Here is a 71323-nt window from a genome sequence, read left to right as displayed (position 1 = left end):
GACATTTAATCAAACTGTAATCATGTACAGCATAAGCTGGAAAATGTCTCACCATGTAACTTAGGAATTATGTTTGCTATAATGAGCATTAGCTTTGTTAACCTAATTTTACAGGAGTACATAATGTACAGGAATTAATGGCTTTTCATTACACAGAGAATTCTCCTTCAAATGTAGTATTTTTTGAATCTTTTTGACTGATGATTATATCCAAAATGTTTAACATTATTAAATAATAGCATGTCACAGTATTCACTATGCCCGATTTTCTTTTCAATCCTGAAATACATTTGTGTGCGAGCTTTCATTCACTTCAGTATGTCTGAGTTCACCTGACTGAAGTTTGTCACACCCAAGTTTCTGAACTGGAGCTGTGATCAAAGAATCCTTCTGAACAGCACATAAAGTGGCAAACAAAGTACACTACTTACTATTTATACACCTGATGCTTTAGCACTTACAAATTCTTTCTACTGGCAACAAAGAACATGCTCAGTATTGTGTAACAGAAAGAAGGAAAGAGTCTTTGCCTCACAGAGATTTGTGTTTAATACACAAATGGTACCACTGTATGTAAAACAAACATGAAAATTACAAATACATTCAAATACATTTATTGGCAATCAGTTTAACACTGGTGATTTAAGAGCATAAGTTAACTTTTAATAATAAAAAATTTTGTGGTCAAGTATTTACTTGAATCAATAAAAGCCAACATTTCCTAGCGAAAGCAAAGTACACAAGTATGACAGGAAGATTCAAGAAAGTGCAATATGATCAACAGCTGTTCCTTTGGTACAGAGAGCTGAGCATTAATTTTCATGATTAATGTAGAGACTCAGAGCCAGGAACATGTGCAGAGCCTGAAGATTCTCATGCTAGGTTGCTTACTGCTGACAATGCAGCCACTCCACTATTTCCCACATTCTTAAACTCTCCTTTCAATTACATCTCACTGTTTTTAATACATTCTGCTCAATTTTCTCCCCCTCCTCCAAAATCACTGAATGTTTAGTATCCAACTTGTTTCAAGTTCACTCAAATTCATTTTTAATGCCCACTCAGACTGGCCTATGTTATTTCCTTCTCACTCAAACTGTGCTCACCAGTATAGGGCCTAAGATAAGGCTTTGGGGTGCACTATCATCCATCCCCTGAGTAACTTTTAAACACACTGCTCCCTGAAATCTTGCCCTTCCTGGCTTATGTCCAAGATTCCAGCCCCCACTGTATTCCCAGCACAATTGTCTGCTGGCACCAACACCACAATCCACATCATGAAGACATGTAAGTTTTGTCCTCTACTCCACTATTTCTTTAGTTTTGTTTAGAAGGGGAAAGGGGCAACACAGAAACATTTTTTCAGATGAAATTCTGGTTTTAAGCTTACAAGAGTTTGGGAAACCAGTTTGTGCACCAGTTGTGTTCACATATCAACAGTCAAGAAAAATGGTTTTGCATGCTGGAAATACTCTCAAGGTTCTGCTACAATTTTAGTATCTCCCTCCAACTGCTTTTTATTAATCAGTTACTGCCATTAGTGAAATCGTGTGTTTATATGGGCCTTCTAGAAAGCACTTAAACCAAGCTAGACCTCAGTGTTGCTTTTCTCTGCTACACTGAGTCTTACATATTCCCATTTGCTTTCTTTTTATTGCCCCCCTCAAATAAAAATATTCAGTTCTAGTCCCAAGCAAAATCTCACTGTGTCCTAAAAATCTGAGGAACAGAGGTACTTGAGATTCAATTTTTCAGCCGGAAGCTCATGTATTTCTCCTTTCACATCGTGAAAATATGAAGGAAAATGCCTGTTAAATAGAAGCAAGAAGAAGCCTGCCTTACAACTTCCCTCTTCCTTTCTTTTTAAGACTCTTTATGCTAAGAAACCATTCTTAAACGAAAACTCTAGAAACAAACACAAAAGCACAAATACTCTAGACTACCCTCAAAAACCAATCCCTGGTAGTTTGCTGCTGTGTCACCAAAGAGTAATTAGTTCAAGTATTACTTACCATAAGCTGCTGCCCAAGCTATGGGCATGAAAGTTTTAATTTCGGTGTCATCGATTTGCTGTTCATGGGCGGCTGCGGCATCCTCCTCTCCTACAATCACCTCCATATAAACCTCATCAGCTATTTCTGCAACATCTAAGACAAAAAGAAGTTAAAAAAAATATAGGAATGCTGCACTGCTGAAAGTGAAAATCCCTGCTCCCAAAGGAAAGCCACCTACTTACTTAAGTCTTCGTCTTCATGCTGAGAATCATTTACAGTCATGTAAACCATTTTCTCCCTTGGAATACGAATACTGCTATTTTGATCGAGCAATCCAACTGCGTGGTCATTCTCTGGCTCACTCTCCACAATGTCTACTGTGCCCCCTAATTAGGAAGACCAGAGCAAAATATTTTAAAGACACTTCACCAAAATCTATGCTAAACCACAAAAAACTGTAAGTTTGTCAACACTTTGGTATCAGACTCACAGGTCTTCACATACCACTTGAGAGAAACCACAGTCTCATGCAAAATTTCAAGTGTCACGTTGAAGTATTCTCAAACAAGTGTATTTTACCTAAATCATCTTCTCCAGGATCTGCTTTGAATATATAGACCTTGATGACTTCTGGACAAATGCCATCCACTTTACAAGATCCACTTTCTGACTCTGCTTCCATGGTAATTTCAGCAGAACCTTCGTGTTCTATCTTACCAGCATCATCCACTACAAAAACAAGTTATTACAATTACCCAGTCATATGCTGACAGACATGTATGAAATACATATTTATTAATTTATTACTCAAATTTGGAAGCAGTTTAAAATTAAAAAGTTGTGATAAAGAACCTACCCATTAATTTTTTTCCATATCCTTGAAAATAGTGATAATTTCAAAATAAATTCAAGCTGTTATCTTCTAGTTAAGGTGGAAGTGCAAGAATGCTGCAGTGACAGAACTAGAAGCATGAACACCATACCAGGCAATGCTAATAAGGAAACTGTGATCTGCATCAAGATGATGGTAGGAAGAAAGTACACATAAATACTTCACTCTGTGGCGTAATTTCACTTATTCTCAGTTTTAATTGTGTTTTCCTTCACAACTAATAAGATATCAACTGTTCTTTTCAAAAGCATTATCTGCTGCTCAACCCTGTCTCTGATGGAAGTGGTGCTACTGCTGGCCTTCAGACCTGGTTCTCTGCAAAGCACTGGCACCGATGCTTTTCCAGCTGCCAGGAGGTAACCTGAACGGCAACTCCAGGAAGAAACTCCTCCCCTTTCCTCATGCCCTCTACAGCTGGGGATGGAACCCGAGCACAGCCCTCCCACTGCAGTGCTGGGGACCTGTGCACTGGTGTCCTTCCTGCAGGACCCTGCACTGCATTCCTGCTGCAGCCCTGTGCACTGGTGTCCTTCCTGCAGGACCCTGCACTGCATTCCTGCTGCGGCCCTGTGCACTGGTGTCCTTCCTGCAGGACCCTGCACTGCATTCCTGCTGCAGCCCTGTGCACTGGTGTCCTTCCTGCAGGACCCTGCACTGCATTCCTGCTGCGGCCCTGTGCACTGGTGTCCTTCCTGCAGGACCCTGCACTGCATTCCTGCTGCGGCCCTGTGCACTGGTGTCCTTCCTGCAGGACCCTGCACTGCATTCCTGCTGCGGCCCTGTGCACTGGTGTCCTTCCTGCAGGACCCTGCACTGCATTCCTGCTGCGGCCCTGTGCACTGGTGTCCTTCCTGCAGGACCCTGCACTGCATTCCTGCTGCGGCCCTGTGCACTGGTGTCCTTCCTGCAGGACCCTGCACTGCATTCCTGCTGCGGCCCTGTGCACTGGTGTCCTTCCTGCAGGACCCTGCACTGCATTCCTGCTGCGGCCCTGTGCACTGGTGTCCTTCCTGCAGGACCCTGCACTGCATTCCTGCTGCAGCCCTGTGCATTCCCAAACTTCACTCTCCTGCCCCCCGAAGGGCACCCACACCAAGCTCCAGGCTGAGCTGTTGAAACTTGCCCAGAATCCCACATATCCATGGCTGACAGCCAGCTTTACAAGGAACACACTTGGATTTTTGAGGTATACTGTACATGGGCACCTCCCCCATCTTACTTTACCAAGAACAGGTTTTCAAGGAAAAAATAGTATTTATTCACAAAAATCAAATCCAGCTCTCAAGACCTTTGAAGAATTTTCCAATTCTCAAAAGTCCCAGATGTTTCTTCAGTATTGAAATTATTTAAGAATTCTTAACATGACAAAATACTTTTGTAATTTGTGACTTTACTGTCACTCCCTCAGAGTCATGTATGACTTCAGTTCATGACAGAAGGACATGGAATTTATGCCAACAGAAGTTTAAGAACTGCCCTATAAATGGTGAAGAATTTTTAACTACCATGCCTAGGACATACCAAATACTTCACAAAGTATGCTTACTTTACTAGCACTCACTGAACTACCCTCATAAATAAATCATAGCTTTACTACTCAGTAACTGCATTCTTAAATTTATTTTAATACATACTTTTTAAAAAGCTCAAAATGTTATTACTATTATTTTCCTGCCATGAAGCCAATAAATTAGCCTTTGAATTAGATAAACTATCACATGTTCTGTCTCACGTATCAAACATAACTGTATTTAAGTGCAATTTCTCAATCAGGCTTCATTACTCAAAAAAATTATGAATAACATTAAATTATAAAGCACTAACATAAATTAGTCTATCTCTCTCCTTACCAAAAGAACAACAGAAAAACCTAAATACTTGGATGCCAATATCATGATCAGTGGCCATGATACAGACTGTTTCAAGCAGTAGGATGTTTAAAAAATTACTTTGTGTCATAGGACAACATAATACCTTGTAGCTGAACCCCAAAGCATTTAAAAGTAAAAACCTTAAGATATTCTTTTGAATCACATTAACAATGTAGCTCCACAGTGTGCATATTCAGTTACTAACAGATTTTCATGACTTCTTTGTCATATCCGTGAAATACCAAATGCCGCTGGAACTCTGACAAAAAAGAAAACTTGCTTTTGTTCCTACACTACATTTATGTAGCTGTTCTCCCTTAACTTGGCTGTTTCCAGTGTCAGGCACATTTACTTGGAAGGCTTTCAATCAGTGTAGACTGACTTTACACCTCTGAAGCCAAAAGGGAAGTCTGCCACCAAGATCAACTGATGCTGGAACATACCGACAAGGAAAGAAAATCATGCCTGAGTCAATCAGAGAGAAAACAAACCTATGTGCATGATGTGAAACAGGCCCATTTTTTTTACGCAAACCAGTTTTTTATTTCCATTTATACCTGGAAGTATCCATTAATAACTTCCACACAACTGAAGAATTCAAGGTCTTAAAAACATGCTCTATTCATGCTTTGAAATAAATTCTCCAAGATTCTAAGTATTATTTTATCCAACATAATAAAAAAAAAAAGTTATACAATTTAGAGCTTGTTTATACCTGAATTCCCTTTATATTCAGCATTGTTTTAAAAATCTAACAACTGGTTTTACAGTCATTAAACTGTAAGGAAATTGATGTGTAGGAGGTATGAGGCCAACTTTTCTCATCCAAAAGGAAAAAAATTCACACCTGACACATTGTAATATTTTTAAAATTGAAGTCCCTGATGGGTTTGAAAAGCAGTAATATTTGCAGTATAGTAACAAGCAGGTAACAGAATAAAAAACAGGGTGGAAAGGAAAAGATAGGAAAAAGATAAAAATCAAAGAAGAGACAAAACAGGTGAAAGAGAATGGGTATTATTACATAAAGTACCATTTCCAAGGTATTTTGTCCAATGGCTACACAAGCATTTATTTATACTGATTCATTGGCAGTGTATCATGAAATTTGCTTTATATTTAACTAAGCTTCTCCATTCTCCATGTATCTCAGTCTCAACATCTAATAAAATTATATGCAGAAAAACTTGACTGATCAATGTTTCAAACTGGAACTCTGATGATATTAATTTTTCATTTGAATTCACAGCCCATCGATGTGATGACCCCACAAATTACCATCCATGGCTGATCTTCCTTCATATTGCTCCTCTTTGACAAAAAAACAAAAAAACAAAACAAAACAAACAAAACCAAAAAACCTTAACAACAACAAGCCCCCTCCAAAAAAAGCAACCAAAAAAAAAGAAAAAAAAGAATTAGTTAAACTTCTAAGAGACCGCTTCCTTTTAAGTACAGCCACTGAGCATTACTAAACTAATCACAAGTCACATGCTAAAAAAAAGTTCAGGCCAGCATTACTGCAGTACTATTATACCTTGTGCCTCCATTTTATCAGATATGAACTGGACACTAAAAACTTTAAATGTCTGACTTTTTCTGCCCCTATACTAGCTGGTAGCTTTCATTCAGTAAACAAGTGGATACAGACTAAATCTCAAGAGTTTAAAAAAAGAAACAAACAAAACCCAGAAAAATTATCAGATGCAGTACGATTTTACATGAATTGCAAGTATGCAGTCTGTGGTTATTTTGCCAGAATTCTCCACAGACTTCACTGATTAGAGCAGACTGCTCTTTGCATACTATGAGCTGCAAGAAGCAAATAAGTATGTGCTTCTCCAATGTTGCAATAATTGCTTCCATATAAAGATAATGCTAGAATTGTGATTAAAAACACAAAAAGATGAGAAAGGTGTCACACAACGTGAGAGCCATGGCATATTTAAAACCTGTCTAGTTAGTACTTATAAAGAAATCAACAATAAGAGACCAACAGGTAAAAAAGGGAGGAAGGAATAAAGAATAAAGCAAAGAAATAAAAGATCCTGACAACAACAACAACAGATTCTATGTGATCTATCACAATGACAGCATTGGTTTCCTAGGAAGTACTAAATTGAATTTTAAAAATCATATAATAAACTAGTAACAGCCAAAGAACAATTATTTTGAGTATCTCCACTCCTCTGTTTTTGGGACAGAAACAAGCTCCTATGCATTGATAATAAACTCCATACTTAAAGCCCTGTTGAGGCCAGTTTCCCCACACAGAAGTATAAATGTCATGCCAAGATCCTGATTTGCTTCCATGGAACATCTTTTGTTTAACCATATACATACGCTTTCCCCTAGAAGTTGCTTTTAGTTTTTTCTATCAGATATTTGAGGGATAGGCAGATAAAGACTTTATACCCTGACAGTGGTTTATTTATAATTAAAAAATGCAAATATAACTGCATTTCTTTTTAATGAATTCCACAATATTTTAAACATTTTCATTCCTACCATTCCTACCTCCTCTATGTGGAATTAATGAGGAAAAGAAAGGATTGTAAAAAATAAAATTCACTTAAGCACAGACACCTTCCACCTTTTTCAAGTACCCACTGTTTATTGCTAAAAAACACACCAAAACAAACAACCTAAGGAAAAGTCTATCTACACCAGGTACACAGATCTTAAAAATATGTCAATTAGAACAATTAGACAAAAATAATCTATTTTGTCAGGCTTTATGTTCCCAAATGATTCTCTTAGCTGCTAAAAAAATATGCATCATGGGACACTTGTCTGCTTACAAAGTAAACAACCCTATTTACACATTCTTAATGAAAAAAACCATTATCAGCTATTTTCTCTAAAACAGATTAGAAGCATTGTTTTCCCGACTTTGTTCAGTTATTTGTGACAGAAACATCTACTTCACTCAACAGCAGAGAATTTCTAATCCACTGAAGAAGCTATTTTTACCATACACTTATTTCTTGAATGGCAAAGCAGGTTTCCTAACCTACTAGAAAAGAGAAATCTGCTCTTATTTTCATTCTAGTCCACTACCTTCACACAGGAGTATAGCCTATGCATCTAAAGGTCCCTCCAGGGTAGTAATCTAGTAGAGGTGTAATTCCTGAGCTCCCAACTGGGATCTAACACTTGTCCTTCCTGTCCTCTGCCCCTAGCACACAAACCAGACTAAGCTCTGAGACGTCAGCCCAAGGTAACTCTTATTTCCATCACCTCTCAGGGCAACCTCCCGAGCAGCAACAACTGTTGGTGCCACTCCAGTGGTCAGCCAGAGGCATGGCAGCAAGTTCTACCTCTGAGAAAGAAAAATGTGAGTTCCTGCATCTTTAGCAACCTCCAGGGGAAAAGAGGGAGATATTTAAGCTAAAACACCAATTAAAAGCATTTTGCTTTGTTGACTCAAAGTCTATTGGATGGCCCTAAGGAATAGCATGAACCCTATGGCTCGGTTCATCAGATCCATTGCTTTCAACTTAAACATCCAACAAGGATGAAAAAAGATTGATTTTCATAGGCCTAGGTGAAACATTTCTCTCTCTGTGAGTTACTATGGCTTTGGACTCCTGTAATGAAAAGTGTTAATTCAGATAAAACAAACAAGGGACATGTCTAACTCAGAGAATAGCAAGGGGATGGACAGGTGGATGGACGGACATAACACAGCTCCCATATTTGTAAATATTTGAATTCTTAAAGCTGCAGTTTAAGACTTGTGAGGCTGCCCTTTACCCTTTCCAGACTCCTCTTGCCAGACTTTTATGCCTCACTATTTTTACTGCGGTAAGAGTATATCAGGATACAACTTTTCATCGTACAGAATCAATTAATGCCAGAAGATGTGTCTACCATTGCCAAGTAGAATGAAATCAGACAAAAAAAAATCCATTTCCATCTTATTGCCAGGCACAGGGCTTCCTGGGTTTTGCTTTCCTGGGTTAGTAAATGTAGGATGTTTGTTTTGTTTTGACAAACACCAGTTAATCTCACCACTGTTTCACTTAAGGAGAAATGGTTTTCCAAGCTACCAAATAATTAGTACCAGTGTGAGTCACAGCACAATTTATACTTTCCTGACCCAAATCGTGAACTGGCTTGTTATGGAACATGCAAAAGGAAAAACAAATTATCAAACCTCCTTTCATCTTTTTCAAGCCACTAGCTGGTAGGTTTGCATTCTTAGTTGAATGAATGTCTGATTCTGCTCTGCTGTAAGTGCCCCGAATCTACCATGGAACAAAAATGAATCTTAAGGGCAAAGACAAAGTATCCAAGAAAAAAAATTAAGTGCATCAAAAAGTAACTGGTGATATAAAATTGTGCCAAGAAGCATTGACTTGAAAATGAAGACAGCAAAGGCATATTAATGCCAAAGCTAAATTAAATGTAACTGGGAAAAGAAGTATGAAAATAGTGAGCTCACTGAAGCAAAGTCACAGAATGAAACCCACAGGAACTGTACTCTTTTGAAAAGACAAACCACCCTGAAACCAACAAAGAAGGTAGAAACACAACATTAAAAATAAATGTACACACAGATTAGTAATTTCAAATCACATATTTTCAGGATAAAGCTAAGAAAAGGACCTTAAGAAAATATATGTATACTCAGCTTAGTAGGAACAAAAATGGAATAGAAAGCCACAAAACAGGAAAAAGCAAAAAGATTTTGCTAATAGTTTCCACTGAAGAAAACAGATGGAGAAACCTACAACACAAAGAACACAAAGTGTCGTCCCCTGCTTTTCAAGTGCCTATCTAAAAGAAGACAGGCAAAGGCATTCTGAAGAACAGTCTAGCTCACAGATCTGGAAAACAGCAACATTTGGCTAATGCAATGGCAGACGAGATTACATTCCAAAATCTGCCCCTGCATTTCAGGAAGGTTTGACAGAATCAAACACAAATTTACAAGTTAGGATGAAAAAAAAACCCAAAACTGGATTGGCTGATGTTACTACTTTTGAAAACTAAGTTCAACTGAAGAACTGAGACAGGCATCAGATCAGTGAACACATGCACTGCTGATGCAAATAAAAAATAATAAAAAAAATCAAATAATATTTTTCATACAACAAAGAGACTGTTTGGCAAGACAGCCTTTACTTGATGGAAAAGCACTAGACTCTGCTTTCACAACCAGAAGAACTCGTTAAGCAGGCTTTAAACACAGTAGGTGGTAGTAGGAACTTCCCTTTAGAATGAACTGTAGAACATTAAACACAAGTAGAATGCATATTTTGTAGCATAACGATTATTTTAAATGCTGGCTTACTTAAGGTTCTAAATCTCAACAAAGTACATTGCAAGAAACATTTAATAATAAATAAAGTATGAAACTGCAGAAATACGTGACTGAAGATGGAGAATACCCCAGCACAAGTGAACAACCGGTACATCTAAGAAGCCCTCCCAGCTAGGCAGGGATCATCCAAAATGACCTCTACCAAGACATTGTGTCCTTGTTCAGCCACTGCCAGGGATGAACAGGATACACATCCACCACCCCTCTCTGTGCATTTACACAGGCATGGTTTGCAAAATGCTCCATGGCAGCAGCCCCAGAGGCCCTGCTCTGTTGCAGGAGGAAAACTTGCACAGGAGGGGTGAGCAGACACAGGAGCAACAGTGCCTTGAAGAGCTCCAGCCATGGATAGGGAAGAGGGAAGGATCACCACCAGAATCAGGCCTCAATTATCCACCGGCAGATTATCCAGTCTGTTGTCTAACTATGCAGCAGGTTCAGAAACATTTGAGCTGCTTTCATCAGACTTAACTTGGGTCCAGAATCAAAGTTTTATCTGTACCACACAAGACAGGAGTGCATTTATCAGTCTGGATCAATACAATTTCAGGACAGATCCCCTGACCTATTTCACCTCAGTACAATCCTACAGTTTAATTTACAATATTTTGTGTGATCCATATTTTGCATTATCCCATTTCATTGTTTTCCCAGATAATAGAGAATTAACTGTACCTCATATAAACTCAAAACATGGCTGCAACAAGGTTACTCAAGGAACTCAAGAGATGATAAATTAAGAAATGCAGTGATCCTAGGTAAGGAGAAGCAACATTAAAATTTGTAAGTACAGAATATAAAATTAAAACAAGTTATTAAACATTTCAAAAATATGTCCAAAAGTAAAGAAGGGGGGAAAAAGGGAAAAAAAAAAAAGGAAAAAAGGTAACTGAAGCAGAGCATGAAGTACACCTCATCAATGGAATCATTTAACACCACACAAAAGTGAAGTGCCTGAAATGGCAATTAAACAAACCAGCCTATCAAGGCTTTTCTATTTCTACAATAAATAAATGTTCACTATTTCACTGTGATGTTCCTAGGTGCTGCACTGAGTAATCACTATAATAAGTAACATACTTAGAGTAAGCTCTAATTCACACAAATGGATATCCTCAGTAGAAAAAGGATTGATGATATGCTCTATTTTTCTCCACCCTCTATTTAAGCCTTTTGAAATACAATTCAAACAGATTGTGCCACTACTCCTAAGGGAGATTAAAATATTCACTTCCCAGCTATGAGCAGCAATAGCTACTCTTTTTGTTAGCTGCATACCTCTGTCCTTTGCTTAATCAAGAGAAGAAAACACATCCTAACAGCAAAGAAAACCATAATGCTGTCTGTATCCACAATAAATAGAGTGCAAGAGGTGAGGGCTTAGCAAAAAAACAAGACAAGGATTGGATTTTCAGAAACCACGGTTTTTTACTCTTTTCCACGAAATATTTTTGTTTCATTAATGTCTTGATAGTCATCATAGTAACCTGCACATATAAGCATTTTTAAACATTGTCACATTAATTTTCTTTCAGTTCTTATTAAATATATGGCATATGGTTTACTGGAATTCTTACTCTTTTGTTCATATCCTATAAATTGCTACAGAAATAACTTATAATCAGACATGCATTTGCCAGTATTTCTCTCCATTAGCTTCACCAGAACTTTTAGCTGGTACACGTTCCTAAAAATCTCTCCATGTGAGTACACCTGTGAGATCTACATTTCAATAAAAAATACAGAAACTCTGCTTTGGGTATTGTTTTAAGCCCTCCCTCATATATTTCAAGCCCATAGCATAAGAACTTTGATGGCTTTACCCAAACACTTACAGGAAATCATAAGGTAATCATCACAGTTGCCCTTCTCATCTTGATGTTCCACAGGGATTCCATTGGCATCAATCACTGCCTCTGATGCACAGTCTGCCACCAAGACTTCCTCAGAAACAACATCTGTTCCCAGAGTATCAGTGACAATGTCTGCTTCTTCAACGTTATCATGAACTACGTGTTCTACGTGTCCAACTTCAGGTACATGCATTGACTCAGTTGTCAGCACGTGCTCTGGTATAGACATTGTCTCTGCTGTTATGTCAGAAGCTAAAACATCATCCGGGACAGTGCAATGAGCCAAAGAAACCTCTTCGGCTACGTCTGTGTCCAGCACTTGTTCAGGAATAATGACTGTTTCAGACACGTCTGGCTCGTCCATGATATCTGGGCACTGAACATCCTCAATAACAACATCCTCAATGACATCCTGGATTACTACGGAGTCTGGATCATCGGGAACAAAATTATGCACAGTTATATCTGAGTCAACCACATCTGAAACAAATACTGTTTCCTGTACTTCCACAACAATCTGATCTCCATCCATATGTGCTGCATCAGCTCCTGAAAAACACAATTAAAATAACACTTAAATTGTAAAACTATCTCATATGAGGTAGTTAATAATTGAAATTACTTCTGTTTCACTTCAACTTTCACACTGTGCTGCACTTTAGTAAAACAAGCATAACAGCTTATGAACTATTAAGACAGGTAGATAAAGCAAATTCTCAGTAGATGCTACCATAATTAAGATGAACAAGATTTTCTCTCCCAAAAAAAAGATTTGTAATTTTAAGACTCCCCCAACACCCAAGCAACTATTACTTGACTGAAAGAACGGTAGCTCATTCATATTGTTGTGAGTAATAAAAACAACCCAAACTCAAAAGCGACTACTCTGTACAAAAGCATTGATGCAGCACAGCACTTCTAAGCAAAGGCACAAGAAGCAACAGTCAACTGCACTGAATGTGAACACTTATCTATGTATTATCTCCTTACAGACCTGTTGGATCAAAAAATGCATTTGGCTCATGTGGCTGCAATTCAAGCCCATCTTCATCCATGGCCTTTAACTCTCATCAGTCACAGTGTCTGCAGAAGATAAAGAAGAAAGGTTATTTCACTTGTATGAGGCGATTCTAGAAGGTTGCCTCTCTCTGTGCACTGGAAAGTTGAAATTTTGGGTGAATGGAAGCTAACACACAGCACCTCATGACTTTAAAATGAATCAGATTTTACTCGGGGTCCCTCAGTCTGAGATTCTAGCACTAATACTCTGGATGAGCAAAACATACTGTTTCAACTAGAGTGTGGGGTCCAACACTGGGTCCATTTCTCAAAACCCTATGGCTTCACAAACACAGAAGCAGTTCATAAAGGAATGTGAAAATATGACTGCCATATGATCTTAAAAAAAAAAAAGAAATTAAGACAAAGCCTAGACATATTCCTTTGAGAACCTTAATCCAACAAATTCCTATTCCAGAAAGTCAAGTCCCTGTTGGATGGGGAGGAATATAGAACTTTGAAATCATTAAGGTTCAATATGGTAAGTTAAACACAAAGAGCTCGTTAGCTGAAATGCACGCCAGTTCTGATGTCCTCATGTTCATTCTTGGATAGTCAGGAAGAGTTCACTCTTATGTCACTTCAGGAACTGAAATCATCAATGTAAACTACTTCCAGAGCATAACATCAAATGTTTTCAAACCTAGATCTGTAAATATTTTTAAAACTCTTGCCCTAAGACAAAGTACCATAAGTATAACAAATTAGTTCTCAAAAATTATAAAATGTCATGTTCTACTAAAATTTTTGAACAGCATATCAATATTTCAATGCTTAATGACTTAGGATTTCAGTCTTCTTAATGAAAGAACCAAACAAGACCACAGAGTTAAAATACTGGCAAAAATGTAAAGCTGCAATCTAAATTCTGCTGCTTAGCTATGTGCTTTACAGTTAGGAGCAGGCAAAGCTAGTTAGGTAAAATGCAGTATAACAAAAACTTGTACTACTCCCTTGCACTGAAGTCCAACTCCCCATTTCTGTGATACCTCCACAAAAGACAGACAAAATATCAAGATTCTACCCAAGGTTTCCATAAGAATCATAGCCTTTCCAAATTACACCAACTAACATTTACATTCATTAAGGCTTTATCAGGGAAATTGCTATACAAAAGAAAAAATTAACTAGTCCAAAATACAAATCTAAAACAAGTATTTTCTAAACTTGCCCCACTTTTTAGCTCAAATTTTCTCAAGTCTTTACCTCTGGAACTCTCCTTTGGGGTGTTGTCCAGCCCCCAGTGCAGTCACTTGGGCGGTCTCTTTTACAGAAGCTGAGGGAGAAATATAGCCCGATATTGAACTGGAAGAAAAATAGTGGAACACTAATAATTTTCCAAGGTGTTCTGTATTTGTGTGATGCTCAGCTGGAAGGCTCTCGTATTTTAGACAGCTGTGCTAACAAGTCATTGTGGTATCCAACTGGACATAAATTACCTCCCAATTATTCTGGCAAGCACTTCCACCCAAAGTGCTCACTATTAAGAGGAACAGCTCTTCACCCAATGCTTTTTTTCAAAACCTAGAGCTAAAGAGTTTCTCAGCCTCAGATGCAAGAAATAGCCTGACTGATGGCAATCAACTTCTGCCATGTCACAGAAACAGAGAACAAAGAACAGAGTACCAAAATCCCATACAGTAACTCTGGCAAGAATTATTCATACCCAAATTGCTTTCCTCCCATCTCTTTGGTATCCACCCATCAGTCTACTGCCAATGTCCTTCCTATTCATCTTGTATTTTCTATGTTGCCTTCACTGTTTAGTTTCTTCTCTTCTGTTGCTTATTTTCCAAATTTTGGTGTGCCTGCATCACTATCTTGTCCATTACGTCACCCGCTCATTTCATCCCTCCAGCTTCTAACTACAGCACACTCCCATCATCCACACAAACCTCTCCTACTCATCAATTTGTACCAAAGATTGTTATCAGCAATTAGGAAAGGTGTTTTTTTGGTAGGAGGCAAAGGGGTACTAAGGGCTGGCAGAAATAAAATTGCCTCTCTCCTCAGACTACACACAAGTAAGAAGATGGAGCTCTCTGCCCAGATCTCTGGGAAAAGTTCAGATGCCCTTTGTGCCTGTGCTTTTGAGGGCTGTATTATCACACACCAGCCTGCCATCTGCTGCGACCTGACCAGCCTGAAGTGTCAGTTCACCACCTGAAGAACTGGCATTCATTTTCTCTGCTTCCTGCATTCACCTCCTACCTGACCACCACAAATTCCTACTTCTTATGATTCATGCCTGTACTTTCGCTATCCTATCTGCTCCCTAAATTCCTCACTTCACTAAGTGAGGCACTCTTCCACTGTCCTTCTGTCTATCCTCTTCACCCATGAGATTTAGAGGTCTCCATCACTACTTTCCAGCTTCCTGTAAGTGCCCACTGACACCATCTCTTCCCTGTTTTTCTTGTTTTCTGGATTTGAAACCCAAAATATCCCTGTGGTGTTCAGGAGCTGCAGTTTCACAGCAGTGACAACCCAGCACACCACATAATTCTGGCCTCTTCTGCGCTGGTCAGGTCCTCTCACCTACACTGGCAAAATGTGCTCAGAACAAAGGCTCAGGCTCCAACAAACCAAAGACACTTCCTGGCACTTGGGCTTTCAAGTCTGAGTCTTAAAAAGTCAACCAATTGCTTTGGTGCTTGTTCCAGAGTAGAAAAAAATTTCACTGCTTTCTCTTTTTTTCCTCTCTTTTTTTTTTTATTCTTACTAAATAATGTTTGTCAAAATGTGCTTCAGCATACAGACCCAGCCAACTCTTACCCCTGTGCAGGACCATAAAGAGTTTGGAAGTGCTCACAAGGGCACAGGCCCCACATCCACAGAAATCTGCCACAAGAAGATGACCAAAAGAGGATGCAGGCACTTAAAATAGGAATTAACTAAACTATCTCAAATAAGAGAAGTGTCCAAATCAGAATCTGCAGTCCAAAAAAGCATAAAGTAATTTGTCTATGGCTGAGGCAAAAAAAAAAAAAAAACCAACAAAAAAAACCCCAAAAAGATTCCTGAAATTACTTCAGAGTTTGAGCATTCTAACCAGGAGATGAGAAAACACTGTTTCTTCCTGTTGGCTCTTCCAAGCAAAGGGTGAGCACAGGGGCACAAGATGCAGCCACACAAAGGAAGGAACACCACAGGGCTCCGTACCTGTGACAGCAGCTCAGTGACACAAGAAATACCAGAGCTGCTTCTTGCAAGCACCACAGAGAACATCTTCAATTCCCTGGCAAGCACCCCAAGCTCTGTGCTACCATAAAGGCTAGGAAACAATTCCAGCTGTTCACTTTTCTGCAAGATTTCAAGAAGGACAGAAACTCCTCTCAGGCCTTCCAAAACATTCTAGTTGACACTTAACTTAGGACCCAGTTCTAGCATCAAAGCCAACATAATCAAATTTTCAGTTCCATGCTGGGAACCCAAACTCTCCAAGAAAAGCAGGTGCCCAGCCATGTCCCTACAGTTAGTCCTTCTCAACTATGTGGCTCTTTGTCCAAATCTCAAGAATTCTGGTAACACTCTTCTACCACTGGACAAAAAATTCAGAGGGATCCAGAATCAGGTTTTATAACCTTTGAAAAGAACTAAACATCTACACCTTTTACTTGGCTTGGATCCATGCCAGCTTCACATGGATCAAGGGCTAATACCACTCTGCAATATACTTAATTTTGTCCATACAGTTAATTTTTACAAACTGATTTTTACCTATTTACTCAGAGACTTGGCTGGTTTTGGCTTTACGGAAGTCAAAGTAACATTTTCAAGTCAAAGGACAGATGGTAAATTACATATTAATGGAAGACATGGTATTAATATATTAGCAATAATCTTCCAACATAAAAATGATCATGAGAACAATGAGTCAAGAGAAGCAATGCAGACAGTTCATTGCCACATTACACATCCTTGACTCAAGAGACCTAGCAAGGTAATCAAGGTGAAATAAAAAGAAATAGACAAGCTGTCATGTTTTAAAGGACCAACTTTAAAAACAGAGATCATTAATAGAGGTTTCATATTCTGCAGAAACGGTTCCTTTGCTCTCACAAAAAAAAAAAAAAAAAGGGGAAAAAGGAAAAAAGGAGAAACTTCAGAAAAGCTATCCTTGTGAAAAAGAAATACATAGTATAGCTATTTGCCTACTCCTAATTTGCGGTAAGGCCATAAACCAAATATCCAAGCAACAAAACTCTTACAGATCAAGCCATAAAGCATCAAAATCCCCCCACGTGCAAGTGCTGGCTTCTCCCCACGCTGGGATGACTTAGTGTACAGCCACAACCATGTTCCCGTCGTGCCTTGCTACATCCCATTAAAACTGCGGCACGCCTGGCATGTCCCATTTGGGTCAGACCCCGAGCCCGAGGCTTCCCGAGGCTCAGTCCAGCCACGGCTGCAGTGTCACCGCTCGCCTGACGTGACCCACTTGTGGGAAACGCAAGGCACACACACACACACACTGCTCTCAGCCGCACACACACGAAAGGCAAAAAAAAAAAAACCCTACACTTCTATAAGGATTCCATTCCTGCCTTGAAAATAACCCCAGTGATTACCAGGTGGAGAAACAGAAGAATCAAAACTACAGTGTAACAAAGTGATCGTTCAGCTGCTTATTTCCTGACGCATCTCCCTCAGTTTTGGCAGGAGAATCAGTGCTGCTGTTCTCATTTCGATTCCGTAAAAAAAAACCAAAAAACCCTCAAGTCATTCTCCTCTTTGTTGTAGTTCAGTGCTGGGGTATTTGCAGAAACCGGTTAAAGAAAAGGGTTTTCTCCAGATTTCACTGGAATGTTGTGCGCCAGACGACAGTAATTGCAAAGGAAATAAGCTAATTCTTAACGAACCCTAAATTAGGGACATGACCGAACCCAGGCGCACCTTTGAACCAACACCAAGGGGCCCCAAGGGGATCAGGGGGCTGCTTACGGGGCGAGTGGGCGCAGGCGGCTGCGGGAGAGCTCCCGGCGCTGCCGAGCCCGAATCCCCGGCCGGAGGCGAGGAAGGAGATGGCGGGGCAGGAGAGCACCCGGCCGGGAGCCCCGGCGCGGCCGCGCAGGGAGCCGCGGCGAGCCGGAACGCGCCTGGCGCCGCTGCGCCCCGCAGTGTGGCAGCGGGAGGCGGGGAGGCTGTGGAGGCTGCGGGCGGTCCCTGCCGGAGCCCCGAGGCTCCCCCGCCCCGCCCGGCCCAGCCCGGCCCGGCCCGCGCGGGGCCCCGGCTGTGCGAGCGATTAATTCAAGATGGCGCCGGCGCCCTCCGCCCCCCCCCTCGCGCGCCGCCATTTTGTCTCCTCCTCCAGACACCTCCGAGCCCCCCCCGGCCGGGCCCGCGGCCCCTCACCGGCCCCACTCGCCTCCCCCCGGGCCCGCGGCCACCCACCTCCGCTCCGCGTTCCTCACGCCACCTCCCCCGCCGCCCCGGGCCGCGCCGGGCGTGCGGGAGCCGCCGGCGCAGAGCCCGCGGCCCGCTCCTGTGGCGGAGCCCTGGCGCGGCCTAGCTGCGGCCTCCTCGCGGCCTGCGCCGCGGCCTGTGCGGGCAGGGGGAGGCCCGGGCCGGGCGGGCGGCAGGGCCCGGCCCGCGGCTCTTACCGTGCGGGTGGCGGGCGGCGGCGCTCGCTCGGCGCGGCCTCTCTCAGCGCGACTGGGCCGAGCGCGGCGGCGGCGGCGGCGGCTGCGGCGGGGCGGGCGGGCGGGCGGGAGGGGAGGGAGGGGCCGAGCTCGGAGCTGAGTGGAAGCGGCCAAGCTCCCCGGGCCGGGCCCGCCGTCAGCACGTCACGTCACTGCCCGAGAGAGCCCAGGAGCAGGCGGAAGGGAGCGCGCCGCCACCGCCGCCTCGGGCCGCCCGCCCGGCCGCCCGCGGGGGCTGGTGCGGCCGAGCGGGCCGGGGGCCTGTGCGGGGCGGGCGAGGCGGCGGTCGGGGCGGCGGGGCGGGGGCAGCGCGGCGGCGCTCGGTCCCGCGGCTCCTCCTGCCGCCGCCTCCGCCGCGGCTCGGCCGCGCTGCGCCTCCCGGGGCTCGGCGTGCGCCCGCGGAGCGCAGCGGTGCCCCGGGACCCCCTCCCCGCCCGACCCCTCCATCCCGGGCCAGCCCCCCCGCGCCGCCAGGCCCGCGGCCCGGCCCGGCCCCGGAGTGCGGGCCCGAGGCTCCGCGGCCCGGCCGCGGGCTTGGCCTCGGGTCTGCGCGGCGGGGAGCGGTTTTAGGGTGCGGGGATTCCGCTCTGGGGTGGACGCGGGGCGAGGGCCGCGGCTTGGGCGGCCTTGGTCACCCCGGCGCGGGGCGCGGCTGCGGCGGGAGTTGCTGGGAACAAGAAGGACCGCGGAGAGCAGCGGGGCGCGGTGCCGGACCGCGGGTCCCCACGGAGAACACGGACGGCGCTCCGCGGGGTCACTGGCACTCACGTAAAAGCAGTACTGGGGCGGGGGGGGAGCGGTTCGTATTTTGGGGACTATGGAAAATTGGAAATAATTTGGTATTGGAATCTAAGGCCTGTCTAGAGCTGTTTTCTCATCCTTGTCATAAAAGTTAATAAGAATTAATTTTTAAATTTTTTTAAGGAAAGAGTTGCTGTTGATCCATGAAAGATGTACCCTAAAGTTTTCGAGGCCTTAGAAATTAAGTGGGTAACCTCAGGGATATGAGGAGGTACCTTCAAATTGGTTGCATAATTGCGGGGCCGGACCTCCAGGAGATTTCTTCAAGAGGCGTTTTTAACGTTTAAGGAAACTGGAAGGAAATTGGTTATTGCACTTATCAAATGATGCAAATGTGTCGTTTTTATTTTGCCAATCAGCCTCTGGTTCAGCTTTGACTCCACTTTAATTTTATGCACTAGTCTTTTCTATCTTAGCACACAGGCACAAAATATAAGTTGGGCGGTGTTTGGAGTTTATTTCAGTACAGCATTTGATAAACATGCATCCTGCAAACTTTAACCTTGTGTAGTGGGTTGACCCTGGCTGGATGCCAGGCACCCACCAAAGTTGATCTGTCATTTTTCTCAGCTGGACAGGGAAGAGAAAATATAACAAAGGTTAATTTTAGTTGAGATAAGGACCAGGGGAGATCACTCAAGACATACCTAATAGCAAACAGACTTTAATTGGGGATATTAATTTATTACCAACAAAATCAGAGTAGGATAATGAGAAGTAAAATCTTAAAAACCACATTCCCTCGACCTCTTTTTTCTTCCCAGGCTCTACCTCCTTTTCCCCTAGCAGTGCAGGGAGATGGGAATGGGGGGTTATGATCAATTCATCACAGACTTCTCCTCCCACTGCTCAGGATGAGGCGTCCTTCACCTTCTCCAGCACGGGGTCCTTCCTGCAGGAGGAAGTTCTTGATTAACTTCTCCAGCATCCCACAGACAACAGTTTTGCACAAAATGCTGCAAGGTGGGTTACACTGCACATGGGCTGCAGTCCTTCAGGCACAGCCTACTCCAGTGTGGGCCTTCCAAAGGGTCACAAATCCTACCAGGAAGCCTGCTCCAGCATGGGCTCCTCAGGCCACGGGTCTGCAGGTCCCTGCCAGGAGCCTGCTGCAGCAGGGGCCTCCCATGGACTCACAGCCTCCTCTCAGGTGTCCACCTGCTCCAGCTTGGGTGTCCTCCATGGGTTGCAGGGGAACCTTGGCTTTGGCATCTGGAGCACCTCCTACCCCTCCTTCTCCACTGACCTTGGTGTCGCAGTTGTTCTCTCACATGTTCTCATCCTGCTTTTCTCTGCCTGCAATTACACCTGCAAAAAAGAGGTTGGGTTTTTTTTGCCTTCTCAAATATATTATCTCAGAGATGTTCCCACCATTCCTGATGGGCTCAGTCTTGGCCAGCAGCGAGTCCATCCTGGAGCTAGCTGGCTTTGGCTCTTCTGGACATGGAGGAAGCTTCCAGCAGCTTCTCACAAGAGCCACTCCTGTAGCACCCCTGCTACCAAGACCTACCTGCATAAACCCAACACACAGTGATACTTAGAACAGAAGGGAAACAATAATATTACTGTTTCAAAAATTTAATTTATTTAATTCCATTAAAGTTATAGTAAAACTTCTGTAGACTTAGCCTGGACTTGGATTTCAGGAAGGGGTCCTTCACAATGTTTTCTGAGCTTGACCATACATGTGATAATAATGTAAAAGTCTTAAGTAAATACTTTTGCCAGTATGGAAGAGGCTAAGGGAAAGAACAGAGAAAGGTGATGGTTAGTTCATAATCAACAGCAAGGTAACTCTAGTATAGATAAGTCAAAACTGGAAAAATTATTTATTTGTCCTTATGTTTGAATTTAATACTGTGAATTTCTTTGAACTAGTGAAGCATGTTTCCCATAGAGATTGTGAAACCTCTGGATTTGGAGATAATCAAAACCCAATTGGACACAGCCTTAAGCAACCTGCTATAGGTGACCCTGCTCTGAGCAGGAGGGTTGGGGAAGATGATCTGCAGAAACAACTTCCAGCTTGAACAGTTCTATGATTTGTAAGCCAGTTTTCTAACAAACATAAAAAAAAGTAGAAAATTCCAGTGAACAACAAAATATACTCTAAGGTCTTTGATTCCAAGGACGTTTTATTCAATGTTTTGTAGACATAGGCAATGGAAATCCAGAATGCAGGGCACATTGCCCTCGAAGATTCAGCATAGCTGGCTTTCATATTATTGCAGGAGAAGAGCTTCAGAAAACTATAATGCCATTAAAAGGCAAATGGCTGGATGTTTTGCAATCTTCTTTGCAAACTTATTTGCTAACTTCTTGACTGGCTGGCCATTCATCCTGTCTGTATGTAACTGTTTCACATTTACCCCCTTGTTCTTCACCACTTGGGAGCAAGATACCAGCATGTTTTGAATCTTTTGTGTAATTTTGGTCTTGATGGAGCCATTACCTCAATGTTTTCCCTAGCGCTCTGGTTTCCAATAGGCCACAGGCACCCTGGTGTGGTCAGAAACAGGGTAACTCCCATGGGTGCAGCTGCCAGGAAGGAAGTCGTGTTTGCAGCTGATACAGCCCTTACTGCTCCCACAGCCAGCAGAGGTATCTGAGGGCAGAACACACTTGGAAACTTGGTACCATAGTTATGCTGGCACCACTTTGGGACAACATAGGTTAACTTAGCTGCAGAAATGTTTTTGTAACTTGCACTTTTCTGGAATTCAGTAGGCAAAGGGTAAAACTATATTGTAAGCAGTAGCATTTCTGACCTTCACTAGTGGTTAGGTTGTGTCAGGTTTGGTACACCAGAGAGAGCATACAGCTTGTATATTAGATTTTATAGCTCAGTTGTTCTCAATACAGGCCTTGCAGTCCAACTCTAATTTTACTTGTGATCTACTGTTCCTTTGTATTTTTCCCTAGAGTTTATTTTGGTGTCACACAGGAGTAGGTACTGTGCTATATCTTTTTCCTCACAAAAGCAAACGAAGTCAGTGGCTTTTGCTCAGTCTCCTCTTAAAGTCATGCTTCAATGTAGCAGTCATTGAGTTAGTTCTGGAGATACCTGCTGCTAATTTAATACTTGGACATTTATTTATCACAATGGCTATTACAATGTTGTGATCAGGTTCCAGCTTGGTAATCTAAAAAGGAGTTACTTTGTTGAGTCATGAAAAATGGGTTACAGCTCCAAGTGAGTATGGCTGATGTTTTTATCTGTCTTGCTGATAATTTACTCGTCAATAAATTATAAACATATGTAATGAGACATTTTCAAGTCACAGTTCCTTCCTTTTTGCTTGTGTGTTAATTAGATTAGAATTGTGTGTTAATTAGATTAGAATTACCTTTTCCAGGTACTGGCAGCATGTGTAGCAAACACCATTGTGCCCAGTAACACTCCCAGATTTCTTAAGCAGTAGCTCCTCTATTGCCAAGCCCCAGGTTATAGGAGAGTAACTTGAGTTTTGTCAGCTTTCTGTTTTGAAGATCTTTAAGGAGATGTGTTTGCTTCTTCATCTGTGACAGAGATTAAATATTTTACCATGCAGTTACCTGATCATGTTTCAGTAACCATTTTTTGACCTTGACAAACCTCTCAGCTGGCGATGAGGGTTCGTTGTGAGCTGGCTAAGTCACTGTACAGTAAACATGAGCCTGCTGAAGTTACCTTTTCATATTTTTCCTATGCAACCACAGTGGTGGAGGTTGGGTAGGAAAGAAAGTGAAGGGGAATTGTTCTAATTTCTCCCAGAATAGTTCTGTGTCAATATATTCTCATGGAAATTCTGGAATAATTTTTCTGTCTTTTAGCTTCTATTTGAAACTTGTCTATAAAAAGGAAATACTGCCATTTTACCCAAGGATCTAATGTTCCCATAATGTTCTCTTTTGATTGTTAATAATATTGTAAATGCACTGATATTTACCTGCAATCATTGGGCTAAAAAGGAAGGAGTAAGGAGGATTAACAAGATTGCTCCTAGCAGTGGTATAAAAGTCTACTTCATGACTGTAGTAGCTGCTGATTTTCATGCATAGTGTATTCAGGACAGTTACACTGAAAAGGAATCCTTGTAAAAATAGGCCCCAAAATGAAGGAAGTATGAGGGATAAGGAGTCTTTCTATTGATAGTTTAATCTGCAGGTCCAGATAACCCTGGAGACTTAAAGTTGAGTGCAACAAAGGAGAAGCTGTCAGTCCTCATAAAGTGTTTCTGGTCACTAATCAGTAGGAAATGCCTAGTGAGAAGTAAAAGTATAGGGAAATGTGGAGTTACGTGCTTTAAAATGCCTCCTGCCTGCCTTTGTCAGCAGAGGAGGTAGCTGGTTTGTTTATAACAATAAATCTCAAAAATCTTGAGCCACTTCAGGAAGGGTGATACCAGCCAGTGCCCATTTGTCTGAGTTGGGTAATAAGATGGCTGTCATGTTAAAGTCAGTTCTTTTAAAATAATGGAAAAGAAAACATGGGATTTCTTTCATAAGGAATAAAAGAGTAGAAATGTAACTAGTACGAGTAAGTGTGGCTTAGGGAAAAATTATCTTGGCAGACACACCAAACTTCATCACTTGAGTAGGTGAGAAGCTTCAGCACAACAAAATTGTTTAGATGGAGCAGACTTGGGTAAGGTGCTTCATGCTACACACACTGCCTCCATTAGTTTTAGGATCATGTGTTATATGGCATAAAAGCTGATGGACTGACGGTTGTGAAGAAAAACATAACATTGCAGAAATAACCTAACAATTGGATTGTTCAAAGAGGTGGGACCTTAGTTATGGCCCAAAACTTCCGTCGTGGTCTAGAAGTCATCATAGAGTCATTCCTGTTTTTATTTGTGACTGTGATGAAGTTGCTGGAATAAGTACATAGAGATGATGAGGAAAAGATGATAATGCAGAAACATCACACAGACTGGATTACTTTGTAAATTGAACCACTTAGTATGTTATGTCTTAATCTGTCCAAGTGCAAAATTAAGTGTCTAGGATTAATGAATGCAAATCATGTACTTGGAGGATATTTCTGAATCCTGGAAAGCCGAAACTTTAGAAAAGATTAAAGGAACTCAATCACAAGACACCTCAAAACAGCCTCATGTACATGTGGGACAAAAAGGGCTGGTGCTGTTTGGGGATGCTCACAGTGGAATAGGTAGTAGAAATAATGTGAGTTTGTATCTGCTGGGTCATGTTTTTTAAATAGACCAAAAACTGGAGAGGCCACAAAGAATTATAAAATAATATGGATGCTTAAAAAGTCGTTAGCTGTTTAATACCAATAAGAACCAAAAACAAATTAGACATTAACTATATAGTCCTTTCTTGGTAATAGGAATTCATTTCAGTCTAGAGAGAGACATGGATAGCTGGAGTTTAAACAAGATATATTTGAACAAAAAAAAGACTTGGCTTCCTAAGTGATAAATGGTGATCAACCACAAGCAAAACAGTGGATGGGATGGGTCTTCCTCCCTGTGATGCCTTTACCTCCAGATTGGATGGCATTTCCTGGCATTTCTGTCCAAGTCCTTTGATTCACAAAGGCGTGAGTGAAATTTAATGGCTTATACTATAAAGAAATTTATATTAGGCCATCTTTTATAATCCTCCTCTGCCTTTTCACAAGTGGAAGCAGGTAGAGGTATTTAGAAGAATATAGTTTCTTGGAGTCCTGTTTATTAGTAGACTGATGTTTTCTATCTAAGAATAGTTTCAAATCAGTTTTTGGCTCTATCAAAACATGCTCAGGCCTAGTTACTCTTAATAGACAATAGGTTTTCTTGTCCATTGCGTAGTCTTCACAGCGCTGTTCAGAATTTCCGAAGAATTGTCCAGACATTAATTTGTGTTTGTAAGTTAAATTACTATTATTATCCAATACAAACCTGTGAAGACAGTGATTTCTGTAGAGTCCTCTAGTGTACATGCTGAAGTGCTTGCTGTCAGACAGCAATGCCTGTTTGTCCCCTCTCTTTTTCATTCTCAGACATTACAGAATTGATATTGCAGATAATGCCAAGCCTTAAATGGCTGACTGACACCCTATTCATGGTTGGTTTTGCTGCTGGTTTGGGAAGGGTTCTTTCTATGGCCACCACAAGCACATATTGCCATCACTAGTCCTTCGTTATCTCTTAGTAACCATTTGGTCCTTCACAAAAAATATCCCAGGCTAGATGGTCTCAAGAGTTTCCATGCAAGACCAATAAAGAATGGGTTGTGACCCACAGAAGGAAATATAGCAGGAATTATTGAATCACAGCCTCTGTGCCTAAAATGGCTCTGAAAACAAAATAAGGTTCCATAACTCCCCTCACCTGGGGCAAAAATCACGGTGAGAAAAGAGTTGCTGGAACCTCCCAAAGCAGCTCTGGTTATTGCTGTCAGCTGTGACAGAGGCATGTGGCCTTGCACAAAATCTCAGTGGATGAAGCAGAACCCCTTGAAAATCCCTACAGAAAAGACAGGCCAAGTTACCTGGAATACACAGGGTTTTATCCACGGTGTGAAGTGTTGCACTATGTTATGGCCAAGGAACTAACATCATGGAATTAAGCAAAATCATAGCATAGGAGAGGCACAGTCAGACCAAAAGAACATGAGATGCTCCAAGCTGTGAAGTGATGTTATGAGGAGTCAGGGCTTGCCATTCATGCTGGACAGGGGAATGAGAGGCCTATGTGATTAATCTTTCTGGTTGGTAGGAGATCCTAAGACTGTAAAACTGCCCAGGTCTCAATCAGTGTATGTCATCCATAGGCACCGAGTGGCAATTGCTTAATGACCTTGCATTCCTCTCTGAAGGCACAGTTCACAGAATGGTTTGGGTCAGAAGTGCTCTGAAAGACAGGGAAACTTTCACTACACCAGGTTGTTTGCCATTATTGGTGGCAAGCTGTTCACGAGTAGAGGCTTTCCTGTTCCCCAGCCTTCTCTGTTAGTCGTCTGCCTCATTGAAGACACACAACTCCGGGACAGTCACCTGCCATGTCCCCTGGCTTCAGCAGCTGCCAGTCTTGGGTTTGCTGCAAGACCTGCTCCCACCAGGCAGTATCCTCACCACGGAGCTTGAGACTGCAGCAGCTTGGTGTGCTGCCCATCACCGTCCCCTGGGAGCCTGTGAAGGGGCTTTGACCCATCCATCTGCACTTTTTCGATTGCTGGTGTTCAGGGTGCTCCCTGAGAGAGCTGAAGAAAGAACTGGCTTGGTGTTGGCAGGAAGCTTTATGTAGTTTCTGGGAAGCAAAGCTTGGAAAGGGGCCCAGGCTGTCACAGTGCCTGTGTTTTGGGTAGCATCTGGCCTGATGTCTGTCGGAACAAATGGCTGGCCACTGAGACAGGCACGTTCCAGCCAACACTACACATGCAGACAAAGCCACCAGCTCGCTTCAGCCCATGATGCTTGGGGACAAAAGGGCCATATGCACTTGTCTCCAATTCTAGGGTAAATTTAGACAACCAGAGCTGGGATGTGCACTGAACTGCCTGTGCATACAGGCAGCCACAATGCTTGGGAGCCAAAGGCTTGAGGGCAAAGAAAGAGAATGAAGCTGTAAGAAATACTTTCTTTGATGAAAATGTAGTTGCAATGAATGAAGTAACTAAACAAAGATTGACCTTTACAATTGTGTGTTAGTACACAAAATTCCTTTGAAGAAATTGACATTAAAAATGCTCATTAAATAAAGCAAATTATCTTTCAAAGGTTTTCATGGTATTATAAGAAATTATTTTATCAAGTCTCAGCATAGACAATGCTGGGATCTGTGTAACCCTGAAAAATAAGGTACTGGAGGAATATCTGTGAAACAAGTATGGCAGTGTTCATTTGGTAAAATTTCTTCATGATAAGGCTGGAATATTGGATAGCAAAGGAGTGGGAAATATACAAACTGAACTGTGAAACATGTTCAGAGAATCTTATTTGTTGCTTGGTGTCTGAAAACTGTATTTGAACTTAAACTTTCTAATGGTTCCTACTTATAAAAAAAAGAGTATTTAAAAAATGTGTTCAGATATACCAGGCTGATGACCAATTGACAATGCTTTTCATTCCAATATTAACATGTATCTTGGAGAACTGTGTCCAGTGTAAAAAAATCCCACAGTGTTGGGACCCAGAAGAGGAATGCAAGGCTCTTGTGTTTGGTCTGTCTGTGCTGTGCTACACAGGATATTGGTAGAGAAAGATCAGAAGAGGGTCCAGATATTCAGTCTGTGTCTTTTCTCTTTCAGTTATACAAGATCAGTAGGTTGGAACTGACCTAATAGGTTTAAATTAGTGAAACTGTTGTAAGGCCAGTATCTGTAGAGCTGCCTATATCTCAGATAACCTCTCTACTCAAAAATACCAGCAATGTGCAGTGTAATGTCACTTACTTTGAAGCTGACATTTTGCATTGTACAAGTTTTCAGTTGCTCGTAAAACTTTGCCAGCTTTCACAAGTCTGAAATTTTCCCTAAGGGGTGTTGGCCTTGAAATGAATTTTTTGGTGAAGACTCCAGACACAGTTTTGTCAGCTGCCTCAGATCAAAATACAGATTATTTGCCTAATAGAGAAAAGAAAAAGAAGAAAGAGAAAAAGAAAAGGAAAGAAAAAGAAGAAATAGAGAAAAGGAAGGATAAGAAAAAAGGAAAGAAGATAAGGAAAAGAAGAAAAGGAGAGAAAAAGAAGGAGAAAAATAAATATAAGGAAAGAAAAGATGAAAGAAAAGGGAAAAAAGTAAGAGAAGAGTTTTTTTGTTGTTTTTTAAATTGAAAAGCTATACAAAAAAACTTGAAAACAGATCATACATTTAAACAGCAGGGTGGTCCTTGTGTTGAGCAGGAGTCCCTTGCATCCTGTGGAGAATTGGCAAGTCATTTGTCTGCATTAAAATCTCTGACGTGTTGGTTTACAAATATTCAGTAGGCTTCCTAATCCTTAGTTGTACTTAGTTGTTAAAGGAAGGCTTTCACAGGCAGTTTTATTTCTAGTGCTTCCTGATTATGTGCTGTGCAAGCTTAAAGGTATTTTTAATTAGGTAGGATGGTTAATTATTTATTCTACAATTTCAAATAACAGCTCTTAGTTTGAACTCTCATTGGTTGCAGGGACAGGGAGGGGGCAGACATAAAAAAATCCATTATTTCCTCCATAATTCTGTAAACTCTCATTTAGTTTACCTTATTTGCCCATGAATCAAAGAGGCCTAGAGTTGTTGGTGAGTACATGTAACAAAGGTAAAAAGACTGGTAGATGTTCAGCCTGATACAGTGTTAGAAGTCAACACTGATGGATCTTGAAAAAGAAAGGGTAGAGAAGATTTCGAAGTGTTAAAAGAGTTCCTTTCCTCAGCTGATGGAGTTGTAGATGGCCCTGAGGGTTATCTGCTTCGGTGACTATATAAGCATTGCGTTTTGAAATGGAAACAGCCCCTCCCTGTTTCTCTAGTAAATCGTTTAACAAGAAAGGACATTACAAACCAAACCATTACACTGAGGGACCAACCTTCTTTTTGGGGAGACTTTATTAGGACAACACTGATTTTTAGTGTTTGTCAGTTCAAACCTGTGTTATTTGGTCTCTTTCCAGCAAAGCTCTTCTGTAGCTATATTAACTGCACTTCCCTTGAATGGATGGGAGCTGGTGATCAGCTTCCACCTGGAGAGCTTTCACCAGTCCATAAAGCAACCAGGTTGCTCTGGAACGTACCAAGAGTCCACTTTCCTGTGATGTTATGTGTCAAAACAGACACCTTCCCATAAGGCTCAAAATGCTTTCAAAGACAAAATGTCAGGTTTTAACTGCAAAAATAAATTCCCAGCATGAACACACATGTCGGTAGAAGAGCAACAGTGTGAAGTATCAATGAATTTAAAGGAAGAATTAAGCTTTCAGAAAAATTGAGGTAATTTAAGATTCCAGTTTCCAAAACAACACAAGCTCACCTTCAAGTGCACAAGGGTCCCAGCAGTGTTAACAGGACAATTTGTGTGCCTGAAGCACACAAGCACTGTGTGGTTCACGGGGCTGTACCAGTGTTTGCTGGCTTGGCGTGTTTAACGTGTGCTAACAGACAACGAGGCAGGAGGCAAGGAGCCAAAACCATATGGAGGATATGTGAATGCTTGTGATTGCTGTGGAAGAACTAATTATACTCCCATACCTCTTTCTGGTGTGAAGTATGACTCCATGTTAGATTTTAAAGGATTTAGGTGTATACAATTACTGCCAATGCAGTAAATGGGAGACAATTTAAAGAAATAAAAATAATAGTTACTAAACTTTGTTATCAACAGTATTTTGGCTGTAGCCAAGAAAAAGTACAAAAAATTATTCTATTTCTGTATGCCCAGTGCTAGTCACCAAGGTTAAAAAAAGCTGCTTTAATGAAAACTTGCAAAAGCTGAGACTTAACTGTGTTGTGTGGTAGTTAGGACGATGTTGCAAGTGAAGTATTTTGAGATACACAATAGATTACCTAATCAAATAGATGATTAAGCAAAACCGGGAAAAGAAATGAGTTCAGAGAACCTTACGGTGCATTTGCAGGAGAAAACACTTTTCAGGTCTTCATTGAACACCTAATAAACAAAAATATCTAAATATAGAAAAGTGTAGTGTTTGGTAGGGGAAGGGGTTTTCTAAATAACATCATGAATCCAGTCTAGTATGTTGGATTTCTTTACAAATGCCCACAAGGAGGCAAAAAGGGAGAGCTGCTGCCCTGATTAATTTGGATCCTTAGGATTGTGTAACACGACACTTAATTAAGTGAACCTTGATTTTTTTTTTCCCCCCAACTCTACTGAAATATTCAAAAAACGATGTTAGGCTTTAGAAAGAAACTGAACAGAAAAGTTTGTGTTTTATAAATGTATAGTGTGCGCAATTTCTTAATGAAGCATTGCTCAACACAAGTAAATATCAGGTATATTGACATTACTTCAACTAAAATATTTCGACAGTTTTCATCTGTGTTTGGGCACAGCATTCTAGTGCCTTGTTTTATAAAAGACATTAAAGAATATGTATTTATTTAAATATCTGAGGTAAGATATCTGTTGAACAAGATACCTGCTCCTTGGTAACAAAATTCTCTTGCTATTTTGTTCTTTCTTCATTGCACATATAGTGCCCATGTTAGGAGACTTGTTTGGTTTTTAATCCTTTCAGGGTAAGAAAGGAGAATTTATTTACATACTTGTATCACTTACACAGTTTTTCACTGTTTACAGCTTCTATGGTTTTCACCATAAACCAAAATTTCTGTAAAATTGGTTATTCTGGCTGGGTTTTTAGTCTGGAAAAGGATGAAACATGCACTTTTACTACCCACTGGGGTGGACTGGAGATGACTGGAACATTCAATGAGCACGTACAGACGGAGCTGTACAGAAACAAACGCAGCAACACGAAGCCAGAGCACAGTAGTAATTTTAGCACCGTGGTAAGTGAACATCAGCCACGAAGCCAGCGGTGCCAGAATTGTGGCAGTGGCAGAACCGATGAATAAGGAGCGGTGCTCACAGGGTCTGGTGATGTCCCTAAAATCCCACAGGACGTTGTGGATGTCCCTGGGCCGTGCCTCGGCCAGGACGGGGCGGGAGCTGGGACCGGCAGTCGGTACTTTTGGTGCTTTGGGGTGGTGGTTAAGGGGGGCAGGCGTTTGAAACTTTATAAATGTTTAGCCCCAGCCTGGCAGCGAGAACTGACCCAGAACGGCAGGGGCGGCGGAGCGGGGACTTTACCCTGGCAGAAGCACTGATGGGGAAGGGGCGGGACAGAAGTTTAAACCTTTCCTGCAGGCGGTCTGGACGTCCATCCACATGATTCAGCATGGAAAAACCAGCAGGAAACCTTTCTGCAGCAGTGAGCTAGAAGGTAGCACTTTTTCAAAGTGTCGCAAAACGAATGCAGTAAAAAAAAAATTAAATTTTTTTCTGGATTTCATGTATACTAGGACCAAATCAGCAAAGGTATTAATTGAAAGTTTTTTCTTCACCCTTTCAGAACAGAATCTGATATTTGGCTTGAAACGGCATCTCCCAAATACACAGTGAAGTCTTAGAAATAACTACTGACACATTTCAACTTTGTACCACTACACAAGGTATCTACATTTGTGTACTCAACCCATTAGAAACACAAATGCACACCTCCGTTCGGGTAGCTAAATATGACCTAAAAAATAAAATCACTTTGAAGAAAATCCTTGGTAAATTGAGAAAGCTTACAAGGTATCTGTCACTATTTTCATCCTGGCCAAGAAAATCAAAATAATCTTCAACTTCCTTAGCTGTACATGATACTGCTTTCTCTTGTCATTCAACATCTCAGCATCACTGTTCAGTGACTGAGGACGGGGTGGTACAGCACACAATGTATTTGTACTTACACTGTTCACACTTGTCTCCCCAGTGCTGCAGAGACATGTTCCATGTATTCAGCAGTCTCAAAATGCCATTACTTATCGCTCATGTCAGCAGTCAAAGCTTCCCACTGGAAGAAATCTAACATTTTGGTGGCCAAAAAAGAACTCAGTATGTGATCTGCCCCAGGCCCTCATCGTGGTGTGACAGGATATACAGCACAGTGCAGAAAGAGGTGATCCTTGTGAGAGCTTCACCCTGCCTGGAAAAGCCATGGGGAAAGCAGGTCCATGCACAACTTCAGCAAGATTATGGCACTAGTGTTCTTTAAATTGCAGATTAAGAGAGACACAATCCAAAATATCTGAATGTCTAAAAATGTCTGTGGGTGCTTAACCAGTTTCTCAAAAGCTTTCCCCATGTTTTTCATTAGACCCACAAGTGCAGTGCACTGAGAAAGGACTTTGCACTAATTTCACCCTGCAGAGTGCCATCCAAGCACTCTGCTATAGCTTACATCTCTTTTATGCTCACCCTCCTGCCACCAGACTAGGTAAGGCTTAGGTGTATACAAGTTCCTAGAATTCACAGTTACAGAAAGGAGCTACCAAAGCATGGAAGATGGAATCCTTGAAACAGAGACATTTAAGATTGTAGATTGGTTAAGTGCCTGAGAGTCAGAGAGAACTACACCTGACTCCTGCTTTTAAAATGGAAAAGCACTATTCAAAAATTAATGTATTTACTCTCAACACCATGTGAGCTAGTACTTTACAAATGGAAAAACTGAGTACAAGAATGTAGACAGAGTAAGGGAACACAATATAGTGCAAAATCAGGAACAAAATGCAAGCTGTTTCATCAAATTCCAGTTTGATGAGTGAAAGGGCTTTAGAAAGCCCTTGAAGATATTGAATAAAACCAAAACCAAACTTTGAAAACATGCAGTACTTTGTACCAAAATATGTTAAGTAGCACAACTTGCTAAATAGTATATAAACCAGCAAGAACTATGTATATTAGTACAAATGAAGAAGTGAAATCTAAATGGATTAAAGTATTAGCACCCTACAGTAAGTTTATTACATTGTTTTATCCTGAGGCTTGTGGTTCAGAGTAGCTAAACAAAAGTGGTTTTATACCTTTTTTCCTCACCTTATTCACTATTCCACCACCATAACTCTGCCCTCACCCCAAATCATTCCTTTCTACAGCCTCTTCCCAGTATTTTATATTTGCTCAACAAAATTTTAAAGTTGTTTACTCCTACTGTATAAAGAACTCCCAAGTCACTCCCACAGAGTTCCATGATGACAAAGTTATGTCCCAATCAATCACATTACTTTCATAAATCCATACTATAGGTCAAAACCAATACTGCCAGTTCAGATCCAGTTTACTTGTGGTTTCCCTTTGGGGATTTAAGAAAACATGTAGTAATATCAGAAATGACAAATTCAAGTCAGTCAGTATTGCCATCCTAATTACAAAGTGGAATACTTTAGAATCCTAAAATCAGAACCATAGAAACAAAGAAATAAAGTTTTTTGTTGGTAACAGTTGTCTAAACATAAATTGTGCAGAAAAGGTACTAGTCTTCCAAGAAGAGTTTGCTTGCTTTTAAATCTTGAACGTGGAACAATCACTGCAGTCTTTTGTTACTTAGAAAAACTGTATGAATTAATGAAAATAAGCAATATTTTATTTCAATACCAGATTTATGGTTTGTGTGTTACACTGGGGCTGGTTTGACTGATATGAAACAGATATGTCTGAAACACAAAGTAACATAAATTAGACATGCCATGAGACATGTACAATTAATTTCTACTAAAACGTGGATAATGAAACCCACCCTATGCCAATTCTTTTACACTTTTAATGGTGATAGTGACTAGTATTTTAGTAAGAGGGTAAAATTCAATAAAAGGTATGAGGACAGCCATACAACTCCAAGATCCTGTTTGCACAGCTTCCAATTCCACTGTGAAAATACACCCCCTCCAAAACAGAAATAGGCACTTCATCTTTAAAAATGAAGCACTCTTTTGTTCTTCAGTCATCATCAACAGTTGGCTTGATTGTCACTCCTCTTCTGATCTGACCCCAACCAATTAAACTGCAAAAAAATAAAGGTTTATATTACTTTTACTAGTAGTCAGAAACATCCTGAATAAGTCAACATCCTTCTGTCCTTCTTATGCCTTCAGTTCTTACATTTTGGATTTTCTACACTTGTCTCCCATCCAAAACATTCTACAAGAACTAAACCTGCTTAGTGGGAACACAGAATAGAAAAGGGTGAAGGACAGAGGACATTTGTGACCAGCTAAGTGTGTACTCCTGAAGAGAAGCTGAAAATCTGAAAATATTGTAACTCATTTTGTACTGTTGGATGGTAAATCTATTCACAGCTTGATCTTTCACCTGTGTGTGAAGTGTTGCATTACTTTGAAGGAGAAATGAAAATTCACTAAGATTACAAACAGCTGTAACTCTCAATGGTAGCCTGTGGCAGTAACTCAGCTCTCAGGTGAGTGTTGCTATTTATATTCAGGAAAATGAAGGCCTTTTTTATAGGCCACTATTGCCTCAGAAAAATATACTTGTAGAAAGAAATTCAGGATACATCCATTTCCACAGACAGCAGGTATCTCATATTATTAGTAAAACTGTGTTCAAAACCTTTCCAATTTCTGGTGAGAAACCCCACATGCATCTCAATTTACCTTGCTAAGCAGTAGAGCCTGTCTTGAGACACCAGAAAAGAAACTGAAGTTTATCAGAGCAGCATTTCCCACTTTTTAGTACCATATCCATGGGTCATAACTTGACCATCTTTGAATTCACTGATCCTTGGAATCACTCAAGTATCCCATTTGCTGTTGAACCTCTCCCTATGCCTCTTTATATTTCCTTTTTATTTTATACCTCTTTTTAGTCTTGCTTTATGAACTTTCTTCTCTATTTTCAGTACTCCATTGTCTCAGGCTGCAAGTTCCTTTTCACAGTACCAACTGTATATTATCTTTCCTACAATTAGATTTTATTATGCTGGTTTTCCCAGTTTGCCTTCTTTCCCTTTTCCCAACTTTTTAGTTTCCTTATATTGTCTTTATCTTTTTAATACAGCATAGGAATCAACTTTTCAATAACTATATTTACAGCAGGCTGCCACTATTTGCCCACCTCATAATCAAGAGACGGGTGGGCTTTTCAGCAAAATTTGGTCAAGTTTTTTAACTGGGAAATAATCTCCAGAAGCAACAAAAGACACATTATTATTTGCACAGGCTATCAGTCTACAGCTTAAAAAAAAGAGCAGGCATAATTTCTAATACAGTTTCTCCTCTTCCTTTTGCTTTACCTGACTTAATTTGGGTCCTGCCTTTTTTTCCCTCCTGTTCAAGACATGTTGTCTTTTGCCTTGGGTATTTTTTTCAGAAAATAAAAATAATCTCTTCCCTAATTTGTCATCTTGCTCTGAGACAGCAAGCACTAAATTCTTGTCTACATTTTCTTGTCATCTGAAAAAGAAACATGCGTCCATGGATATTTAAAGCTTGGTTCCTTTCCATACAGTACAGACTTCTTGTAAAAATGGCTGTGCTCTCTCATACTACAAGAGCTGTGCAGAGCTGACAAATCTAAATACTCTTCTGTTCTTATCAATCCAGACTTAGGAAACCTGTGACAGGTACAGGATGTAATCACCTAAAGAGTCTGGCACTGAGATAAAATGAATCACCAACCAATTCTGTACATCATTTTCAGCCTCCAGATGCTTCTGCAGTCAGACATTTTATATTTGTGATTCGAATGGGTCAATCCAGTTGATACTTTATTCTTTCCTCTGTGCTTGTAGTACGCAAAACATTCAAACATCCCTCCTCTGTTCCCCTGCTGTTACTTCCAGGTTGCACTAGAAATCACATGCAGCTCCACAGGTAGAAAACTACTGAGGTGTGCATAAAGATGGCTGTTTGGCTTAACATTGTGAGAATTTCCCAAACCCTTTGCCGAGATTCCCTACTGAGCTCAATTTACAGCCTGGCAGTTTGGGCAACAAACATGAACCTCAGGTGTTTCTTTGTTAACTAACAGGTACCCTCCCAATCATGGTGTTTGTTTAAAAAAGGGATAGCAATGAAATGAAGCATTCTACAACTATTGTGACAATATCTTAGGAGAATCCAGAATAATTTTTAAAACAGACATACACTTACCTATTCTAGTACAAAATCAGATCCATGTACTTTTTTGTTAACAATGTAGCCACCACATACCCCACCAACTTACCGCCAATGTTTCTCAACTCTTCGACTCAGAGCAATTTTTTCTCCCACTTCTGTGCATACAGGGTTAGTTAGCACAATCTTCCCCAAATCAGCCTTTACAGCACTGACTCTCCCTCCAGTAGATAAGGATCCTATGTTTACCATCAGAACTTCATTCTTCGATAATTTTTGCACCTGAAGACAGACATACAAAACTCTGAAACATAAGCTTTAGTACTAAAAAACAAAATAGCACAGACAGTACCAAGTTATCTTCTGTTATCTTCTTGCCACAAAAAGATACAGTTGAGAAATACTATAAATATACACACACAAATTATGGGCAGCAGTGTCAGTAGATGGAAGTTTTATATGCAAAAGGACAAATACATAAAGATGTTGTACATATAGTTCTGAGGTTCTTGGTATGATGTACTTTCTTGGGATTGATCTACATTTTCTATATACCGATGATTTCATATAACGTATTAAAAACATAGATTTTGTTATGAACTGTGATGTTCTACAGATTATTTACCAGGATGGTGTATTCTCATTTCCCTTATGCCTACATAAAAAAAAAAATTCAAATAATCAATTTCACAGGATAAGAGAGTGCTGAAGCATTTTGCTCACTGTTGCATGAAGCAGTTTATAATTTTAAATTCCAACTGAGGAAATTATGATCTTTTAGTTCATTTGTGTAAAATAGATTGTGTTACAAAAGTTGGTGCTGTGCCTCAAGTTCAGTTTTTTTTTTCAACCAGAGTATTTAAAAAATATTTAAACTTTAAAGTTTATTCAGTGAAAAAACCTACAAAAAGCATCTCAGCAGGAAGTAGATCAGTACCACTGTAAAACCAATTATTGCACAAATGAATAGAATGATAGCAAAAGAAAACAGCTACCAGCATGTTTAGAAAAATACATTTCATGACACATAAATACTTTATGCTGATTTAAACTACTGATATGAATTTCTACTCCTCTGAAAACCATTCTTTGACAGTATTAAACAAGCAGATAAGTTTTGTGACAAGCTTGTATCAACATTGAGACAAAATGTCTACATATGATCAAAGAAATATATTCATTAATGAAAATTAGCACAGGAAGCAAAACCAGGACAAACAAAAGAAGGGGCACAGACCTTTGCAGCTTTCTTGTCTCCTTCAGTGCGCACACCTAAGAGTCGTCTCAGCAAGAAGTAGGAAATTTCTAGCTCTGTAAATATTTCTGGCAGTGCCCCAACTGCCCCAAGAACTTGGCCCACCATGCGGTCAGCCCGGCACAAAGTGGGATCAATCTTAGTGCCAACACCTACAACACAACAAGGGAAGTCAGACGGAGTAACTGAAAGGTTGTTGTCATTTTTATGAGCTAAAATATTTGAAGATGATCTAAAAAAACAGAGAATGTACTGGGAATTTCCTACTACCTGGGCAGCACTTTCAGAATGTCAGCAAGACTGTGAGCTCTATCTAAACAGATGAAGAAATATTCTGCTGTTAAAGCTGGTACAATTTACAGTGCAAGCTGACCTGTATAGGCCAGTGACATTCAGGAAAATGATTTAATTCTTAAATATCCATTTTTCACACCAACCCTGTCTCTCTCTACATATACGAATTATCTAAAAATCCTCATGGTGTTTTTGTTAATTACACTCAAATTGACTGTTGAATGAAACCAAGTGTTTTCAATAAGCATGAAGAAATTAAGCTTTTCATAAGAGAATATTCTTACCTATAAGGCCTCCTGGAGCAGCATATTGTAGATCATTATGTTCAGCAAAGAGTGACACAATTTTGGAAAAGATTGGCTTGCACATGAGTTTGCCTTCACTGTCCTTGGACACAATACCAGGCCTCACCTCAATTTCCTGGCCCACCTAATGACAAAAGTGAGAAAGTGTTTAACTGGTTATTTCACAGGAACACAAAGCTGACTAAGCACAAGTAAGACTTATGTATCCCAAGATCTACTTTGTATGAGTCCTTGGTTCTGGGCTAGTGTAGAACTCGTAGGATTTCTGTTGCACTGTTTGATGCAAATTGAACAGTATTTACAGTAAATGTAACATCTGATTTTCTTTTCAATATAATTTGTAAAACTGCTTTAGCAAAGGATCTTTATCAGCAATAATTCCAACAATTAAATTTAATTTTTAAACACTGTATTTAATTTAGAAATATTTCAGCTTTGAGAAAAATTGAGTTAATTCAATCAGTGTAACTGACTGACATCAATACACTGCAAACCAGAGGAAGTACAAGCTGTATAAATGTTTAAAGACAGTTTGCTCTCCAGCCTAACAAAGCAATCCTTTTAAAGTTTCTGTCTACTGCCAGCAAGCAAGCAAAATAAAAAAATCAAAATATACAGAACACTTAAATGGGAAAGTGGGACCTGTGAGAACCCACACACACTTCTTTTAAAGTGTGCTTTTAAAGTTCTTTTGCTCTCCTCTTCCCCACAATAATTCAGCAAGTAGAAGTGGTAGGACAGGAAAAAAACCCGCTCCTTCCATTTTTGTGAGGGATTAAATCTGTTATCATTATTAGCAAAATTAAATCTGTTATCATTATTAAGACTACAATAATATATTTTAAAAAATAAAACTAGTGCTTCTTGTTCTGGTGTTTTAAAATTGTAAAGTGAAAATGAACTACATACAGAAAGGATAAGTGCCATGTGACTGTACTCAAAATGAAAAAAAAAATCAATTATATAGATACATTTTGCAGCAAATGTGGAAAACCTGGACTCATTGTCATTACAAATTCCAGTCAAGAAAGAGAAAGGGTTACCTTTAAAACACCCTTTAGAATACTGCCACCAGCAACGCCTCCCTTAAGGTCATCAACTTCACAGCCAGGCTTGTTGACATCAAAAGACCTAATAACTGAAGAGATCACAGCCAGGTTTATATTTACTATCAGGTTTTTAAACAATGTCTTTCTTTAGCAACTTTGACTGCTTCTCTGTTCTTATGAAAGGATACACATATTTATAAATGTTACAAAACCAGAACAATCAGTATTTTATTCCAAATTTTTAGGCAGACAGTTAATTTTATTCACAAAACTATTTAAACTGCTCATATATATAAATGCTTCATAATATTTTTTCTGCATATTAGAAAGTAACTTAAAGATCTGAAAAAGAAAGCAATGATCAACCATTTTACAAAACCGCTTCAATATTCAAAATGTTAATTGTGAATACCAGAACTTTGTTTTAATGTACTCATAGCTGAACACCGTAACCTTGATGTAACATGGTGAATTTTTATGCATTTATGCAATGTAGGACTCCCTTGGATTATTGGAAAAAAAAGGCAAGCAAATGAATTCCTTATAGGAACTGCATTTCATAGTATGCTGGAAAAGAACTGAAACTTTGACAATTATAACCAGGAAAAAGGAGTCAAATACAAAAGATTTAACAAAGCTTCCCAAAATATTTCCATGGAAATGATTTAATTATCAAATGCATCAGTTTGCCAGTATTTTGTTAAATCAAAACTAAATTCATAACAACCAAAGGAATGTTTCTAAGATAAAAATTTCTCACTTTTATTGCCTTTTAAGCTGTCATATGCACAGACTATACACAAAACCAACAGCAATTAGCAGTGAACAAACAATACAGATCTCAGAAGGCATTCACGTTTTAAAATAAGAGCATCCGAAACACTCCTTTTAAACTCACTTCTGTTTAGGGCACTCAGCATGTGCTATTCCAAGTGCAGACACTTTCAGAAAATGTTTGGCCACAAACCCAGGCCTGAGCATTTACATACCAATGAGCCTTGGTTCAGATGTGAAGTCTCGCAAAGGGACCGGGATTTTCTTCACTATGTATTCACAAACCACCTCTATGTTGTACTTCAGCTGTGCTGAGATTGGAATTATTGGAGCTCCTTCTGCAACTGTACCTAAAACAAAATCAAGTTCAACATTAAGCCTTAATATGACTAAGTGTTCTGTCCTTGTGGCATGTTATATGTGTATTTCCCAAAGCAGTATCAGAGCATCTATCCCTCCCTTCAACATTTTAGCTCACATAGCCACACCTACTTTTTGAAGCATTCTGAAAGTGTGCAAGATAACCTTCCACAAGGCAGAATTCACTTCCTATATTGTCATCAGAAATATTTTAAAGATTTCCTAAGAGAGGTCAATATCTCAGTATTGGATACAGCAGTGTTAATTTTACAGTCAGGTTTCATGATGACAAACTAAATTTCCTGTTAATTTAATGATTTATGATTTTCAAATTTTTCAATACAAATACATATTTTAGAAAAGTCCTTATGTTCCTTGCAACAACTTGGAATTTTCAAACTCCAAATTTACACATCAAGCCACTCTGACAGTTATGAACAGCTTCTGCAAGGCAACAATTATGAATTACAAAAGAAGAAAAAAAGAAAAAGAAAAAAGAAAGAAAAAAGGAAAAGAAAGACCCACTGGTAACTTCTGGTGCTGACAATCTAGTTCTGCAGCTTGTCACATATCCCACCTACTGCAGATAAACAGGGAAAACAGGGGAAACTCCAGGGAAAGATAAAACTCAAATCACTGTACAGGTGAGCAGACCTTTACAGAGTAAGATAACACTGCCCAAACTGGATTTAAACAGACAGATGAAAGAGCAATCTTTTGTCATTAGATAAAAAAAAAATTAATGTATTTAAACCTACAAGGTGCCCCTAGCAAGTACAGCTTCCTTCTCTCCTGCACTGCAGTAAAATCACAGTGAAATCTCTACCAAAGAAGCACTCCAGGAAGATACCACAAATCCACTGAAAGCTACTACGTAAGTGCAACTGATGTTAGTTTTACATCTAGAGCTCTGACCCAGAGACGTAACACTATTGTATGCAAACAGGCTGAAACAGGCAAGAAGCACAACTCCCAGAGTCTAATTTTCACATTAACAGACTATGTACACCTGCATTGCCCAAGATAAGCTTTTCTATGAACATACAGAAAACTACTATGTCCATGTCTCAACACTGAATTTCCACCACTTACTAGATTTCTGCTCTTGAAAACTTACCTTGTACAAATGCAAGAATCTGTTCATACTGTTCTTTAGCCTGACTCTCTTTCACCAAGTCAATCTTATTCTGTAGAATCAAAATGTGCTTCAGTTTCATGATTTCTATAGCAGCTAGATGTTCTGAGGTCTGAGGTTGAGGGCATGACTCATTACCAGCTGAAAGAAGAGAAGTGACTGGAATATAGAAACTATAAAGACAGACAAAACTCCTACAGTTAGGATATCTACTTCCACCTACTATCACTATGTTAAAAAAAAAAAAGAAAAAAGACAATTGTCTTTCAGCATGTGAAGCAACCAAGTCAATAAGCACCTCTTCTCCTAGCACTGCTGGCTCTAGCCTCCACACAATGCAGGACAGATAACAAGATGCCAGAGAGGTTCCCCCGTTTCACCTGCTCCTACTAGGATCACTCACCTAAAATATCCAAAGATACCAACACCTAACTTGGCTTACACCATCCTTTAGCTCTTCAGGTATCTCAGTGTTAACTGTAGTGCAATACACAAATTACTTTTCAAGAAATATCTTCATATTTTTTTATCAGTAAAGTCATAAAAATACCAAGATCCCCAAACTATCAAGTATGTGAATAGGGCTGCTATCAGCATGGTTTAGATTTCAGCTAAGAACCCAGCATTGGCTGATGTATGATTATGGTGGTTAATCTTGCCTGAAGTTTGGTCTATCACACTTTCTAGAGATAAACAGGCAGAAGAAAGGATAGCTCATCATCTATCTCAGACTTTAAATTACAATATCTGAAGCTGTATTTTCCTTTTGTTGACATATCCTATCAAGGTAAGATAATTGCTATGTATCACTACAGAACACTAAAATGTTCTACAGACAGAAAAATCAGTTTTACTCACTTTCTGTCGCTTGCAAATCTGAACAAAAGTTGTCTGGATTACATTAAATCTCCTGTACTTAAATTTTGCCTACATTTATCTGGGTTACTGTTTGTACTGTTGTTTGTGAACTCTACTGTATAGCAAAGACTGCATGCACATTTAAAGGAAACTGAACCTTCAGAGAAACTCAAAATGCAGCTAATATGTTCCCATAAAGTGATAAAAATTTTACAGTGCTATACTACTACCGAGTTTTTTATTACCTATCTTCTGTCAATGGGGCCAGCTACCAGACTGGTGAGTATAGATAGCTGTGTTTAAAACAAGCCAGCTTGTTAGAGTACATCACCATTGTAGCAGCACTTTATTTTCTTTCACACATCTCAAAAACATTCACATGTTTAAACTGCTCACCACATCCCAGGAGATTTTAAAGCCCACATAATGCTTCGTGCTACTACAAAATAGAGTTCTGCTTTTGGGTAGCAATTGTTACCTATCAACAGCAAAGCTGCATCCATTACTGCTGCACCGTTCAACATGGTAGCCATCAAAATATCGTGGCCAGGGCAATCCACAAAAGAGACATGCCTGTTGCAGGAAAAGGTGAAAGAGAAATCCAAAAGCCCATTATCAACAATTCCTCTGACTGATTTATGTCAGTGATTAGCCAGATACAGAAGTTAAAAGTATCCTTAAAATAGTATTTTAAAAAAGTTCTAAAAGAACACAAACGCTACTGAACAGCTACCAAATGCTTTTTCTGAGTTTTCAGATTTAATACCACATGTCCACATTAAGTACCTCTTTAATATTTCAAGAATTTACTCTAAATTAGATTAGAGTTAAATGCACCAGGTTAAAAGCCCAAAATCAAACCAACCCACCACCACTGACCCAAACTCCAATACACCACATGGGATTTCTCTTATCTCTTTTAAAAGGCACCTCCCATTCTTCAATCTTAGGAAATGATGCATCTTTAAATATATGGTTATAACTGCACTTCAAAGATTTGTCTACAGGCATGATGTTACATTTCCAAACTTATGGTTTTACTGTGCAGACCAAGATACTTGATTCACTATTTTCTTTCCTGAACCTATCTAGAGAAGAATCCTTGTTCTTAGTGGCAGGCCACCAAAAAGCAAGGGCCTAATTTTGTGCTTTGCTGATGACGTTAGAAATCTACAAGCAAAAAACCTGTAGGATAAAGAATGCAAAGTTTTTAACCAGTTGTTTCACAATGGCTGCCTGCCTGACACACTCCAAAAGAAGTTAATCTTAGTACAAGTGCTCTACTGGGAATCTGAGAAAAGGAAAGACACATGGTCACAGCCCACATGTATTTTACATAAACACAAACTAAGAATCTTGTACAACAGTCTTAATGACTACTCTTGTTTGAACAATCATTGTGCAGACCCATATAACCACTGCATATAGACCGTGCTATACTTTATCAGAAATTGAGTAAAGAACACTTGGCCTCCAGTGAGAGGCCTGATCTCACATTAAGCATCAGGCTTTTATATATTAATTTAAAAAACTTTGGAAACTCTGCCCTCAGGAAGAAAAAGTTCAACAAAGGTCACCCTTCCAGAAAGAATTTTAAAGATGCGTTTGTGAGTTCCACATTAGTTCTCAATCTGGCTGGTTTTAAAATGTACTTATATTAATAGCAGAAATTTAACTTCAATGTTCCGCAAGTAGCTGAGGCCAGCAGACACAGCTGGGCTCAACCATGAAATGCTCATCACCACCAATGAATTCAGTTTAGACAATGCCTTAGCCCAGGGGTGCCAGATCTAAGAATGTGCAGTCTACCAGAATCCATTCAGCTCACAGCTCAATCCTGTTTCCATACACAGGGAAGTAAATACAATTTATTCCAGCAATTTAAAGCAGTTACCTGACTAGTTTAAAGTTCCCTTTGGTGCCAGGAATATCTGTAGGGAACTCATCTGGGGTGCTACTTCCACAGGATCGGTAGCACTCTGGTCGAGAGCAGCTTGGGTCATCCAGCTTGTAAATCTGTGATTATTTAAAGTTGAAAAAAGGTTTAATTCCTCAAGGGTTAGTTACCTGTAATCTTTCATCTCCCCTGAAATATATTAGCAACATAGCTGCTATATTTACAGTGATGACTCACCTTTGCATTAGCATAACCCAGCTTGATTGTGATATTTCTTTCCAGTTCATTTTTAAATCTGACAGTATGAACTCCAGATATAGCTTTGACTACTGTTGACTTTCCATGGGCTACATGACCAATTGTACCTGTGTTTTAAAAGGAAATGTTTGTCAATAAACCACAGTTTAATTCTGTGCAAAGCTCCACTACAATCAGTACAAAATTACCCCAAATTCTTCACAGGCAGTAAGTTCATATGGCATACATATATAATTTGTAATAATTTTTATTGAAACAAACAAGACCTGAAATTGTGCTCCCAATGGACAGATCTTTGCATTTGAATGAAAGTCATTTCAATCCTTTATTTCAAGGTAAAATAAATTTTGCTTTAGCAACTATTCCCCATACCATTCAACTGTGCTCCTAAAATAAAACTGGTGCTTTATAAATCAAAAGCGCTTGACAAGTCCCTAAAACTACTATGTTTTGTTTCTGTACATATTTCTTGAAAGTATTACCACACAGGCACCATCTGCTACTGCACCAGCATCAAAAAGAGACACCTTAACACGCCCCTCTTTTTCATAAGGTTTTTTTTTACCTATATTAATTGTTGCTTGTCTGCTGATGACTTCTGGTGAAAGTGGCGTCAACTTGGTAACATCCTGTATAAGGGAGATTTTTAAATTTATTCATCTTGTATATAAATGTTTAGCAAGTTAAAAATTTAGAAACTTGAAGGTCAACTGATAGTTCTATTCAGCAAAATCCAGTTATACTATGTGCATTCCAGTCTTTTAAAAGTGTGAAATCCATGTGAAAAGTGATCCAAGTCTTGCTTGTGAATCAATACAGGCTACAATTCAAAATCCTGACTGTGAAACAGTCTTGTCTGCAAAGTGTTAAAGATGGGAGTAAACAAAACAAGAAACCTCAAAAGAAAATTTTAACAAAAGACCCCAATCCCCTACATACCCCTGAACCTAAATTACACATAACAGGCAAATTCATTTTCAACAGTCTACATGATGAACTGCACTAATATTTTATAAACAAAGCTTTGTCAATAAACAGTTGTTTAATTGGTTCCATTAAGCCAATCCATAATTACAACTAGGAGTCAGTGGGTCCAGAGGTTTCATTAGCACCATGGCTTTTTTTTCTTTTTAATGGTTATTTTTTCCCTCGGGTACTGTTATTGCTGCTTTAGGTACCAGACAAAAATTCTGCTGTCCTAAGTAGTCTGTTGTGTGAACTTATTGGTAGCCACCGGCAAAACAAAAACCTCACAAATAAACTCTGTATAGATAAAGAAACAACTCTGAAAGAGTTGCTTAGGTTTTTTCAAAGCTGTTTGTCCAAATAATGGACAACTGCTGAAATCCACTGAAATGTTCTGTAAAGCTAATATCCATCCTGCATCGAATTCACATGGATGAGCTACTCAGTTCAAGCAGAGACATGATGTCAGAAGAGTCCTCAGTGCAGGACAAAATTTAAGATATAAATAATACAAACATTAAATCACATATTGTTTACACTGTTACATGAAAGTTCTGTGCAAAATGATCAAACACATCTGTGTAAAAACATAAGCTCAGTCATTCTGCTCTCAAGTATGACATTAATAAAATGTTCATCTTCAATACAAAGCAAGTTTTGAACATCTAAGACACACAACTAAATTTATATTTCTCATATATGGAACTTAAAATGACTTCCCAGCGATGGGAACGTGACCTGCAGATGGCACCATGTAGCCGGGCGACCAGAATTTCAGCGTGATGCAATTCCTGCCACCAGGAGAATTCTTCCTGGTGCATGAAATCGTGCACGCGTGCAGTTTTTTCCTCAAGACTGGTACAAGGGTATTGCTCAGCAAGAAGCTTCACTCAGCCGTAAGCACTCAAGGGCCGCCAGAATAAGCCTTTAAAGGTAATTCCTGCTGACCTTCCAGCTAGTCTCTATCTGTGCCTTTCCCAACTAGGAAATGCCATGGTCAACAATGACAGGAAGAAAAGAAACCATCTGAAATAACTAACACACTGCCGTAGGGAATTCCTGTGCTCAAGCCCAAAGAACATAAAATATTATTACTGTTAAGACAAATAAGTTGTTCCAGTTTAAACACAGGAGACACAGCAACAGGATTTTTGACTATGTACATTACAATACACTTGAATTAGAAATATACATTACATATACATTTAGACTAGCATATAAGTGTAATAGGTGAGGCAGCTCAGGTGAGACATTTAACAGGCAAGGCTGCCACAGCAGGTGACCACTGCAACTGGTTGAAGTGGTAGCTGCAGTGGTAGGTAGATCTGGTATTTCTCGGCAGTTTTTAATAGTCAAGAAAGTTGTCTTGGCAAACCAAGACAGGGCTAATAGACAACTCCTAGAACTTGCTGTAGAGAAACGGCTCAAATTTATGGTTCTATCTCAGAAAGGGAAAAATCTTTAATACGACAGAACAGGGCAACTCTTACTCGAGGAAAACTGCACCCACCAGTGAGCCATAAAAGCTTCAGCGGCGCCGGCGGGACACGGAGCCGCGGAGCCTTATGCTCACCGGGAGGAGAAGCACCTCGCCCGGGCGCCCCACACCCGCCAGGACCGGCGGGACCTGCTCTGCGCGCCGCCGCTCTGCCCTCGACCCGCGGCCCCTGCCCTCGGCCGCCGCTCTGCCCTCGACCCGCGTCCCCCTGCCCTCGACCCGCGTCCCCCTGCCCTCGGCCCGCGTCCCCCTGCCCTCGCCGCGGCCCCTGCTGCCCAGCGTGCTGAGCTCGGCTCCCCGGGCGCCGCCGCCTCCCGCGCCCCCTCGGCACGCATCGGCAGCGGTGGGGCCCGGCAGAAGGCTCCCAGCTCCTGGGGCCGCACCCCTCGCCCACACGCCCGCCCCCTCCGCTCCCGGGGCGCCCCCGCCGAGCTCCGGGAGCCCGATCTCGCTGCTGGGCGCCCCACGAGCGGCGCTCACCAAGGTGCCGAGATCCTGCCGGCTGAGGTGCGGCTGCCCCAGAGTCACTCCCGCCTCGTCCCCCGCCATCTTGCCCCGAGTAGGAAGTGAGGAGCCCACGCGGCCGCCTGACTGCCGGCTCCTCTCCGCACAGCCGCTGCCGGCCCGCAACCTCCGGCCCACAGCGCGGCACCGGCCGGCCCGGGAGCGGACACCGAGCTCAAGGAAAAGCCGCGATCAGCGCCGGGGGGCCGCCATCTGCCCCGCAGCGGAGCGGCCACGAGTCAGGCGCACCAACGGGCAGCCCTGTAAAGGACCCCCCAGCACGGTCGCCATCACGCCGGATGATGCAACCGGGGCCTGCGGCGGGGCCTCGCAGCGTGCGCGCGCACGGCGCGGGAGCGCGGGCACGGCGCGGCGGCGGGAGCGCGGCGGGACGGGCGCCGCGCAAACCCCGCCGGAGCGGAGCGAAACAGCGCCGTGCCTGCGGGGAGGGCTCGCTGAAAGACACACCGAAGGCAGGAGCCCCTGCCGTGCTCGGGGTTTGTTGCTGTGCGGATTTATTTGGGGTGCCCGGGGGTGCGGTGCAGAAGGCACGATATCTGTGTATGCACTGAAATGAGCGCATCGACCGCGGTGCCTGCTTCAACAGTAACAGGTCACCGCACGTGTGTCAGAACCTCTGCTGGCCATCGCCGTGAGGAGATCTTTCTTATTTTAGCTTTTTTCTTGTTACTGTCTTTGTAGACTGGGCGCTTATTGTTAGGGAAGGCATGTGGATGTGAGAGTTGCCCCAACATACCTAAATGTTTTGTACGAAACAGGTAAAAATCCCACCAAACACTTGCTGTTCCCAGAGTTGGGTATGACATAAATTGAATAAAATCCCTAATCCAGTGATGAGAGCCAGTTTAGAGGTTCACCAGAGAGTAAAGGTTAAATTTCCCTGTTCTTCATGGGAACCTCTTAAAGGCATAGAAGATGTTGCTGATAGTATTTCCTCCCTGGTCAGGGAAGCAGGTTTCAATGCAGGTAACCAGTTATCTCAAATATGTGTGCGTTGTGCCAACAACAGCAGCTTTATCTGTTGGAATACACATTTGTTCTCAGACTCTGCCTGGCTTTGCAGGTCAAAAAAAGCAGGTTTGGGGCAGGCAACCATGTGACTGAAATGTGATGATGGAAATCCGTGTGAAACTGGTATGCCTGGTTGAACAATGGTTGTAACCTCCCACTTTCACCTATGATATTATTTCCATACTTTCCTGATACAAGATCTAGGAGTGAGTTCTGATGGGTATTTGTAGAGCAAACACATTGCCACAATGTTCTTGATCTGAAGAAATTAACAGGAGCACATTGTAAGAAACCTTTCAGTATCTATGATGGTATTGCCAATGACAAAATGTATTTTGTCTTGCAACCCAGTCGTGTTGGACAATGGTCTGGAAAATAAATTTTCATAATCTTGTTTCAGGCCACACGGTGTTTTCAATTTTGTATTAAATATCTCACTTCTGGGAAAAACCACTGAAATACATGAGGTGTAGTGAGAACATGATGCAATACTTGGTTGTAGTTGCCTCGATGTTCACACATGTATAATCCCTCTTTTATGAAAATGAACTGAAAGTGCTGGACTCTGTAGTTACTTAGCTGCTTAAATTATGCAATAAATGCAGTGCAGTGTGTGTAAAATTATGGAAATAGTTTTTGTCACATTTGAAACAGCCTTTAAAAAGGACTCAATCCTTGTCAAACACCCTGTCAGGAATATGAAAAAAACTACGCAAACTGTTGCTTCTATTTTAACATTGAGATTGTACATTTTACATATTCTGAGGTTCTCTTGCTATTTTGATTCACTTATTTGGAAATGTTTGTAATATAAAGAAAAGCAGAAAAGTCTAAAGTCTGTAAATGTCTAATTATTGTAGGATCCTAGAATGGTTTATGTTGTAAGGGACCTCAAAGATCATCGAGTTCAAATCTTCCTGCCATGGGCAGAAACATCTTTCACTATCCCAGGCTGCTCAGAGCCCCGTCCAGCCTGGCCTTGAACACTTCCAGGGATGGGGCAACCACAGCTTCTCTGAGTAACCTGTGCCAGTGCTTCACCCTCACAGTAAAGAGTTTCTTCCTAGCACCTAATCTAAATCTGCCCTCTTTCAGTTTAAAGCCATTCTGCCTTGTTCTGTTACTCCATGCCCTTGTGAAAAGTCCATTTTCTAGCCTTTTGGGCCCCCTTTAAGCACTGAATGCTTCTATAAGGTTTACTCAGAGCTTTCTCTTCTCCAGGCTGAACAACCCCAACTAAAATAGGTAAGAACATTTCTAGGAGTTGACATTATGTCATATGTCAATATATGTGTATTGGACATTTATGTATTAATTAAATAAAGTTTAAAAATATTAGAATTAGATCCTAAGTAGCATATTAATATAGCTCAAAAAAACTACATCCAGAATTCTCTTCATCGCAATAGTCTTATTTAAGCTAGTGGTAACTGTTTAGCCACTGACTTTGTACAAATGCCTAAATCAGAGGGGTCAACCCAAATCTCAAATTAATATTCAGTAAGGTAATTTTGAGACTAGTGGTCATTGTCAGAGGCCTAAATGTAATTATTTAATTTTTTTAGGAGACTAGAATTGAGACATTATTAACATATTTGATTTTTTGGTAGAAGCAAATTGTTCAATGTGAAGGAGAAGGGTATGAGAGGGTTTTTTTGTGCTTTGAAATGTTGAGCTGTTTTAAATGTCAAAGCTGCTATGGTTTTGTTTTGTGGCTAGGTTTGAGGTCCTCTTCTGTGATTCTGTGACAAGTGTGTAGGAGAGACCTGAAGACCATCTTGCACCTCAGCTTGACACAAACTGCAGACAGCAAAATGACAGTCAGGTAAAACATAAAAGTCTTGCTTAGCTTTTTCTGCCCTTGCTGACCCATGAAGGTGAAAAGTCTGAGGGGTGCAGAAGTATGCATGAAGTTTTGGTTGTATCATTTCTGTATATGAGAAACTTAGTTCCTACTCATTTTTCTTTGTTGAAGCATTAGATATGGGTGGGTACATGTTTGCTGCAGCAGATATCCATTATGGAAAAGGGAGGGAATGTCTTGGAGACATAGGTGGCAGGAACACCTGCTGTCTCGGCAGGGTCAGTCTGTAAAGGCCAGTTTTTTCACCATAAACACACAAGTAACAGGTTTTAAAACAGTGACTGGGGAGATTGGGTAAATTTACTGCATGAGTGAATGAGACGGAGTAGTAAGGCAAAGCCGAGAGAGGTCTGGCCATTGTGATGAAGGAGTGAATGGGAACTTGATCGTAGCAGAGGGAGCAGTAGGTAGGCAGTTGAGGGGAGTGGGAATAGCATTGGGAAGTCTTTTGTAAGGCACCACATGGAGTAGCTGATTCATTTCTTGAAGCTGTGAAAGGTGGGAAAGGCATTCAGCTTGGGGGTAGCAGGTATAGAGAAGGTACTCTTGTTTTATAAATCAAGAATGGGGGGGGGGTGATAATGAGAGACTGAAAATAGGATGGGAACAGCAGTAAACAGGGAGAGGATGCCAGCCTGTGGCCTGCTATTTATATGGTTTGGGGGTGGTAGTGGCAAACCAAAGGTCCACGTAGGTTAGTTCATCTCGTACAATGAAATCTGAGTTTGCCAGGCAAAGGCAAAATAGCGAAAGCTAAGGAGTACTGTTTGTACTAAGGCAGAGCCCTGCTCACCCCCTCGGGGCCGTGCTCCCTGTGTGCAGTTTGTTCGCTGCTCCAGCGCTGCCGGCCCTGACCCCTGCGGCTCTGGTGACCCGGTTCCCACGGCGGCTCGCAAAGCCGCCTGCGGGAGCGGAGAGCTGGCATCAGCCCGCGGGAGCGGCTGGCCGCTGTCCGGGGAGGAGCGCAGCCGGCAGCCGGCCCCGAGCGGCGATTGCTGTACCCGGGGCGGGATGCAGCGCTGCAGCGGGCAGCTGCCATAGCAACCTGGGAGCTGCCATCGCCTCGGAGAGCTCGGCCGCAGCCTGGAGGCAGCGGGGCGGGCGAGAGCAGCGCAAGACCGACCCTCTGAAAGCGGACGCGTGTGGATGCGCGTCCTCGCGGGCCGGACGCAGATGATGCCTCTCGGTGTCGCGTTCTCCAGCCGTGCTCCCCGGGACGTGCCGGGGCTCCGGCGCCTGGCCGAGCCCGCACGGGCCGGAGCCGGGGTGCCGGTGCTGGTGCCGGTGCCGGGGTGCCGGTGCCGGGGTGCCGGTGCCGGGGTGCCGGTGCCGGAGCCGGGGTGCCGGAGCCGGGGTGCCGGTGCCGGGGTGCCGGTGCCGGGGTGCCGGAGCCGTTCCTCGCCCCGGGCCCGCCCGCGCGGCCGCAGGTGCGGCGGAAGTGACGGCCGGCGCGGTGCTGCCGGGGGAACATGGCGCCCGCGGCCGCGCGGGGCAGCGCGGAAGGTAAACAAGCGTGAGGGCGGCGGGGACCCCGGGGCCGAAGCCGGGCCGGGCGCGCCGGTGCCCGGGCGGCGCGGCGGGGGCGGCTCCCACCGCCCCCCCCGAGCGCGGACGGCGGGGAGGAGGGAGCCCAGGATCCCCCCTTCTTCCTCCGCCTCCTTCTCCTCCTCCTCCCGGCTTCGCCTCAGCCATTGCCCCTCTCCGCAGCCCCCCGGCGCCTCCCTCCGCCGCCCCCGGCTGTATGGTACACGGAGCCAGGGCCCCTCTCCGCCGCTCCAGCGGGAGGAGCCGCGTCCTCAGCGCCGCCGCCGCCGAGAGGTGGGTGAAGGATCCCGCGGGCCCTCCCGCCGCCGTCGCTCGCCCCATCGAGGGCGGCCCGGGCGCCCTCCGGGCCCTCGGGGTCTCTCCTCCCCGGGGCGGCGGGCGGGGAGCAGGCGGGCTGGCGCGGGATCGGGCACGGCCGCGCCGGGCGGGGCGGGGCGGCCGCAGCCCCGCCGGGCCCCTCGGGCTCCCGCGGCCGCACGTCGCGGAGCCGGCCCGCCAGCCCCGCTCGCCGGGGAGCTCAGCCTGCGAGCGTGCGAGCCGGCAGGCTGAAGTAGGTCATCTGAGTTCCTGCCCCGAAAATGGCCATTTTTACCCGCCCCCCTCCCCCATCGTACCTGATCGCGGCAAAAGTATCCGTGATCTGAACGGGTAGAGCTACCCAGATGATACTAGAGCTTTGATGTGTTTGGTGAATACTGGAATGTCACTTAAAAATTTGAACTCCTTGCCTTTTCATTGTTTGGGGTTTGGGTTTTTCTATTCTAATTTAGAAAATAAATAGGAGAATTATAAAGTTATTACTAGATAAAAGGACAGAACTACTGAAGTCTGGCTTCCTGTGGACTTGTTATATAAACTTGTCTGTAGAATAACCCAGCTCTTGCACCACCATTGCCCCAGTTCACATTCAGATCCCCTGAGAATACCACCATGCACAACACATACTTCCTGTGTTTTCCCTTCCATCACCTAGAAAACGTGTTTAATTTCTACCACATGTCCTATAAACTTTCCACTGACACTCATCTCCTTTCACTTTCCTTAATTATACCCTGTGGCTGGTTTGGATCTACACATGTGTTGATTTGCCTTTCAGTGAGCAGAGCACAGCAGATAACCATTGAGCTCACACTAGAGATATCAGACCTTTTTCATTCATCTAGCTGCCAGTCTGGGGGATATGTGTAGAAATAAAATAGGTTTGAGATTTCTGTGTTTCTGACAAGTGAGTTTGGTATTTGGTAGTAAGGTCAAAACCTGTGTGTCTTGAACAAAGGGCACAATTAATGTCATTTTCTCAGAAGATGCTAGGAGTACATACTAAATTAGCAATAAAGATACATATAACAAAAAGACAAATGGAGGGCATAGTTTAGCAATCCTAATTTAAATTTAAAATATTTTTACTAACATAGTTTGAATACTACTTCTTACTCCTTTCTATCTTATTACGCTAAAAATTTATGATAAGTCAGAAAAGATAGGATTTTTTGTTACTAACAGATACTTAGCTTGCTACTTTTCTGTATAAAATACACTACAATTTTCTTAATAAAAATCTTCACAGTGACAGAATCAGCCTTTATTCATACCTTTTTCTTACATTCGAAATCGTTACTCATTCTATAAGACAGATATATATATATGTATGTGTATATATATGTAAGAAGGACTGCTGTCATTCAGGATAGAGCAGTCCTGTCCACTTTGAGAGCAATGGCAAATCTGTACTTTTCAACACTACTATAATTTAACTTTTAGTAATATCTAAAAGTTAAATACAAGTATTTCCACTTAAAAGGTAATTCTCATTTTGGTGGATATATCAACTGTTTTATACAGTGCACCTGTTCTGGCAGAGCGTTGAGCTGAGCTTGCTCTGTGTTTGGGAGCAGGTTTTTCTGTGCACGCGTTGGGATGCAGTGACTTCTTAGACAGGTGGTTCAAGCCATCTTAGTGTCTGTGAAGTGCAGTTACAGGTTCTGGCACACGTAGAGTGAAGAGTAACCATGCTGAGCTGAGGCACAATCCATGCTGAGTTTTAGCAGGTTTGGTTGTAACTGGTTCTGGTATTTTTGACATGGCTGTAATGACCATAATGACACCAAGTGCCGCTGCTGCTCTGTGCTAATTCAGATTGTTCCCAGATAGCAACAGGAGCAGAGATTGTCGAGGGAGCTGTTCTGGTCAGCTCTGTGTCCCTAAGAAATGGAGTCTGGGCAGCTTTCAGGATTAGCCAAATTTTAAGTTCTGGCAGTCTGGTTCCTCTGACTGGTGGTGATTGGTAAGCTCCTAACTTCTCCATTCTCAAGTAATCCAGTGCTTTTGAAATTCTCAAGATGGATTGGATGAAGTCTTAAACATGAACATAAGAATGGGTTGAAGATAAATGGTTTCCCAAATTTAGTGTCCTAATTACAAAGGATTTCAGATAAAACACATGGAAAGTGGATGTATTTCTTTGTTCCCTACGTTGCAATTGTTGTAGCAATAGAAAGTTTTGATAGCCACTGGTTATTGATCTATCCCACATGATATCACTCCTTCTGTTGCTGTTAGTGGAGGATTATGATAAAAAATTGACAAAATTTAATGGTTTTAGTTTTAAACCATGTAAACAAAGGTTTAATTCGGGGGATAAATTATTTATGCTGTGTATGTTATAATTGTACTGTTACTCAGTACATTGCATTCAAAGGCCCAGCCTTTGGCCATATGTGCAGTTGTGAATGTGTGCTAGTGTGTTCAAATACTTGTATTTTCATATGTGTGTATAACATTTGACTATGGAGAAATGTCCTTATTAACAAAACTAGGCTCAAAATATTCTGCTCTAGGCAGCCTTTCCTTTGCACCTGATCAAATAAAGTGTGCATGATGGCTTTAAAAATTACATTTAAATGCATGCATTTGGTGGATGGAAGAGATTATTTTGTTTAAAGCTCTATTTTAGTACATTGTGTAACCAAAGCATGGTTCTGTGTGTCTATTGAAATATCTTTATAGTGTAACTCATAGATAATAGTGTTTTATTATGTGAAAATTTGTTGTTCAGCTTGTCCACAAAGATGATTTCTTAGAATATCTATGGGATAGGTAAAATGAACAAGTACTCCATAATTAGTAAACAAAACAAATCTTGCTCATTCTATCTCAGCATCCCAGATAAATTACTAAGGAACAACAGTAAAGGAAGTCTGAAATTTCGCTTTGAGATCGTGTGGTAGACCTGGTATTGTCAATACTTTCCTAGGACAATAAATTTCTATCCCTAGAAAATGCATATAAGCTTACATATGACATAAAGACACATATTGAAAAGGCTCTTTTTCAGGTAGTACTGGTCTTGGAGAGATTTTAAATCCAGGAGGGCTTGAGTCAAAAGCATTTATTCTGTGACTTGTTTCTCAATAACCAGTGCATTTAGACTCCATTTCTTCTGCTTGTGACTAAGAGCCTCAGACACCCTGAGGAAAGAAGGTTCTCCTTGTTTAGCAAGAAAAAGCAGTCTAGAGTAGGATTTTCAGACTTTCATTACAGCTGCAGAATAAAAATGAGAAATCAGTGTTCCAAGTAAGTGGTTTTACAGTTAGAGCACTGTAGAATCTAATGCATTATGTGCTTAAAGAGGAAAAAATGTAAGGAGCAGCTAATAAGGTTAAATGTATTTCTCTTTTGGCTTTTCAGCAGAGTCTTCCTGTGCTGCATTATCCTGATCAGCTCTAATACGTGCAGAACAGTAACGAATGTCAATGTACATTGCCCCCCACCTCCCCTTCATTGTTTATACATTGGATTTTTTTTGTTCCAGTTTTCCTGTAGACCACTGCAGGCTTCATGTCTTCCATTGGATTAAGTGTGCAGCTGTGATTTGCATGCATGAAGAAGATCGAACTGAATTTTCCATTTTTATTGAAAATATGGAAAAAAATGTTATGTATTGTCCTCTGGGAAATAACTGCAGCATTTGAATAGTGCTTAGAATTACATCAAAGATTGCAAGTATGTGTGTGGGAGGAATGGCATAGCTATGCTTTAGAAAAATTACTTGGTTTGAGAGTTATTTTGTATTGCTTTTTTTAATGTTTGAACTACCACATTGCTATTTGCTTTTGACAGAGGATGTTAGCTTTAGAAATGAAGATTTTTGCCAGTTAAGCATAATACGCATTTAATTATCTACTTTCACAGTTTTTGTACTATTTTAACCCCTTTGTTTATTTGTACTGGCAATACATTTTTTTGTTTTAAAGAAAAACTTATCTGCTGATAATGTACATGGCTTTATGCCAAGAAAAGGATATTTACTCCTTTTATTTAATGCAGGAAGACAAGTAGTCCTTTTGCTTTTCACTCATGGAATTCTGAAGCTTCTTTAGATGGTGTAGGGAGAAGTCTTACTGGTTTTGTGTCTAAGTAATCCATTAAATGCTCACTGCTGTTCAGGAGGAAAAATACGTTAATGTTGAAAACTGTCGATTTACTAAAAGTAATGTCAGCAGGAATGTGAAAAGAAGGATTAAGTGATTTAAACACCTACATTTTTAAAACATTCAGAAATAATAATTTCAAAGTGTTGACTCCTTTCGTACTGTTACGGAGATTTGTGGCTGACTTGGTGGTTTAAATATTTTTTATGGAATAGCTAGTTGTAAGGAGATGTAAAAATTGGAACTCTAAAGGGTACCTAAATACAGGTAGGTTTCATTTCTCAGTATTTCAGTGATTGCTGCCTTGTCAGATTTAAAATTCAAAGGATAATAATATATATTTATTTTTTGGTGTTTGTATATTTGTCTTATTTCTATTTAATCAGAATTAAAAAGAAGGTTGCAAAAAAACCCCTACATGGTTGCAGTGTCTGTGCAACAGCAACACAATCACAGATTCACAGACGAGTTGAGGTTATAAAGGACCTCTGAAGGTCATCTGTGCCACCTGCAGGGCCACCTAGAGCCAGTTGCCCAGGACTCTTTGGTGATGGTTTGGTTGAGGGTTTTTTGTGTTGTGTTGTGTTTGTTTTGCATTTGGAGTTTTTGTTTGATTGTGTTGAGTATTATTTACTTGTTTTCCTCCTTAAAAGCAATACTGGAGGTGCATATACCATGTCTCCACTTCACTTCCAGCTTTTCCTTTCTGCTTCTTCGAGGGTAGTAAAAGAGGCCTTTCTTTTAGGGCCATCTTGTGTACAAGTTAATTTTTCTCCTTTTATTTGAGGAGTACCCATAATGTAATTACCTTTGTCAAGGTAAGGGCAAGGATCCTGCTGTGTGTTTGGAGCTTGCTGCTGTGGTTTTTCAGTGCTGTTAGGTACACAGTAATGCACATAATCTTTTGAAGAACTCCCTTCAGTAGTATTACCTGTGTGATGGGAGATCCCACTATTTCCAGATGAATATATAATTGCTTCTGTCAGTTGGGGAATGTTGCTTAATTTTTTACTTTTTCTCCCCTGATACATTGTTGTGTTATTCTGTTCTCACTTTCACATTTTCAAATTCCAACTGTCCTTTCCTATATTTAACCCTGATCATGGAACTGATGCTGAGCCAAGTCTTAGTTGGTCTCCTAAAGCTCTGTAATTTACACAGTAGTACTGTCTGAGAGTCCTTGTAACACTGAGTCTCTTGGCTGATTCCAGACAGCAGTGAGTTAAGTCGCTGTATGTTCTATGAAAATGAGTGGCCCATTTAAAGGCAAGTGATCATTAAATAGTTTGAACAGGAAGGACTAAGGTATGAGTTCAGCTATTATTAAATATCAGAGAACAGGGGATGGGAGGAAAGGAATTCCAGTGCTCTGATGAAAAAAGGAAGTAAGCTAATACTGGTCCTTACCTTTTTATTTGATACCAGAAATCCAGTTAGAAAACAAAATCCTGTGACGTCAGACCTTATGCTTCCTCTTCAGTTGGGTGCTTCTTTTTGAGGTAATAAGAATTAGTGAAGTGGTTCTTTCCTCATCTGCTTTTGTGTAAGAGCTGGCAACAGCTAAGAAAATTACCTGATGGTAATTTTTCTTTCTGGTAGGCATTTGATGTTGAGGAGTAAGAGACTCACAAAGGGAGGTTCCAGAGCAGTTTGCATGTTTCTCTTTGTCTTCAGTGACACTGAAGGGAAGGTGCTGCATTGGATACTGGTGAGAAAGTGATTGGACTGTCATCTTGGTTCTTTGCTCCTGCTCTTACTTTCAGGAATTTGAATTCTGTGAGAAAGCCTTAATTGTAAGGAGCACTCCCAGCATTGGCTTTATCATGCACAGAGCCTGTCATCAGGCTTCAGCAGTGTGGGAGTGGTGCTAATCCCACGAGGTGTGGCTACACCCATTCACCAGTTTAGTTTTGCACAAAGGGTATGTCCAGTTGGTTTTCCAGGATGTGTGCTGAGGAGTGAAGGAGAGGAGATGATTAAGCATTGATGAGTCTAATAAAATGCATTCCTGTTACAATGGCAGCAGCCAGAATGTGGTGCTTGAAGAAGTGGGGGTAAGTGGTAACTGCTCTCTGATGCTGTGAAATATAGGCCAGCCTAGAGTCACTTCTGGGTCCATGTACTTATGTGAAATTTTATGACCTTGAGGATGTACAGGTTTTCTAATGTGTTGGTATTATTTAGATTAGTACCAAAACATTATTAGCTTTATTTATTATAAAAAATTCAGAGTTAAATGTAACAAATATCTGAGGGAAGGTTGAAGTGTAATTTAAGGTGGGATGAAGTGGAACAAAAGTAGCTGATGCAATTCTAATAGTAAGTGAATGCCAAATAGGGAAGTTGTTGCTCTTTGTCTCTCTTCCTGCACAAGTATATGTCCTGCCCTCTGCATCAGGTTGGTTCTTGTGCCAAACCCCACAGTGTCAAGTCAGAAGTCAGCTGACTGTTAAGCAGAAAGATTCCTGGTTTTGAGGTTTTGTGTGTGCTGGGGAGTCAGGGTGGTCATGTTTATGTTGTGTGTCTTTTTCACGTCTGTCCCTCCATGATCTTAATTTATTTTTTAGTCATGGTTATGAGTTGAATTGACTTTCTGGAGAAGCCGAATGAACCCCAGAAATGGCTCAAAGTAGGCAGCAGGAGCTCAGGTCCTGGAATGTGACAGAGGAGGGAAAGTGCAGTGTGCTGTGGTCCTTTGAGGAATTGTTGACTGGTTCAAGCTGTGTTGGGCAACTTCACCCTACTGAAACCCAAGGAAGCTGAGCAACATTTTGAGAAATTTCTGGATTTTGAATAGGTTTTTATTTTGATTATTGAATTGACTTTAACAGGGTAGGATCCTTCTACTCTTAGATTATTTTTTTTTTTAATTTGCAGGTTAATTATAGCTTGCATATAAGTAACACTATATTTGCAAATGCTTAATGAGCAATTAAGCTTCACTAAGCCCACTATACAGAATATTTTTTGTGACCTATTATTGTCAGTGCTTCTTGTTGCCTTAAGTATTTTGCACTTCATAGATCTCATAACTTAATCGCTATAGTAAGAAATGAGGGGGAACATGATGGGACTGTGTTTTTACAGGAGAAATAAAGCATACAATCTCAAATAGTATCTGTGAAAATGTTCATTTTCCTACAAATAACCTTTGACATAGATTTTAAATTGACATAGATTTTAAAACATAATAACTTTTTTTTTTTAGATCATATAATGTACAGATCTACTGAAGCTTGTTTCTGAAGTTCAGGAAGTTTGGCTTCCTTTCTTTGAGACCTTTGATATCCAAGAGTGGGTGTTTTATTGCTCCCCTGAGATAAATTCTTCAGAAGGATTGACGGGGGGGAGAGGAAAAAAACCATGACAACCTTTTTAGTTCATTATATGACATGAATTAACTTGGAGTAAGGAATCATTTTGGTAGTGTTGCACAGTTATTTTTGTTCCATTACCCTGTTTTTAAAATGAGAATATTTGGTTTGGGGAGAAGTATTTCAAGTTTGTGTTTTAAGTTATTTCCTCAGTTGATTTTTCAACTGGAGACAGAACAGAAAGAATGGTGAAGACTTAAATTCTAATCAAAGCAATCTCAGTTGGGATTTATTTAGTCAGGAAAGGCTTGTAATATGTTATTAGAAATTATGATTTATTTTTATTTTTATTTATTTTCTTTCTTCCCCCCAGGTGATTCATGGCAGGGGACGTGGAAGGGTTTAGCTCCTCCATCCATGACACCAGTGTCTCTGCAGGATTCAGAGCACTGTATGAGGAGGGATTGCTTCTTGATGTCACACTTGTCATTGAAGACCACCAATTTCAGGCCCATAAAGCACTGCTTGCCACCCAGAGTGATTACTTCAGGATTATGTTCACAGCAGACATGCGAGAACGAGATCAGGACAAAATCCATTTGAAAGGTCTGACAGCTACAGGCTTCAGTCATGTCCTCCAATTCATGTACTATGGAACTATTGAACTGAGTATGAACACTGTTCATGAAATCCTTCAGGCTGCCATGTATGTCCAGCTTATAGAGGTGGTAAAGTTTTGCTGCTCTTTTCTCTTAGCTAAAATCTGCTTAGAAAACTGTGCAGAAATTATGAGACTTCTGGATGATTTTGGTGTAAACATCGAAGGAGTCAGGGAAAAATTGGATTCCTTTCTGCTAGAGAATTTTGTGCCACTCATGTCCAGACCTGACTTTCTTTCATATCTGAGCTTTGAGAAGCTCATGTCTTACTTGGATAATGATCATCTGAGCAGGTTTCCAGAGATAGAGCTGTATGAAGCTGTTCAGGCCTGGCTACGCCATGATAGAAGACGCTGGAGACATACGGACACCATCATTCAGAACATCAGGTTTTGTTTGATGACACCATCCAGTGTTTTTGAGAAGGTTGGTGCATTTGAAAAGCAATAGGCAGGATTCATCATTTAGCTAGGGCAGCATGCCATTAAATAGGTAAGATTCCAGAAGCTATGAAAAGGAACAAAATGATAGCATTATTTTTCTAATAAAGTAAAGTACAGAAGGCAAACATCTAGAAGTGTTGTCTTTGGTTATTAGACAATAATACTACAGTGGCTGGAGAACAGGTATGTTTGCAGTACATGGTTATATGTGACTTAATATGGAAAAGACCTTTTGAAATAAGGTCACTTGTGTCTAGTTTGATTTCAGATATTCTTAACTGTTTTCCACATGTTGCTTATTGTTTCCAGAGGCTTTAGACCTGCACATAATATGTAGGGTATACATTATGATGATTGTTATCAATATAATAAAAAATAGTGACTGTAGCTCTTATGTGGCTTAAGTACACGAGAGAATTATTTACAAATGAGAAGTAGCATCTGCTCATCTGCTCTTAAATCTGCAGAATGGTGCTGTTGTTTTATCTTCTTCAGTGCTTGTGCTATTACACAGCAGTTAGAAGTAAGCCCTGATCCTGCAAAGTTACACATTGTCTTGGTTGTACACAAGACATAATACAATCAGAAATGATTGATGGCATCAAATGTAATGATTTACTTTAGGTATCAGAGGACTCTGTAACAGGTGATCTTATAGTTAATTTTCAGTGTATAGAATAAGAGTTAAAAGAGAAGTTGCCTTTTCTACTCTTCTGTTAAAGAACAGACAAAAAATTGTTTTCTAGTTCTTCAGAATCTCTGAATATTTGTTAACAGTAGAGGATTACAGTACTTTGTAAGCAGTTCTCTCACAGGCCAGTAACATTGTTCAGGTTAGGAATTACTTGATATGTGCTGTTTTAACAATGTTAATTTTGTGTTATAATATACAACTTCAACTTCTGTATTTTTCACTTCTCAGGAAATTAATAGGAATTCAGACCCCATATTTTTGTTGTGCTTCTTACAAATTAATCTTCCATATATTTTTACTTTAGTGTCTACTGAATATACAGACATGGTTGTATTGGTTTTGGTGTTTTTCAGGGCCACTGGATCATCTAAGCAGTAATTCTTAGACTTATTTGTATTTTAGATTATAAGAGTTATTAATTACTTCAGACTAGTTAATTTTTATATTTGGATTTTTTTCTGTGTGTGTGAACTGAGTATAGGAAGCAATAATACATAAAATATATTTATGATGCTATATTGGATTATAGACATAAAATAAATGCCTAAACATATTTTAGAACACTAATGTAATGTTTATATTGGGTTAAAACATTTTTAACTAGTAGGAGCTCAACTCTGCAGAATCCTGTATAGTGTCTTGTTTTAAATAGCACTTTTACCATATTAATACATAATTTAAGCCCTTCAATAATAAAACTTACAGAATTCACAACATATCTTTTGAGGTTAATCTAATAAGGTAAGGATTTGTGTGAGTCTGCTTCAGCAGTATTTGTTTTGGAGATGCCAGCTCAAGCTGTCTTCAGTTAGATTTCTGTAAGTGCAAGTGAAAGTGTATGTTAGTCTTGAGCATTATATTTGGGTATAACTTCTGGAGTTGGTTTTACTATCACTGCTATAAACCCTGCATACAGTGCTTCTCAAGTTTTATCTTGACAGCTAGCAAATGGCTCAACAGATACAACTTCAGGAGACCAGTTGTTTTCAGCATGCCAGATTATATACCTGTATGCAAAAGGTTTCTCTGGTAATACCCTCCCTGTTAATTGTGTGTGGGAGCAGAGAAAAACCAGTGCAGATTATGGAGTGAGACAGCTCAGCAGAGGGAAGCAGAGCTAATTATGTCATTTGTTACCGCAGCTAAGAATGCATTTGTGTTCTACCCTGGCTGGAGAGTATTAAGTTATCCAGTAGGACAAGTGACAAAGGACAACTGCAGTTGGAGCCAATATCAGAATATAGCACACTTTATTTTTTTAATAAAAGAACATGTCTGTTCACTGTTCTGGCAGTAACACAGAGAGAGCCTCTTTCTTCTATCTGTAGAATGGGGAAATAGTGGTATAACTCCCTTTTTTGAAGATCAACAAACACAATCCACCCTGAAGCCAGCACATACTAAATGCATGAATATACCAAATACAGTCTGAGGTTGACTCTTCCAGTTCACCAAACTCTGTATTGGCTATACACTGGCTGGCTTGTTAAGTACTTTTTTGTAATCTTTCTAATACACATTTCTCAGATGCCTGTCACTGTAGCATATAAATAACTTGTATAATTTAACTTTGCAAGTCATGGTAAGGATACTTTTGTCCTCTTAACCCCTTCTGTTCCATACTTTTTTTTTTTTTGAAAGATGTACAATTTAAAAAATGGTGAGTCTAGATTAATACCTGGAGGCTGATGTGCATTTAGAATGCACAAGTGAAGGTACAGCATAGTTGCTTACTACAAAATGTCCTGGAAGAAAGTCTTCTGAACTATGGGTTGGTACTCCTTTTGTTCCTCAGCCTTTAAAGTACATGCAGATGCATGGGCAAAAATGGAAATACAAATCAAATAAGGATTTAGGGAATAAGCAAAGTATTTGGGGAAAAGCACAAGTTTCACTATTCATGTTGTGCTTTCCTTTTTTATTAAACATATCCATAGCTCTGTAAGTCTTGAGGAAGTTAAAAGTGCCTTTCACCTGCATCACTGAGTTAATCTCTGTGTTACGGGAGGCAACCATGTCGTGATTTCCCTGAAATATACTGTTTAAGCTCCATTTAGTTTCTGTGTACTACTCAGATTGAAATGTTGTTTCAAAATCTGTCTTTAAAACCCAGAGGTTTTTTATGTCTAGTCTGTAAGGTTTATTATGACTAGCTCATGCTTATTAATTGCTAGCTTAAATCAAAAGTTTACTAATCACTAGATTCATCGGCTTCTCTTGTAGAGGTAGGATGAATAACACATTATTTTTTAATACCTCCTGTCCTGTTCCTAGAAAATTGTAAATTTTGAGATTATGTCATTGTAATTTTATGTTACCGTGGCTTTACCTTACATAAATGTGTTGAATTTTTTTTCCCGTTTACCTCCATTTCTAGTAGTACATCTGTATCTATTTACACAACTTCATTTGCTGAAGTATAGAATAAGAAATGTGAATGAAGTTAGGGATCCCTCTTATTGTAAATAGGTGCTGTGCTCAGTGTTTTTGGGTGTTAAGATTACTGTTGATTTGAATAGATTTGCTAGCAGTATTTATTACATGCAGAGCTTCTTAATTGTGGCATATAGATTGTTGACTCCACTCTGATTTGAAATATTAGATTGAGTTAGCCTCCAGCTTGATTTTGACAATTCCCAGCTTCTAAAAAGGAGCAGCTGAGTAATCAATTTGAGGGCACCGTCCTTGCTTCTCAGAGGCTGTGCCTTTCTATGGTTAGGCTGAAAACACTTAAGTGATTTCTATTCTTGCAGAATAGCCCTTCACTGGTACTGAGCAGTTTTCATACCAGCTTACAACTGTGATTAGAATACGGCTGGAGATAAACAGATGTGAAAATAATAAGGATCTTTGTTAGTGGAGTTGATGGATCTTTAGTTTTGACTGAGGTTAATCTCTAGTAAAATAAGTTTGGGGTTTTGTTTCAAGTAAGAGTTTGATCCTTAGAAGTGTGATACAGATGCCGTCATTGTTCGTTGGAAAGGTGGGGCATTGCTTCTGAACTCCTCGTAGCTGAGTTTGAGTTGCATCACACATTCCAAATTGGCAGCCTTAGGAAACATTAGCACAAAAAGTTGTAATCTTTAAAAATAGTTCTCTGTTTACATGTCTAGAGATGATAAAGTGACATTATGAGCCATTGAGATTTTTCTGTGCTTTTGTTTTTGTTTGTCTTTGAGGATTTTTACCAGTTCTACAGAAGGAAGCAAGATAATAGCCACCCCATATAATAACATACTAAAATTTAGTAACCAGGTGCACAAATAATAGCTGTTTTGTTTGGGCAGTTCAAAAGAAGCCTTTCTGATTTTGAAAGCTTTTTATTACAAACCTAAGTAACAAGAATACAAATACAGCAGTAGCTGTAAATGGTTGTATGAGGAAATTTTGTTTTAAAAAGTCTATTTACTGAAGTCAAATGTGTTACAGAACATTTACCTTGGCATTTCATTGCTCTTCCTGCAGCTTATTAATTGGCATAATTGTTTTTGGGGAGGGGGAAAGCTGATGAACATAATGTGGGGTACAGCTGGTCTTTTGTGGAGATAACTTTTCAAATTAGAAAGTAATGGAAGTAATGGCTTAATTTTTTCTTCTTCATATAATACAAATTGAAGATTTGGAGACTTCCATAGCTGCTACAACTAGAAAAGCATGCATTCAATACAGCAGAAAAATAGGCAATGATTAATCACTGCACTAACTTGGAAAGCCAGCACTTTTTATGGAGTGTTTCACTGGTTTAAAATGAAAAAGAGGAAATGCATTAAAGCTCAGATTTACTGTGACTGGAGGGATGCCCAAGGGGGCAAGTAAAGGAATGGATGTTTTTAATTATTTTTACGTCTTTTATTATGGAATAACACATTTGATTTTGTTTCTGCTTTTCTTAGTCTGTGTAGCAGAAAGACTGTGAACCATTGGTAGTTCATACACTGAGATAGTTCCCATTTCTCCATCTCTGCAGATCTTGTGGAAACTCTTGCATTAGGCTGTGTCCAAGCATAACGTCTTTAAGTGGGTTTTCTCCAGAAAATTAAAGAATTGGAAAGAATGTACAGAAAATCACCTGAACAAAGCTTTAGCACTTGGATTAAATTCCCTTTTTCATGGTATGACTGGGGTTAATATGGAAGTCCACTTAAAATGCCTTTGAGACCCTTCAGCAAGATAACAGGACAGTTTAAAGAAAAACTTTGAAAATGCTTTGAAGCATTTATATATTTTTATCAATTCAGAGTTGATTATGTGTACTCTTTAGGAATGCACATTTGTTTCACTTCAGGGTTCCTGACAATTGCTGTACATTTCCACCTGTTTTGCTGAAATCTGTGTGTTCTGTTTGAGTGTTGGTAATTATGGACACATTGCTTCCAGAGCTTCTCCATTTGAACTTAACAGGAAGATTGGTCGGTTGATAAGCACTTTGATATTTGCTGATGAACTTCTTGTTGCTACTTACAGGTAGTGGCAGAGCCTACTTTTGAAAGCTGAAGGCTTTCCTTCTGTGTGTTTTGAGTATCAGATAGAAATTCCTGCAAAAGGTCATGGGCTTTCATCTGCTGACATTCACAACTTACCTTAATTTAAATGCTTGTCTCTTTTGATTATATACACAAGTTGTGAAAATTACTGTAAAATTATTTGAAAGTGCAAGCAGAGGGTTTTTATTACTAGTAGAACAGGGCTTTCAAATATTTCTGGAACATTCATAATGTGTGACTGAAAGTGGGCCAAATGACCTACATTTGCTTTGTTTTCATTTGCATTAAGCAAGTGTGAGCAGTCTGTACTTTCCTATAGGCATATCCTAACATTCATCTTAGACAGTCATTTGAGCCTCAAGAGAGGTACTGCTCCTGTGTGGCAGAGATCATGCTGGTGAAAGGTGGATGGCTAAAAACAGGGATATTTTTCCTTGGCAGCCAAGCCTAGGAATGCTCCAATTACCTTTTCGTACCAGAAGTGAGGTAGTCTATCACTCTTGTTTTGTGGGATTTTTTTTTTTTGCATGTTGTAAGAATTGCTAGTGCTGTGTATTTTCATGTTCAGCTCTTCAAACTTGTGCTTGTCGAAGCTTCCCCGTGAACTTCAGTCACAGAGGGGTGTTAATAACGGGGAGTTGCATTTGCTCCATCATGTCTTTTCATTTAAGGTAAGAGCTTGAGGCTTTGCTTTGACATGAGTGACATTGTCAAGATAAGCAGTAGTAAACTAAAAAATTGATTCCCTGGTCTTGAGGGTTTCTCTCTGGAATTTGAGATACTCCTTGTTTTCTTTGGCATGCTCTCATGGGGTAAGATTTAGGCTATGTGGAGGAGTACAGTGATGAGGTTGTAGGCTTATTTTAAATTCCAGTTTCTGGCTGGCATTCCAATTTCTATATCTAATAACAGAGTTGTAAATGCTGAGGGAGAAAGAAAAAAAATTTCAATCTCTGCCAGGCTTTACTGATGTTTCACATTGTAAGCATGTTGATCCTATTGTCTTCCATAATTGTCCAAGAAAACCTGAACTGCATATAGGTGGATCAAAGATAATTTGTATTTTCATTTAACTCCAAAGAGGATGGCTTCAGTTTGGGAATGCCTGAAGTAGTCCTGCTGGCTTAGAATTTGAAAGTTAATTTTAAGGATAAAGTAGACCAGCCATGATTCTTTGTTATTTTAACTTTATTTTTCTTTTTTTTTAACCTTAATATGTTACCATTTTTCTGTGTTGTGGTTCTCCCTGCCAGCATATTTTCTGTAATTTATGATCAGTCTTTTCAGTCAGGCAAGGTATATGGTTTATTGTAATAAATACCGTATGAGCAAATCTGCCTTTGTATGATATATTACTTATTTGCAACAAGAAAATAGAGCTGTTGTTCCCACAAGAGTTTGGCTTACTGTGTGTTTTCTGTAAGTGCCATACCTGAGTAGACTTTTTTGCTCCAAAATCACGTCTGGTAAAAATAGTAGAAAGAGGTTGGATATTGTTACAAGAATAATATATATGATCTGCATGTGACCATCCTCCTTTTTTCAAACAAAGATTGTTTGAAATTGTTGACTGTGTCAAAATTTAAGTGGAGGAAAGAAAAAGTATAAATAAAAACATCAAGTCACAGTCACTCTTGAGCTATACATTGCTTTGCAATAGTAGGTTAATATTCGGCTTTCTTTTTGAAATCTGGTGTTTCAAACTGTCTCAAAAACTGTGCAAATTGTATTCAGTAATAACAGTTCAGAAGATTTTTTTTAAAAATCATTCTTTGACAGCAGAATGTCTTAATTACTACACAAGAAAGATACGATTACCAGATGGCTAACAAAATTTTAATGGTATATATTTATGGAACAAGCAGCTACTTTATTCACAAGGTATAAAGAATATTAATTTACAAATTGCTTTCCATATATGTCAAAATTCATACCACCACCCCTGAGGCATTTGTTCTTTGGGACAGAGGATAGGAGGAGGTGGGGTAAAAGATACTTAAAAAGAGTAACTCCTGATGTTACCTTGTGATCACCTGAAATTTCAGAGTGGCCACTGATTTTTTTTTCAGAGCATTGCTTCTTATTTGGAGCTGGTTGATACTAAAGGCTCTTAGACTGTTTGAAAGCAATCCAATTTTATGTGCAATAAACTGGGATTTAGGATCAAATCTGATGGAGGGTTTGTGGATTTGGCAGCATCTAGCAGGTTTTGTTTTAGAAGTGTGATTCAGAATGCCGTGTTACACCAGACTGTACAGGAAGAGTGAGGCATCTGAAGAGATTCCCACGGTGAGCTGAGGATTGCCTTGAGCTAGATTAATTAAAACGTTCAAGACAGGGGTGTGTTTTGGAATGGTCTCAGGACCAGCCTCTGGCCCTTGAATTGGCTTAGATGGTAGGAAGGGTCCCAGAAGGAATTCTTTTCCCCTGTGCCTACAACTCCAATAAAACTGAGCAGGCATGGCTTTTAGGTTGTAACTCTCACCTGGGAAGTGGAAGTTCAAACCTACCTCTGCATTTTGTCACAGAAATGTACAACCAAAGGATTAGAGGTGGAGATGTTTCCTTCTTGTGTTAAAGGCATGTGTTAACATGTGGAGACTCAGAGGGGAAACCATAAGGTCGTTGTCATGATGAGTGGTTGGTGCAAGCACATATTCTGAAGGAAGGCGGTTGAGTACCTTCCCTTCCCACCCCATGGCAATTAAATAACCCTGTGAGCAGAGCCTAGCAGAGTTCAGGCTTAATTTCTGAGAATTCAGAAAAACAAATGGACTAGAGTAGATCTTGTTAACCACAGAATGGGTGTGTAGAGTGTTTTTGCAACCCAGGAAAAAATGGAATTTTTAATTTTTGTACTTCATCAATTAAGCTGAAGGTGAACAGAAGCTGTTTTCAGGAGAAAGAATAATGGTTTTTAGACTGCCTAATTCCAGCATAAATTCTGCATGTGATTATTCTGCTGAAAATGTTAGTCACTGCTCTTCTGGATTTTGGATAACAATACATCAGTTTAAACCTTCATGCATAAATGCAATTGCTCTCGAGATTGCCTGAATGAAACAAAGTACAGTAATCTTCTAATGACATACAGTGATTTAGGTTTTCTGGATTGTTTCTCTTGGTCAGAATTTAATATCTTTTAAATGTATTTATAGGTAAAAACATCAGAGTTTTATCGATACTCCCGGCAGCTGCGACATGAGGTTGACCAAGCCATGAATTACTTTCATAGCGTTCACCAACAGCCTTTGATGGAAATGAAATCGAACAAAATTCGTTCAGCCAAACCCCAGACTGCAGTATTTAGAGGAATGATAGGACACAGTATGGTAAACAGTAAAATTCTTCTCTTGCACAAACCAAGGGTCTGGTGGGAACTAGAGGGTCCTCAAGTACCTTTACGACCAGACTGCCTTGCCATTGTAAATAACTTCGTGTTCTTATTAGGTGGGGAAGAACTGGGGCCAGATGGTGAGTTCCATGCTTCGTCCAAAGTGTTTAGATACGACCCAAGACAGAACACTTGGTTACGAATGGCAGACATGTCTGTGCCACGTTCTGAGTTTGCTGTTGGAGTGATTGGCAGGTATGTTTACGCAGTGGCTGGGAGAACCCGTGATGAAACGTTTTACTCCACTGAACGGTATGATATTACTGAAGATAAATGGGAATTTGTGGATCCCTATCCAGTAAATAAGTACGGACATGAAGGGACTGTGCTTGGTAACAAGTTGTATATCACTGGCGGAATTACATCATCTTCAACTTCTAAGCAAGTGTGTGTGTTTGATCCCAGTAAAGAAGGGACAGTAGAGCAGCGAACACGGAGAACTCAAGTGGTCACTAACTGTTGGGAGAACAAATGCAAAATGAATTATGCGAGGTGCTTTCACAAAATGATTTCTTATAATGGTAAGCTTTATGTCTTTGGTGGTGTTTGTGTGATCCTGAGAGCTTCCTTTGAATCTCAAGGATGTCCATCTACAGAGGTTTATGACCCTGATACTGACCAATGGACTATATTGGCTTCTATGCCAATAGGTAGGAGTGGTCATGGTGTAGCTGTTTTGGACAAACAGATAATGGTTCTTGGAGGCCTTTGTTACAATGGTCATTACAGTGATTCCATTCTCACTTTTGATCCAGAGGAGAACAAATGGAAAGAAGATGAATATCCAAGGATGCCGTGCAAGCTGGATGGCTTGCAGGTCTGCAGCCTGCACTTCCCTGAGTATGTCTTGGAGCATGTTAGACGTTGCAGCTAAAATGGAATGAAAAACCCAATCAAATACAAAAGAACTATAGTAATTTGAAAAAAAATACAAACAGTTGAATTCCTGCAGAGTCATTTCCTTGTGTATAAGAACAATGGCTCAATGCTCAAGAGAAACAGGATGTACAGGGAGTGTACCAAGTTTATTAGAAAAGGTGATAGTTGGTCTGACCTTGTGAAAGCTTTGGGTTTTTTTTAACAAATATAATTTTAAGTATGAGAAAAAAATATATTTTTGAGTCTGCTTTTTTTTGGTAACATTTTATGTTCACAATATGTTCTCTTTTTTTTTTAATGGCCATTATATCACTATGCTTTTGAAATAAGGTGAATTTGACAAAATATTTGTGAAAGGAAGGGAAGAAAGATGTTCTTTTAATTTTTTATTGAACATCACAATAACCGTACTAGGGTACAACCAGGTATAAAGTGAAAAACCAAACTATTTCTGTACCTTATGTTGTCTTTTAGATGCTTTTTCCATTAACTGCAAAGTATTCTCAAATCTACTAGGTGTTTTTGTTTTCCCTTATTTACTTTGGAGAAGAATTTTAACCCTTTTGCATGACCCTTTTCCTGGTTTTGTATAGTTGTACCAGTAAGTCTGCCAAAATGCAAATTACACATTTTCTACTAAATTGAAAACAAAGCATTTTTATATTCAAAACACTATTTCTATGCTGCCTTCTATTGTCTGTGTTGTGTTTGTTGGTGAGTAAAAAAATGTATACACACATGTGCATACACTGTAAAAACTGTATATAAATGCATCTTTTTATGTGCAGTTACGATATTTTAACTAGTGCACAGATTCAGCCATATCTGTTGATTTAGGGTATTCTTTCATGAGCTAAATAGTTCAAAGTTCTTAAGTGAAACTGGAAGCCTCATTTGGTATCGAAGTATCTTACCTTTAGTATATGCTGATTGATTCAGTAACCTTAAACTCTTTATATTGTTGCTACATAATGAACTGTTAGTTATTTCTTATTTTATAAATTATTTCTTAAAAAGTAAACTCATTTTACCTGAGTTTTTTTTTTTTTTTCAATCTGCTGCCCAGTTTTCTTTTTTCATAAAAATATAAAACGTCAATAAGCAAATGTTCAGCACTGCTGTAACCCACAGTTATTTTTGGAACTGGATACTGGATATGCTACAGTTTATTGTCAATACTTTTCTTATACTCACACTGCAATATGAGTACTCATATTGAAGTGGTATAATATTTTTATTATTATTATTATTTAATTAATATCTGTTAAGAACTACTGTGTTTTGAAAATGTGCAGTTAGGTGATTAGTTTGTTAATATAATTTCTGTTTCTTTTATGAAAACCTACACAACTATGGCTACTGACCTTGGAGTGCCTGAATAGAGATAGCTGGTCCAAGAGGGCTTTGACTATTCCATTGTGTTAACTTGCAGGTATAAAT

General features: G+C 40.4%; 3 protein-coding genes across 13 annotated transcripts in view; 1 reads left to right on the top strand and 2 right to left on the bottom strand.

Moving 5' to 3' along the window:
- The window catches only part of ZFX (zinc finger protein X-linked), a 24314-nt gene extending 5645 nt beyond the window's left edge, over positions 1-18669 (bottom strand). The window contains exons 1-7 of one of the 7 annotated variants that reach the window (XM_085560008.1): positions 18393-18669; positions 14205-14274; positions 12934-13022; positions 11922-12488; positions 2574-2723; positions 2237-2380; positions 2013-2147 (exon numbers count right to left, since the gene is read on the bottom strand). In XM_085560008.1, coding sequence (XP_085416134.1) covers positions 2013-2147; positions 2237-2380; positions 2574-2723; positions 11922-12488; positions 12934-12994 — 1057 coding nt within the window. In that variant the 5' untranslated portion in view covers positions 12995-13022; positions 14205-14274; positions 18393-18669. Of the gene's footprint in view, positions 1-2012; positions 2148-2236; positions 2381-2573; positions 2724-11921; positions 12489-12933; positions 13023-14204; positions 14275-17942; positions 18121-18392 lie in introns of those variants that run through there. The other 6 variants (XM_077781651.2, XM_085560021.1, XM_021553034.3 and 3 more) reach the window with 6 other exon arrangements.
- A 14511-nt stretch (positions 18670-33180) lies between these two features.
- On the bottom strand, positions 33181-47204 carry EIF2S3 (eukaryotic translation initiation factor 2 subunit gamma). The gene is made up of 12 exons (XM_021553027.4): positions 47122-47204; positions 44743-44806; positions 44157-44284; positions 43917-44038; positions 42501-42595; positions 41147-41305; positions 39885-40019; positions 38890-38984; positions 37826-37970; positions 37230-37399; positions 36102-36274; positions 33181-33921 (listed from the first exon to the last, which is right to left on the bottom strand). Exons 1-12 carry the CDS (start codon positions 47188-47190, stop codon positions 33858-33860), a joined length of 1419 nt encoding a protein of 472 aa, XP_021408702.1. The 5' UTR covers positions 47191-47204; the 3' UTR covers positions 33181-33857.
- Positions 47205-47508: 304 nt separating this feature from the next.
- Positions 47509-70894, top strand: KLHL15 (kelch like family member 15). 5 transcript variants are annotated; one of them, XM_085559874.1, is made up of 4 exons: positions 47509-47642; positions 49897-50002; positions 59704-60415; positions 68769-70543. In XM_085559874.1, exons 3-4 carry the CDS (start codon positions 59711-59713, stop codon positions 69876-69878), a joined length of 1815 nt encoding a protein of 604 aa, XP_085416000.1. In that variant the 5' UTR covers positions 47509-47642; positions 49897-50002; positions 59704-59710; the 3' UTR covers positions 69879-70543. The 5 variants fall into 5 exon arrangements, with proteins under 5 accessions (XP_085416000.1, XP_085416013.1, XP_021408720.1 ...); XM_021553045.3 differs by lacking the exons at positions 47509-47642; positions 49897-50002 and adding exons at positions 51482-51544; positions 51749-51859 and having other exon boundaries at positions 68769-70894; XM_085559887.1 differs by lacking the exon at positions 47509-47642 and having other exon boundaries at positions 49879-50002.
- The last annotated feature ends 429 nt before the right edge of the window (positions 70895-71323 follow it).

Source organism: Lonchura striata, chromosome 1 (genome assembly GCF_050655825.1).
Source record: "Lonchura striata isolate lonStrDom1 chromosome 1, ASM5065582v1, whole genome shotgun sequence".
Classification (NCBI taxonomy): domain Eukaryota; kingdom Metazoa; phylum Chordata; class Aves; order Passeriformes; family Estrildidae; genus Lonchura; species Lonchura striata.
The sequence above is the reverse complement of the archived record's forward strand: the minus strand, read 5'-3'. Positions and strand labels throughout refer to the sequence as shown.

Excerpts from the sequence above, each read along its gene's own strand:
- EIF2S3 (XM_021553027.4), bottom strand. The coding sequence starts at position 47,190 with ATGGCGGGGGACGAGGCGGGAGTGACTCTGGGGCAGCCGCACCTCAGC. Across the intron at positions 41,306-42,500 it reads TGCAGCTTTGCTGTTGATAG|CTGGTAATGAGTCATGCCCT; the intron begins GTAACAATTGCT and ends CTCTTCTTTCAG. Across the intron at positions 36,275-37,229 it reads GAGACAAGAAAGCTGCAAAG|GTGCAAAAATTATCGAAGAA; the intron begins GTCTGTGCCCCT and ends GTCTGTCTTCAG.
- KLHL15 (XM_021553045.3), top strand. The coding sequence starts at position 59,711 with ATGGCAGGGGACGTGGAAGGGTTTAGCTCCTCCATCCATGACACCAGT. Across the intron at positions 60,416-68,768 it reads CATCCAGTGTTTTTGAGAAG|GTAAAAACATCAGAGTTTTA; the intron begins GTTGGTGCATTT and ends ATGTATTTATAG.